Source organism: Apodemus sylvaticus, chromosome 1, assembly GCF_947179515.1.
Source record: "Apodemus sylvaticus chromosome 1, mApoSyl1.1, whole genome shotgun sequence".
In the NCBI taxonomy this organism is placed as follows: Eukaryota; Metazoa; Chordata; class Mammalia; order Rodentia; family Muridae; genus Apodemus; species Apodemus sylvaticus.
The window spans coordinates 21,053,631-21,125,369 of record NC_067472.1 but is presented as its reverse complement, the minus strand read 5'-3'; the positions used below and the strand labels follow the sequence as shown (position 1 = coordinate 21,125,369).

Below are 71,739 nucleotides of genomic sequence, written 5' to 3'. Positions count from 1 at the left end.
CAGGTGGGTAGAGAGCAGAAGTAGAGGATGTTTACCATCGAAGCCTTCCTGGAGGAGCTACAGTCTAGGATGACCGGGAAGAAGTCAGTGCAGCATTCTTTTATTTAACAACTACTTACCAAGTTTCCATTCTCTCCAACATTGCTGGCACAAATTGATTGAGTCCTTACATTGAAGAGAGGAGCCAGTATTTGGGATGATCTATTGCTTCTGTAGAACCTCAGATGTCCCACCTTTGAATCTCTCTCTGTTAGTGTAGGTCTTGGATCTCTAATGTGACTTCCATTTTCTAAATACCCTTGGATTTAACCTACTGACCCCATGGGCCAATTTGAGTGGCTGTTTATTGCCACTGGCTGCCTGGGAGCCAGGCCTATGGCACTCAGGTCCTTGTGGGCTCCAGTTCCTGTGAGACACCCTATCTAGGACGAGATTCAGTGCTTTCTAGTACTTCACACACTTCCCAGAGCCAAGAGCTCATTCCAGTCAGGCCTCCTGAGGACCTAGTGGGTTCCAAATGCGCAGAACGTTTACACAGCCGATAACGACAGAAGAGAGTCCTGCTTGGAATGGCTGCTCCAACATATTAAGACTTTTAAGTAGGTTATAGAATAGTATGTATGAAGTTGTCATATTTAAATTTTTTATGCATGTATGTAAGGGGGAGTATGTGCACATGAACACACGTGCCTGCAGAAGACAGAAGTGTTGGGGCCCCTGGAACTGGAGTTACAGGTTGTGGGTCACTTATGTGCTAGGGATCAAACCCAAGGAGCAGGATGTGTGCTTCTCTAACCTCTGAGCATCTCTTTGTTCCTCCCTTATTTATTTTTTTTTTTTTTTTGGTTTGTTTTTCAAGACATGGTTTCTCTGTGTAGCCCTGGCTGTCCTGGAACTTACTCTGTAGACCAGGCTGGCCTCGAACTCAGAAATCCGCCTGCCTCTCTGCCTCCCAAGTGCTGGGATTAACCGCATGTGCCACCACTGCCCAGCCCCTCCTTTATTTCTTAAAAACAATTATGTGTAGAGGCAAATTTGACAGATATAATTTAATGGAGATTATTCAATTTTTTTCTTTTTGCTTATCAGTAGTTTCTACATTCTTTTCATAATAATATCTTGCTAGTATATTTAAGGAAAAATAAGCTTAGTGCCAAAAAATATGGTAAGACTGAAACATCACCCTATATTTTGTTTTATAAATGTAAAATAGTGGTAAATTAATGACATAGCACTCTTGTGATTTGATCTCCTAGAGAGCGTATAAAATTGTATCATTTGCTAATTCTGTCACTGACGCCCAGAGTGGTTTAGAAACAGAAGCCAATGGTTGATTACAAAACAGAAAGTCCTCACTTCTTGCACATGATGGCTGCCTGGGGCTTCTCGGTCTTAGCACCAAACCTTGGCATTTACCAGTCTCTGTGGGTGTGAAGCCCCGGCCTGGCTTTCAGAGGCTTAGACCAGAATTGCCGCAGAAGCATCAGGACAATAGAATGTGATGTCGTGGGCATCGCAGAGGGAAGTGAGGCCAGATTGAAATGCATTCTTGCATCATTGATTTTCTCTGCTGATTGAACCCTGTTTATCTCATTTGCCAGATCAGCCTCAGAGAGCATGAACTATTTGTGCCTCATTAGTTTCCAATAGATTGATTTTTGCTAGGATTGCAAATTGACCATCTTGAATTGCAGCCCTTCCTCCCCTCCCCCCGTGGCGCACAGACCCATGGACCCACAGCATCCCAGGCAGTCATTACCATGGAGAGCCCAGAGAGCTGTTTGAGACCACAGTACAAAGCACTGCCCGCCCCTCCTGGAAACAAGGAAGGATAAAATATGGACTTAAACCAAACTAGTGTCATCTCTTCTCTGTCCTCTTTCCCTCTCTTAAAATCTCCTACTATCTCTCTTCTTTCTTCTCTGAATATATAATACTTACAGTATAATGATTTTACATTATAATAAGAACAGAGGGGCCAGGAAGATGGCTAAGTTAGGAAAAACTCCTGCCACACAAGCTTGAGTACCTGGGTTTGGATTCCCAGACCCATGCATGGACATACATGCCTGTATGCCCTTTAATCCCAGGGTTGAGGGAGGGGACAGAGACAGGTGGGTCCCTGAAACTGGGTGAGCATTAGGTTCAGCAAAAGACCCTTTCTCAGATAAAGGTGGAGATCAATCTAGGAAAGACACTTGGTCTCAACTTCAGGCACACACACACACACACACACACACATACACACATACACATACACACACATACACACACACTGGTCTCGACTTCAGGCACACACATACACACACATACACACACACTGGTCTCGACTTCAGGCACACACATACACACACATACACACACACTCATACACACGCACGCAAGCACAGATGCACACATGCACACATGTGCACACACATGTGCACACACATACACACAATACATACACAACTTTTTAAAACTATATAAATGCGAAGAGAAAAAAATAAAGGAAGCCAACTGTATATAGTGGGGCTTCAAATGCTGGAAATGCGGGTGGTATTCATTTTACCTTTAAACTTTTCTACATTTTCAAAATAATGTAAAATGTTTAGTGACATGTTTTTCCTCAAACCTATAAAAATAAAAATTGGTAGAGCAACAAAATGTTATGTGTGAATGAAACGAGAGAAACCCGTTCATCTCATGCCACAGGGAGTCTAGCCTCTGCCAGTTAAAACAACAGAAAACGCAAGCTAGTCCTAGTGAAAAGAAGGAAATGTGTGTAATTAGTAATTAAAATGTTGAGGACAAGTCTGGCTTGGGCAAAATTTAGTCCAAGGACACCAGAGTTGTCATCAGATTTCTTTTCTCACCTCTGCTTTTCCTGAGTGTTGGCTACAATCTCTCCTACTGCAGACCAGATCACCCTTTCCCGCCTAATTAGCAACCTGGTGATTCTGGACTCACACCCTTCCAAAGCTCAGAACCCAGGTGAAACTCCCGATAGCTCCAGTAGGACAAACCCCTTAGAAGATTGTGGTTAAACTGGTCAGGGTCATGAACCACAATAACTCATCCCTGAAACAGTATGACAAGGGATTGGCTAGCCTGTGTCACATGCCATGGGGACGCACAGAAGGATTGAGGTGAAGCAGATGGAGCATATGATATACTTAGTTAATCCAAGCATAGAAAAGAAAGAGAAAGCCCATGGGGTAAACAGCGGGGTCCCTGCATCAGAGTATAACTGATTATCCTGCAATGCCACAAGCAATACATTCTCCATCAGGCCAAGATGATCTGAGGAAACTTGATATGAGAGAGTATGGGGAGATGCGATGGCAAGATGGTGATGGGTGGAGAACGGAAGGTCTGTCGAGACTGGGCGGGGCTGGACATAGCTATGGAGATGGTCAAGAGCAGGATGTGTAGAACTAAACAAGGGGTGAGAATAGCAGCACGTTTGCCACATGCCTGTCACCCTACCATTGCGGTGGCTGAGGCAGGGAGACTGCTGTGAATCAGAGGCAGTTATGATACATAGGAAGACCCTGTCAAGGGGCAGGGTCTTGTGGGGGTGGGGGGATGAGATCGAACAAATAAAAAAGAGGTTTTAGGAGTGTGAGTTAAGTCAGAGATGTAGTCAGGGTAGAGTATGGTGACCTTGAAAGCTGGGCTTTCAGTTAATGAAGAACAGCATTTAACCAGGGCTTGGTGTGACAGAGGTGGCACATGGGCAACCTGTCTGGTGGCAGCAACAGCAGGAACTAGTTAGTGCCAAGAGAGTGGAGAGACAGAGCACCCAGTTGCAGAGTGACTGCAATAGCCCAGGTGTGAAGCAATCAGGGCTGAAACCAGGGAGGTGGCCGGGGAAAGGGGATCAAGAAGCATTTCATGCATCAGGTAATTCACTCTGCAAAAAATAGTTGTTCAGTTGTTCATCTCTGAGAACCAGGAACTGTGTGCGATACTGGAAAGTGTGATATGGGAGAAAGCCTTGCCTTCTTCTGAGATTCAAGGGGTTGGGTAGAAAGCAGGTTACCCCTAGATAATCAGGATCATGACCTTTGCCACTGAGAGAAATAGGAAGTCTGAGTTTAGGCATCTGAGAATGTATAGTATGACTTCAGTTTGATATTAGATCTGAGCAGACGGGGGGAAAACTAGCCAGAGACCAGAAAGGAAAAAATTATATGGGACCTGAGTTGGAGAGGTGGAAGGTAGCCATACGGGTGCCTCTGTGAGGAGAGGCTTCAGAGCCACTGTGATGTGAGACTGTCTATGCCAGCCTGCTGGAGAAAATGGAGATAGTTTGCTTGCCTGTTCAGCCTCAGTTGCAAACATGTCTGTCCAACCCTGTGCCTCTGTCCTGGGATTCCTAACACTAGAGCCCTATCAGCAGCGCACAGGCTGAGCTGCTCTTTGGGAAGCTGATTGAAATCTCTGATGCAACTCCCATTCCACCTCTGGCTTGAAGAGAGTTGTTCTCTCCTCTCTGCTAGGAGAGGGTGTACCACAGCCAGATGGTAAACTGCGGACAGAAATAAACCCTGTTCACGTGTAGCAAGAATATTTATAACCCATCCCATAATATCACAGCAGGCATAATTATACCCAATCCTGTTGTGGGGAATCAGACATCAAAAACTACCCCAGTGTGCTGTGAAGACTAAAGGAATGTAGCTACTGGGACAGGGGCCAATCAGGGGCTCCTGCAAGATGACTAGCCAGCTAGAGGGTGGGACCACTCGGAGGTCACCTTAAAGGGAGCTGCCAGTGGAGGCCAGACAGGACATGATCTTTCAGAAACTCAGACTCTTGTTTCAATAGTACTGTTTCTCTTTAATCACATTTTTAAAAAGATTCATTTATTTATTTTATGTGAAGAGGGCATTGGATCCCATTATAGATGGTTGTAAGGCACCATGTGGTTGCTGGGAATTGAACTCAGGATATCTGGAAGAGCAGCCAGTGCTCTTAACCCCTGAACCATCTCTCCAGCTCCCTTTAATCACATTTTTAAACATTATAAAATTGATGCTTACTCACTTAACGGGATTAGAAAACATAGAAGATACCCCACAATCCCACAATATAAGCCAACATTAACATTTCCACATATTGTTACACTATGTGTTTTAATAGCATCTTAAAACCTCCATTCATGCTACTACAATGAAGGCTACACAGCAGTAAAGATAAATAAGGAAGAGATTCGTATATAACAAATAACTGTTAAGCTTACTTTTTTAAAAGATTATTTATTTATTTATTTATTTATTTATTTATTTATTTATTTATATGAGTGCACTGTAGCTGTTTGGATGGTTGTGAGCCATCATGTGGTTGCTGGGAATTGAATTCAGGACCTCTGCTCGCCCTGCTCAGCCCCACTTGCTCCTGCCCAAAGATTTATTTATATGGAAGGACACTGTAGCTGTCTTCAGACACACCGGAAGAGGGCGTCAGATCTCATTACGGATGGTTGTGAGACACCATGTGGTTGCTAGGAATTGAACTTAGGACCTCTGGAAGAGCAGTCAGTGCTCTTAACCACTGAGCCATCTCTCCAGCCCAGACTTGCTTTTAAAAAGTAATTTGCAGAGACAGATATTTTAATATCATTTTAGGGAAGGGATCTAAAGCAATAATAGATGCAAAATGGCTAGAAATTTAACAAAAAAGAATTTCCCTGGAAAAAGAAGAAAGAGGGTGGATTTTCTATTTTTTTTTTAAATAACCTAAAATAGGGATGCATTCCTATAATCCCAGCATCTGGGAATCTGAGATAGGAGGACTGCAGGACCTGAGATAGGAGGACTCTCTCCATCTGCAGCCCTGCCAAGCTGTGGTCTGTCTCCCCACTCTGAAGTTCTCCCCTTTCCAGAATGCCACACAGTTGGACTCTTGCAGGGAACTTTTCTGATATGCTTGTAAATGAAGTTTTCTTTTTCCACTTTCGAGAATCTGACACGTGCATGTGTATGCATGTGGTCATGTTTGCATGTGTGTAGGCACATGTGGAGAGTGCACATGCACATGTGTGCATGTATCTGGAAGCCCAAGATGGTGTCAAGAAACATTCTCAAACATGCTCTCACTTCACCCACTAAGGTGGGATCTCTCAGTCAAACCCAGAGTTCACCCATGTGGCTTGTCACCCTGCTCAGCTTGGTTTAGAAACTGCCTTGTCTTTGCCTTCCCAGGCTGGAGTTGGAAGTAAACAGCCACACCATCCTCTATTTAGATTATAGGGATCCAAATTCCAGTCTTCACACCTGCAAGGCAAGAGCTTTAAGCACCAAGCTGTCTCCCCAGCACCCTGAATAATGTTTTAAATACCAAGCAACATATTTTATTCATGGGAAAACCAAAATATTACAGGACTTTAAAGAGGACCAAGAACCCAGAGCAGCAAGAACCTGGGGCAGTTTCTAAGAGATGCTTAGAATCTGGTCAAGTATGAATAAATATGAATTCCCAACACACAAGCAAAAATGGCAATAACAAAAATCAGTCAGGAAAATGCAGAAAGACTTTATAAACACTGAGCTGGGGACTGGAGAGATGGCTCAGCGATTAAGAGCACTGACTGCTCTTCTGAAGGTCCTGAGTTCAAATCCCAGCAACCACATGGTGGCTCACAACCCTATGTAATGAGATCTGATACCCTCTGTCTTCAGTACACTGAAGACAGCTACAGTGTACTTACATATAATAAATAAATAAATCTTAAAAAAAATAAACAACAAAAACCCTGAGCTGTAGTTGAGATCTTAAATGTCTCCTGAAGGACCACCATGTGCTAAGGACTTGGGTTGATTGATGGAAGGGAGGTAATAGAATCTTTCCTAAGCGGGGCCTAGTGGAAGGAAATTAGGTCCTGGAAGGTGTGCCCTCCAGAGGAATTATGGGCCCCAAGTCCTGTTCTATCTGCTCCCTGACTCATGGTGTGACTGGTTTTGCTGCACAGTGTACTTTACCATAATACAATGCTTATGACATACACAGAGTTCACTCTCCAAAACTGTGGTCTTAAATAAATCTTTCCTTTCACAAAGTAATCCTCTCTGATATTTGGTTGGACTGATGGAGATCTGACTGACATGCCCTGTACAAAGTTCCTAATTTCATAAATATGTTTGTTACATGCTACTGGTGAATATTCATGATACTCTCTGACCCTGACCCGAAGGAAAAATACATCACATTTAAAAGATAAGATTTAGGCTAAGGATCTAGATAAATGGACATCTATTGGTCTGCATTTGGGATCAATTTTCACTCTTTGGTCATTCAGAAGTATGCCACAGTAAACTTTCTGTGAAATGTTCTTTTTCAGGCCTTTGTTTTTTCTTCTGCTATGTATGTACTTTAGTAGAGATGTTAGATCACACAGCAACTCTGTTTGGTTATCTGAAGAACTTTAGACTATGATCCAAAGTGTTTATAATATTTTGCGTTTTTACTTTCGTTATATGAAGGGTCCAATTCTCTACATCATTACAAATCATCACCTGGCCTTTGTTGTTGTTGTTGTTATAAACAGGTGTGAGGTGTAAATTCATTGCAGTTTTGTTTTCTATTCCCCCAGATAATTAGGGCCGTTGAGCAAATTTTTGGCTACCTGCATATCTTCTTTGATACAGATTACAACATGAATGAACCTTTGCCCAGAGTTCAAAGGAATCATTCACGAAGGTCCACATAATATATTACTCTATTCATAAAAACTGGACCAAACAGAGAAGTCTACAGCAACATTTAGGAGACTGGCAGTTGTCTAGAGCTGAGTGGGAGAGGTGGGCTGAAAGGAGATAGATGAGGTAAGGGATCTTGGGTGATGAAAAGGTTGCAGTTAATATCTGAGATTCCAGCATCTCAAAGCTCCCATTGTCTCCCAGTCAACCAGACCCCCATAGCCAGGCTCTGAGGACTTTACCTGGTGGGACAATCATGCCTTCTTTCTGAGAGTAGTCTCCTCTTAAGTCTTTTACCAAAATCTCAACAAGAAGAGCTTGGCATGGTACAGACAATGGGCTTTCTCACAGCGAGATCTGTGAGGAATGATGGTAGGCTAATAAATTACTTTCAAATAAAAAACATAAAGTCAATTATAATAAAAGCAACAGCCGGAACTCATTATGTTGAGGTAATCACTATCATTAAAACAATTAAAAATTTCCCCCTGAAAGAGCTCCTTTTTGTTTTGTTTTTGTTTTTCTAGACAGGGTTTCTCTGTATAGCCCTGGCTGTCTTGGAACTCACTCTGTAGATCAGGCTGGCCTCGAACTCAAAAATCAGCCTGCTTCTGCTTCCCAAGTGCTGGGATTAAAGGCAGGTACCACCACTGCCTGGCTAATACTATGATCTCTTTACTCCCATTTTACAACATAGTATAAAAATCCATGAGATTTCAGATTGTTGTTGTTATTGATGGTGGGGTGTGTGCGTGGGATGCACACATGTGTGCAGGTGCACATGCATGCAGAGGACAGAGGAGGATGTCAAATGTCTTTATCACTCTCCTTTTGTTGTTTTTGTTATTTTTGTTTATTTGTCTTCAGAAACAGGGTCTTTCACTGAACAAGGCATGCAACTGAACAGCCAGGTGCAGCTTTTGGTGAATGCTGGGTATTTGACCTCAGATCCTCCTCTTGCACATACAGCAAGTGCTCTTAACCATTTGAGCCAATTCCCCTAACCCCCTTGTTTGTTTCAGTATCTGTAAGAATGTCTTGTGGTTTATAACAACACATTTAATTGCCTATAATAACAATATATTTAATGGTTTATAATAATGAATTGGTGATTGAATCAATATTTTACTGCAAAACAAGAATTCTTTCTGGCTTTGAGTCTTCTCTTAAACTAGAAAAGGCCTTCGAAGTCTCCAGGCAACAAGGAACACAAGGCTATCCAGAATACACTTCTAATCTGATCACCTAGACAACACGGCTGGCCTTCCTTCGACGTCTCCTGCAGCCAAGGCCAAGGTCTATCACTTCTCATCTCACCGACAAACACAGAGTCTAGCACCCAGCAGGCAGTTGAACATGGGTTGAGTAGATCTGACATGCTCCCAAAAAATTATTTTGGGCTGTCTCTAAAGAAATTCTTGAACTAGTATAGTCCTCTCAAGGAACAAGAGAGAGAATGCCAGTGTGGGTAAGACCCTCAAGCATCTGCTTAAAAAGCCAGAATGTGGCTTTAATTGCAGAATTAAATGTTAAGAGTGGTGTAGAGACAGGAGGATCTCTGGTACTTGCTCACCAGCCACCCGTGAGCTCCAGGTTCAGGGAGAGATCTTGTTTTAAAAAAATAAATAAGGTAGAGATAGAGAAAGACACGTGACCTTGATCTCTGGCCTCCACAAGTATGTTGGCACAGGTATACATGAGCCACCTCATTCACACACACACACACACAAACGAAATAAGGAAAAAGAAATTCTGTAGGGAGGGGCCCTCGGTGCAGAGCAGAGCCAAAGGGTGCAAAAGAGAGGTGGGATGGCTGTTTTAAATACTCTTCCTGTTATTGTGACAAAATTCTCTGACAAAAGCAATTTAAGGAAGAGATTTATTTTGGCTCATGGTCTGAGGGCATGGAAGTCCTAGAAGCAGGAGCATGAGACAGCTGGCCACATTGTATCAGTTCGAAAACAACTAATGATAAATGCTGAGGCTTGCCTAGTGCACCCACCCTCACTACTACTGCTCCAGCCACTACCTCTCTGTTTCAGATGGAGTCTCACTATGTAGTCTTGGCTAGCCAGAAACTCATTTATGTAGACCAGGCTGGCCTCAAACTCATAGGCATCTGCCTCCTAAATTCTGGTATTAAAGGCTTGCACCATGCCACTTGACTTTCTCTCTCTCTCTCTCTCTCTCTCTCTCTCTCTCTCTCTCTCTTTCTCTCTCTCTCTCTCTCTCATATAAAAATTTAAACTATATTTATTATATTTATGTGTATAACCATATGGTGTGTGTGAATACAGCAGGCAAGTGCCACAGTATCAGAGGAAAGGAAAGAATATTCTCCATTGACCATGGGTTCCGAGAATCAAACTCAGGCTATCAGACTTGTACAGAGATTACTTTTACCTGCTGAGCTGTCTCAGTCTTTCTCCTTATGGTGATAACACCTGTCAACATCACACTCAATGTCATCTCATTGGGAAATAGATTGTTTAGATCAGGTTGGCCTATGGGTGTGCCCGGCACATTACCTTGACTGCATTAATTAAGTGCAGAGACCCACCCACCATGGGTGGCACCATTCCCTAGACAGGAGATCTTGACCTGTGTAGGAGTGAAGAAAGAAAGCTGAACACATATGCACACATCTATTCCTTTTATTTCAGGGTGTGGAGGTAAGGTGACCAGTTCTCGAAAGCTCCAGCCACTGCAACCTTCCAGGTTTGTAATCGAGAATTGTGAGCAAAAATAAACTCCTTTTTAAATGGTTTTTGTCAGAATTTTTTTTTAGCACACCAACAGGAAAGGAAACTCCTTTTAATCCAGTCTAGTACCATATGAAAGGATAGAAAATAATACAGCCTAACTCTAATGACCCCAAGAAGTCAGAAGTTTAAAATGCTATCTCGCTTTGTTAGAAACTAGGTAAAAAGGTCACATTCCAGAGCCCGCCCTTTGTTTAGACCTAGCCGAAAGGTCATAAATAGGTGATCCTGGCCCCATAGGGTAGCTGGAAATGGGCTAAGCTTATCTTCTGTAAACTTACGCCATTACCCCTAAGCAGGAGTTCACGCAGCTGTAGACATTATAGGAAACTAATTGGTCCACTGAGCGCAGGCTCCGATAATTTAAACAGATTGGCCTAAAAACTATGGAGTGGTACAAATCAATTGGCTCACATTTCGCGGGCTCTCCATGCTAAGAAATGATTGGCTCCCATTTCGCGGGCTCTGTCATAAACTTATAAAAGCTGTCGCGATTGGCTCACATTTCACGGGCTCTCCATGCTAAGAAATGATTGCTTTGTGATTTTAGGGCTTTGTCGTAAACTTATAAAAGCTGTCACAATTCAGCATTCGTGGTCCACAGTCCTCTAGCCCTGCGCGGTGTACAGCTGTGGAACCCAGAATTCTGGAATAAAGACATCCTCATGTTATTGCATCGAGACCGTTTCTCTAGAGTGATTTGGGTGTTGCCTTCCAGGGCGTGGGGTGCTGGCCCCTCGGTTTTTGGGGGTCTTACAATAGCACAAGGAATAGTGCCACCCACTTTTAGGAACTGTCTTCTCATCTTAACTAGTAAAATCAAGGTAATCCTTCCCAGCCAAGTTCAGAGGCTGGTCTCCTCAGTGATTCTGGATCCTAACAGGCTGACCATCAATCTTAACCACCGTAGGTGGAGCCCGAGGGAAGTGGGTGTGTCTCTGGGAGCTGCTGGAGAGTGGGGAATTGAGAAGCTGGCACTTTACTGCCTTAAGGCTCCACAGACTAGATTGCAGGAAAAGCTCAGTATTCCTGAGAGTACATCCCCCACCCCCACCCCAGTGAGTTTAATCATACCATACATTGAAGACTTGGGATCTGGCTTGGGACTTTCAAACTCAAATTCCACCTTTGGGAGGAATGGCTAAGCCATAATGGTTTAAACTCCAAGAGGGAAAGACCAGGGCATCACCTCAAAGAGGCGATGAGACGCTTAAGTAAGATTATATTGCAAAGTTCTAAGCAAAGCACTTGCTACTCAGTGACTACGCAGTAACTGTTACCAATAATTATTAATTAAAAAAAATACAACATTTTTCAGACTCAAGATAACCGGCCACCTAAGGCATAAGCTGGACAAGTCGGGGAAAGTCAGCATAATTCTTACACAAGTGCGGTTTTACCTAGAGGCTCTGTTCATTTCATAATGCTTGACATGACCTGGATTCAAAAGGGTGGAGAGCTGTAGGAACAGGAAACAGAAACAGCCCATTAGATAATTTGAAATGCATTTGGGCAGCTTCAGTGAGTTTTGCAGCTATCTGCCAATCTAGATGTGTGCTCTCTGTGTCTGAGTTTCTTTTCCTGTATAACCACTGCCAGCTCCTGTCTTTTGCTCAGAGGCTGACTCTGGATTTGCGGATGGATCTTCAAATCCTCTCTCCTAATATCTCTAAACAACATCACCAAATCTAGGAAATACCTTGGATCTCTTCCTTTCATTGCCATCCCAGCCAACTTTGTTCATTCTATCTTCAAAACAGACCTTAAGGCCTGGAGAGGTGACTCAACAGTTAAGAACATGTGGTGCTCTTACAGTGGACCTCCGTTCAGTTCCCAGCAACCATGTGGTGGTTCACAACCATTCATAACTTCAGTTCTAGAAGATCTAACACCTTCTGACCTAGATAAGTACAGGGTACCCATGTGTGTTTATACACACACGAAGGGAAAACATTCATACGCATAAAATAAAATAAATCTGAAAATATTTAAATAACAATGAGTTTAGGTCCCTTATTCTGCTCTCACCATTGACATCTTCCCAAAGAAAGTCTCCGTCATCCTTCATGAGTGCATTTTATAAATGCAAATCAGGCCATGGCCCTCTCGCTGGCAAGGTCTAAATATCAAGATGCAGACTGTGTCACAAGGACTCATGAGCCAATGTTTTACCGGGAAAGTATCTCAGGAGATAGACGTGAGAGTCAGGAGGAGGCAGCAAGAGGGAAGGAGGGAGGCCTGGAAGCTCACTTTCCCAGCATAGACCTAGCCTGGGCCAAAGTCCTCTGGGAAGTTGGAAGTTATAAAATATCTCTAGACCCTCAATTTTTTCTCAAAAAAACAAGGGTGGGCCTCCATGTTCTCATTGAAGTAACAAAGTCCTGGGCTACAGAGGCTTTGGAGGGGGGAACTTTCCATTGCTAACAAGCAGATAGCTCAGTGACTCAGGTCGTAGGTGCTAAGAACTACAAACACACAGAAGCCAGGGACAGATGGACCAGAAATGCAAAAGAAATCCAGAAGAACCTCGGCAGAACATTCTAGACTTTTTACCTGTGTCTTACCTCAGGCCTTGTTCATCTTCTTGATGTTATATATTCTGGCTTATAAGCAAGTAATGCAATAATTTGTTGTCTGTCCCCTATCCCCTCAACACACACACACACACACACACACACACACACACAGTGAAATTATATGTTTGCCCTTATTACTTTTTGGACTACAGTCTCTAGAACAGGTATGGTACATTGCGGATGTTCCACATTAAGACTGGTCAGTGGTCCTCAACCTTCCTGATGCTTCAACCCTTTAATACAGTTCCTCATGTTGTAGTGACCCCAACCATAAAATTATTTCCTTTGCTACTTCATAACTGTAACTTTACTACTGTTATGAATTGTAATGTAAATATTTTTGGAGATATAGGTTTGCCAAAGGGGTCGTGTCTCACAGGTTGAGGACCACTGTCATAAAGTTAATGATGGAATATTGACCATACACCTTCAGTGATGGAGAGCTTCTGCAGCATCGGGCCACTACCCCACTCTACCCCATTTCTGGAAAGTCTCAAGACTGAACTCTAATCCACATCTCCCTCACTAGCACCCCAACTGGTCTCCCTGAAAAGTCTCATGCACTGATTGCTTCTCTCTCACGTTCCCGGTTTCCCACCTTTCTCTGGTAGAAGCTAATCTACCCTTCTTCCCCAAAGCTTTCTCATTTGACTCAGGTTTTAGCCTCACTGGCATCTAAAAGCCGACTAGGCTGACAAGATTCTTTTTACTGACCCACATAGCACTCCACCCTGAATCTGTTCAGTCTTGGAAGGTAATCTAGGGGAGAATCAGAGAAGCTTCTGGAAGAGCGATTGAAGATTAGCAGCCAGAGCTCCGGAGTCAGCACACCCAGGTTTAAATTCTAACCCTGCTCCTTCCTCACTGACGGACTGATTTGGGGGAGAAATGATTATTTCTTCAAACTTCCATTTCTCTCTTGGTGCTGAGAAAAGCTGCACTTCTGAGTCAGTAAGGTTAGATTGAGACAATCGATGTAAACCCCGTAGCAGACTGTCTGATATATTTCTAAGCACCAGTGCTTCCCTGAACTTCCCAGTCAATCCCTTCCCTTAATCCAGTTTCCGCTCGAACCTTCACATTCCTTCCGGCCTTGATAACAAGGCTCCCTGGTGACATCCTGGCTGTTGCGAATTCCCATTTTCTCCCCCTCTTACTGCATGCGGTCACTTGCCCTTTCTCATTCATTCCTCTTTTTGCATGATGTGCCTTGATTAATGTTTTGCCTATTTTTTTTTTTTTTTTATTTAATGAATACACTGCTGTTGCATTCAGACACACCAGAAGAGGGCCTCAGATCCCATTACAGATAGTTGTGAGCCACCATGTGGTTGCTGGGAGCTAAACTCAGGACCTCTGGAAAAGTAGTCCATGCTCTTCTTAAGTGCTGAGCCATCTCTCTCTCCAGCCCTTGCCCATCTTTCTTTAAAGCACGGAAATTTTATTTGAATCAGTAAGATGTCGTTGCTGGTGTTGTTGTCATCCATTATGCTTCCTACCTTGGCTCCAGATAGCTAAAAGGAAATGATCAAAATGGAAGCAGTGAGGTCAGTAGGAGCTGCCCCTTTCCACATAGGCTATGACCATTCTGCACCTACTCTTTGCCTACGTCTTTAGTAGGTCCGTAGGAAGTGGACCATCGGCTTTAAGGCAAAGAAGCGTTAGGAGACATGGACTCCTCCACGCCCTCTGTGCAGGTTCTCTTCCCTCGAATTATTAGATCCCTGATCCAAAAGGAGCTATTTGTCATGTTCCTCTTTGGGACAAAATTCCTCTGATAGTTTACCATTACCTGTGGCTCCCTCCACTGCACCTTCAACTAGGTTTTTCACTAAACAGTCTTTATTGAACTGGAGAGAGATCTCTTCTATATACCTTTTTGTTGTTGTTGTTGTTGTTGTTGTTGTTGTTGTTATGATGATACCTAGTTGGGTTTATTAACTTTGAGTTTCTAGACAGGGTTGGAGCACTGAAGATGAGAAGTCAAAGGACCTTCCCAGCAGGCTGCCCGGGAAGTGTCAGAAGGAAGGACTGAGGCCAGGCAGCCAGGCTGGGGTGAAGAAGCATCCTGTCCTGAGATACTGTCATGATACACATAAACCCTCACACTTAGTTCTTAACTAGAGACATTGCAGTGTGGCTCTAGTGGACCCCTGGGTATAATAACAACAAAGCCAAGCTCTAGATCTTGTAATTTACAGAAGCAACCCTGGGTTTTTAAGAAGCGTTTTGACTAAAGCTGAAATAGCTAAAACTCCATCTACCTTTCACATGGAAGCCTTTTTTGTTTGTTTGTTTGTTTGTTTGTTTGTTTGTTTGTTTTTTTGAGAGACAGACTGGTGTTCTCTGTCCATTCTAAGCAGCTCTGTGAAAGCCAGATCTCGTCCTTGCTGTAAGCAAAGCAGAACATTTTTTTCCTCCCTGAAGAAAATCCATGAAGAAAACCAAATCATTCCCAACAGAGACAAGACCTGCTTACAGAACCATTTAAAGGGGCTTTTTAGAGTCCCACCCTGGACTGGAGAGATGGATCAGCAGATGCTCTTGCAGAGGACACCTGTTTGAGTCCCAGCACCCACATGGTGGCTCACAACCATCTGTAACTCCAGTGCCAGAAGAGTCAAATTTCTCTCCTGACTTTTATGAGCAACAGGCACATTTATGGTAAACATGCTTGCATGTAGGCAAAACATTCATATGTATTAAATAAAACAAATACATCTGAAGATTAGTAAAGTAAAAATGAAGTAAAGATTTTAGTTTTTCATGTGGGAACCGTGGCATCTGAGGTGGGCTTGTTTGATCCATATCGACAGTTTGTCAGGAGGCTGGGAGGAGCTAGGGCACGCTTCTACTATCCTGACAGGAAGGACTGTTGAAAGAAGATGCTGCTGGTAAAACATTGATAAGGAAGCACATCACACTGGAAGGGCTCCAGCCAAACTGATAAGATTCCAAAGTAAGCACTAAACACACACACACACACACACACACACACACACACACACACACAGTCAATTCCCAACAAACCAGCCTGTGCCGAATCAAGGCTGATGAAAGGAAGGAGCCTCCTAATGGCAAAGTTCCGGTATCCCTTGGCTTTTGCTACTATAGCAAACATCCCAGTAAACTTAGACATAAAGGTCATTTCAGTTCAGCTTGGGATGTTTCAGTCCTGGCTGTGCAGGAAGATTCTTGCAAGCCTCCGGTAAGAGGGAAGCACATCACAGAACAGTCCAAATGGCAAAAAAAACCAGTCATCTCACAGTGGAAAGGAAAAGAGGAAAGGGAAGACATGCGGACTCTACACACATACATACACACACACACATGATATTTCATTAGGCCTCTCCTCTGAAAGTTTTCCCAGCATACAGACATGGGCTTTTAGGAGAACTCCAGACTCCCCTCTACTAATTGCCATCACCTCATTTTATGCTTGCTCTTGTTTTGTAGTGACTACCATCAACAGATAACTGGTCAACCTACCCCATGTAGCAAGAGATGACAGTGCATGTCTTCCTCAATCATACTCTTAGCTGAAGAGAAGAAAATACAGGTTCTGCAACCTGTATTTTAGAGGAAATTTAGAGTCTCCAGCAATGTGTTAGACAGCTGTGGAACCGTCTCAGAGGTGGCAAGTAAACAAAATCTACAAGAAAAAGTGGAAGGAGCTGCCATAGCTCAACTTTAAAAAGAGAAGGTGACAGTCTATTACAGTGGCTGTTTGCTGCACAGAAAACAAGATTGTCCACACTTCCCAAATCTCTGTGCTTAACCAATGGTGCTCTAGTGGAAAGGCAATGAACCTGGCCTCAGGAGAGTGAGGCTCTACATTCACCACCGCTAGTGCATGACCTTGGCAATCTTCTTTTATAGGTCTCGGGTTCCACGTCTGTAACATTTCATCATTGGGCCATTTGGGGAACTCCATATCAAGGCTTCTTTTAAGGGTCCATAAAAGAAAAAATGTCTGCAAGAATCATACTTTTATGTTTACTATTGTTGTTTTATGCACATGAGTGTTTTGCTTGTGTCTTAGAGCATGAACAGGCACCATGAACAAGGCAACTCTTACAAGGACAACATTCAATTGGGACTGGCTTACAGGTTCAGAGGTTCAGCCCGTTATCATCAAGGTGGGAGCAAGGCAGCATCTAGGCAGGCTTGGTGCAGGCAGGGCTGAGAGTTCTACATCTTCATGTGAAGGCTGCTAGTGGAAGACTGGCTTCCAGGCAGCTAGGATGAGAGTCTTAAAGCCCACACCCACAGTGACATACCTACTCCAACAAGGCCACACCTACTCCAATAAGGCCACACCTCCAAATAGTGCCACACTCTGGGGCAAACATATTCAAACTGTGACAGCTTACATGCCTGATTGTGAGCCACATGTATGCCTGGGGCCCACGGTGGCCAAAGGAGGGTATCAAGTCCCTTGGAAACTGAATTACAGATGATTATGAGCCACCATTTAGGTGCTGGGAATCAAACCTGGGTCCTCTGGAAGAGCAGCCAGTATTCTTAACTGCTAAGTCATCTCTCCAGTCCCTAAGATAGAATACTTTTAAATCAGCACAAATCAAACACACAGACCTGGTGATCCATAAGGTATGGGATGCAAGAGGTAAAAAACTAGTGAAACAAATTCAATGGAAGAGTGGAGAGACAAGGTGTGCACACCTTTAATACCAACACTCAGAAGGATAAGGTGAGAGGCTTTCAAGTTCAAGGCCAGCCTAGATTCCATAATCACATAGTAAGACCCTGTCACAGAGATTCTGTTTTCTTAGTTAGGGAGCAGACTGGAATCATTCTAGAAATGGTACGCTATTGTGGTTCCTTCATCATATCCAACTCTTTGATTCCCAGCATGTGCCTCCTTAGTACATAGGGTAAATGATGTCCCTGTTGGGTTCCAAACACACAGATGTAGAAAGAACATACAATGGGTTTTGATGTACCCATTACCCAGCCTGAAGAATCTTTCCAAATGACCACCCTACCTTTTCTGTGTTCCCACTAACTGACCCTAAACCTCCCTACAAATTATTTTGAGGCGAGTTCCAGGATTCCTATAATTTCACCTGCAGCTATTTCAGTGTGACCTGGTTTTATCACTGTTGCTTGGTTGTTTTTTAACACAGGGTTTTGTTATTTAGTTCAAGGTGTCTTGAGCTCAAAATCCTATTGCCTCAAGCTCAAGAATCCAGGATTATAAGTATGTGCTACTATGTCCAGCTTCAGAGCATCATATTAAAGGATAAATTACTTTGTAAATAGTGTAAAACCACCCAATATCATTATCACATCTAAAAATCTACTATGCACACTTAAATATAACTCAAATTTTCCTGATTTGCCATAAAATGGTTTTTTAAAAATAATTTGCTAAAATTAAGATCTAAGTTTCACCACTCTGTAATATGAATACGATGCCATTAATCTAGATCCTTTCTCTAAACTGATTAATCTAGAGCTCTATTCTACCCTTGTCTACTTTTTAACTTACATACTGAAGAGATGGGGTCACTTGTATTCTCTACAAATTGGTAGTGAGGTCAAAAGTTAGATGAGGTCTAGGTTCATAAGCAAGAATGACACATAGATAGATTTCTGTTTTTCTATAAAGATGTTGGAAAATAATGATATTGTTGTCTGGATGCGTTATTGCATCAAGAGCGGCAAATGATGATACGATAACTTCATTTCTTACTTTTGTTTTCTCATTTCTTTTTTTTTTTTTTGGACTTATTTATTTACCTATTTTTTATTTATATGAGTACACCATTGCTCTCTTCAGGGCATCAGATCCTGTTACAGTCGGTTGTGAGCCACCATGTGGTTGCTGGAAATTGAACTCAGGACCTCTGGAAGAGCAGTCAGTGCTCTTAACTGTTGAGCCACCTCGCCAGCCCTCCTCGTCATTTCTTAGCTGGGACATAGCTATAAGAAAAAGCAAACCCTCATTTGCTCCCTGCTTATCTTCTGCACAGCCAGGAATGGAAGGGCAGAATGACAGCTGCTCCTTCTCCTGGATTTACCTGTTCAAATGAATGGATTGAGAGATGGCTGGGGATGGAGCTCATTTGGTAGAGTTTTGTCTGGATTTGAGCTCCAGTGACACATAACCCACAAGTGGAGGCAAGAGGAGAGGATCAGAGACTCAAAGTCATCTTTGGCTTCATAGCCAGTTCAGGGGCATCCTGGCTATATGAGACCCTTTAAAAAATTAGTAGATTGATTCTTCACCATCTTTCAAAGCATGACAGATGAGATGAGAGAGTCCTCTCTTGAGGTTTTGCCTTTGAGGAACTTTTGAGGAACTCATGTCTTCAACGATGTCACGAGTTTCATGGGAATAATTATCATAGGGACAACCACTCAATCAGACTCAGGGGACTAAACAACTTAGAAATTGTCTCAGCAGCAGGGCGGTGGTAGTGCACGCCTGTAATCCCAGCAGTCTGGGAGGCAGAAGCAGATGGATTTCTGAGTTTGAGGCCAGCCTGGTCTACAGAGTGAGTTCCAGGACAGCCAGAGCTATACAGAGAAACCCTGTCTCGAAAAAGACAAATCCAAAAAACCAAAAAAAAAAAAAAAAAAAAGAAAAAAAAGAAAAAAAAAGAAAGAAAGAAAGAAAGAAAGAAAAAGAAGAAAGAAAGAAAGAAAGAAAGAAAGAAAGAAAGAAAGAAAGAAAGAAAGAAAGAAAGAAAGAAAGAAAGAAAGAAAGAAATTATCTCAGCATCCAACATCCTGCTTCATCTCTCTCCATGGTGCACCCGTAGTTGTGAAAACAGAGAAATCATGACTCAGCAAACAGTATGCTGCAGTCCCAGGTTTCTAGTTTCTGTGTAAGAATCATCAATGAGCAAATATCCCTTTCTATATCCAAACAGTTCTCCTCCTTGCCTGAGACTCAGTCCTTTAGGAAATTCCTCTATGAAGCCTCAATTATTTGAATCTAATGAGGGACTTCCAAAACGTGACATCAAAATTTAATAACTGGAAAAGTGTGGCTATAGACCAATCAGAAGAGAGACATGCTGTAGTGAGAGTATGGGGTTCCTGAGACCCTGGCTGTTGTCTTTTTAGTTGTTTGTCATGGAGAAGTCCTGCGTGTTCCAGTGTGGGCCAGAACATGGGTAAGGACCTCAGGAGGCTTGGATGAGCAGATACACTGCTATGAAAAGATTTCATTTAATGAATTTTAAATTTCAGATATTACATTTTTCAGTTTGTGACACTTCTCTGATTCTATTGTTATAGATTCCAGTCGCCTGTTGAAATGCATTTGTCACCTAATGTGTTTCCTTTATTTTCTTTATTATGTTACATAATCTTTGTCTGCTAACTCAAATACTTTTGTTTCCATGTTTGCTTTCTTTCTTGGTTATTAGGTAGTTTTCCTGATCTTTGCCCAACCAGAGACATCAGGTACTGACTAATGGCTCCTTTTGTCTGCCAGCAGATAAAGTGAGGGGATGGTCATTACACAGTCAATTTCCAATTCACTTGATCCCGGTTTGTCTCTGGGTCCTTCCAATGGTTGACAAAACCCACTTGAGCTCCGGACTGACAGCCTGGCAAGACTCTTGTCTTCTCACTCCTGAAAGCCTGTGGAAGATTTGGCTTTGGTCTTACAAGCTTGAGCTAAACAAGCTGTTGGGTGGCTTACCCCAGAGTTTGGCAAACATCTTGAGAGGCACATCTGCCTTCTGTTTGATGCAGGCCTTCTCCCACCATTAGGATTCTGTTTCTTGTACACCATAAGCCCACAGGAAATGTACCCTGCTATTAGAGTCCGACCTCTGCTTCTCCATCAGACTTCCTAGTACATGCTCCATGGGGCAAATTGTCCATGTGCTCAGAGCTCCTGGGAGTCTACTGTTCGGCTGGTCAAGTGAAGAAATAAACTCAACTATGTTCTCTTTGTCCCAGTAACGACCTCACGCTGAGAACATTCTATAGCCTTGACTGGCACCTAGATTTGGAGGAAGAAACAAAAGAAAACAAAAGGGGGGGGGATAAAATTGTCAGATGTGATGAGTTTGTTCAGAAAGGGTTCATTTCTCAGAATTTTATTTTTTATTTATTTATTTTTTCGAGACAGGGTTTCTCTGTGTAGTTCTGGCTGTCCTAGAACTCACTCTGTAGACCAGTCTGGTCTCGAACTCAGAAATCCGCCTGTCTCTGCCTCCCAAGTGCTGGGATTACAGGCGTGCACCACCACCGCCCAGCTCTCAGAATTTTAATTCACTAACCCTCATCTCTGAGCTCTATGTGTCCTTAAAAATTATGATTTTATTTTTATACCATACCTAGATTTTATTAGACATTTTAGTACACACAGAAGAGGAGATTTCGTGCAGCTATTTTTAATATTTAAGTACAGTAAGGTCATACATATATGGCTAAGTCAGCCTAGATCATGGATCCAACTAGACAAGTGAACTTCTTTTAAAACTGAAATGGCAGGACAAGGGAAGGAAGGACACTCTTTATTTTTGCAGTGGGTAGGAAGGGTGACAAAGCTGTGAGAAAAATCTGAAAGAAATTAACTAAGGACTAGAGAAACAAAGCCCTCACTCTGGAGAGGAGTGCAGTTATATCCAGGGGCTGGGGATGGATTCGGAACCCCTGATTCTTGTCCACTTGCTTTTCCTGTTGTTTGATGACTTGAGCTACACAGTTCCCTTTTACACCTAAGCTGACTTTATGCCTTTGTGTGGCTGGGTCATCTGCAATCCATGTCTGCCCTTGGGCTCAGAGGACACTCCGGTGTCCATAGCCTTTTCTCCTTAAGCTATGTGGGGCTGGTTTATGTTACCTGTAACTCAGAGTCTTAACTAAGACTGCTGCTTTAGTGACAGACAGGTCTAGCGGGGCCTGCAGAAAGGTATCTCCCTCAGCACAGAGGAAGAGAGAGCATGGATGGAGACGCACCGCGTCCTCAGCTTTATTAGATAATGAGTCCTCGCAGAAGGAGAAATTGGAGCTACTGGATTTGGGCCACACAACCCCAAGTGGGAGGAGCTTCAGATGTGTCTAAGATATTATCTGAATGTTGGCGAAAGCCAAGCTGTTTCTGACTTTAACCAAGGCAGAAAAGTGAGTTTCCCAAACGGCATCCAAAGATGTGAGGGAAAATGGGAGATTCCTGTGTTTGCACATTTTACCTACACTTGGGTCTCCTGGCTTGTAGATGAGCCTTGAGTTTACACCAGAGAGTAAACAAGAGAGCTATTTGGACATCACACACCACTTTGCCAGTTTCCGTTTCTCTTCAATTATTTACCGTCTAATTGTCTACAGTGAAACAGAATCTGCAAACAGAATCCAAGATGTGGCCTCCTGAGTGAGCCGAGCGGGAAAGCAAGCTGGGGCTGAGTGAGGCAGTTTGAGCTGGCTGCTTGACCAGCTGTGTCAACTTGACCCCAGCTAGAGCCATCAGAAAGGAGGAAACCTCATTGAGAAAATGCCTCCGTGAAATCCGGCTGAGGGCAAGCCTATAGGCCATTTTCTTACTAAGTGATTAAAGTGGGAGGGCCAAGACCCTTGTGGGTGGGGCCAGCGCTGGGCTGCGGATCCTGGGTTCTATCAGAGAGCAGGCTGAGTAAGTCATGAGGAGCAAGCCAATGAGCAGCATCCCTCCATACCCTCCCCATCAGCTCCTGCCTCCAGGTTCCTTCCTTGTTCCCGACTTTCCTCAGTGATGACTGTGATGTGGAAGTGTAAACCAAAGAAACTTTTCCTCCCCAGTTGCTTTTGATCATGGTGTTTAATCACAGCAATAGAAACCCTAAGATATAGTTGGAGTTCCCAGGTGAAGCTGGCACAGTGCAGAGACAGTCTGGCCTAGAATGAACCTCACAACTCTGGTCTAATCTCCTCTGAGGTCCAGTGCTTCTGTAGGGCTGCTTTGGGCCACAATCAAGACTTTTCCCTCACCTGGCTATGTCTCTAACTGCCCCCAAGTTTTGGTTTCTTCTCTTTAAAAGACAATACAAAAAGGCTGGGAGGGAAAGTAAGTCTCATTAGAGTGAAAAAAAAAAAAGAGCCCATGCTATGATTAATTTTATGTTCATTCATGCCAATCACAGGAAAAATATTAGTAGCCATGAAAACAAGAAAAATGTCCTAAAGTAGAAAACTTAGAAAAATAATGATACAAATATAATCCGCTGTAGTCTCGCTGCTTTTATTAGTCACTGTCCTCATTGCTGTGACATAGAACAGACAAAGCAACTTAGGGAAGGAGGAGGCCAAAGCCCACAGTTTGCCAGTGCAGTCCATCACAGTGGGGAAGCAGAGGTGGCAGGAGCCTGAGGCCGCTGCTCTCTCCATGACAGTCAGGGAGCAGAGAGGAGCCAGTACCAACCAATCCCTGGTTTCCTCTTACTCAGTTCACAACACTAATCCAAGGATGGCTCCATCTACAGGTAGGATGGGTCTCTCTACTCCAGGTAGCCGAATCCAGGAAGCCTCTCTCACATGTAGCTAGAGGTTTGTCTTCTAGATGAGTCTACTTCCTGTCAACAATCAATATTATCCAGCATGTAGATGTTGCTCAATAGGATTTTCTCAGGAACATTTTGATTTATTTTTTTAGTTTACACACACACACACACATCCATTGAGAATACTATAAATTTTAAAAGCTTTCATTTGTATGGGGGGAGGGACTCATGCTACATCAAGAATGAAGGAGTCAGAGATATCCTGTGGGAATCGGTTCTCTCTTTCTATCACCTGGATTCTAGGGATCAAACTCAGATTGTCGGTCTTGCTTGGCTGGCAAGCTCCTTTACCTGTTGAGCCACCTTGCTGGCCCGGCAAGCATTGTATTATTTATAGCCTAGTTTTCTTATTGACATTTTATAATAAGCTGCTTCTCGGTGTCAATAAATACTTACTCCAGTTTGCTTTCTGTTGTTGTGATAAAACACCATGGCCAAAGCCAAGTTGGACAAGGAAAGGATTTATTTCATCTTAAGACTCCCTGATCACAATCCATCACTGAGGGAAGTCAGGGCAAGAACTGAGCCAGCAACCATGGAGGACGGCTGCTTACTGGCGACCATGGAGGACCGCTGCTTACTGGCGACTGTGGAGGACGGCTGCTTACTGGCGACTGTGGAGGACGGCTGCTTACTGGCGACCATGGAGGACCGCTGCTTACTGGCTTGCTCAGCTTCCTCAATGGACTGGCCCCTCCCACATCAACCTGCAAGTCTGATAGAGGCAATTCCTCAGTTGGGGCTCTCTTTTCCTAAGTGACTCTAGTTTGTGTCAAGTGGACAAAAACTAACTAACCATCACGATAAAAACAAAACTTTTTTTTTTTTCGAGACAGGTTAAAGGCATGCGTCACCACTGCCCAGCTCAAAACAAGACTTTTAATGACGAATTATTTCATTATAAGGAGTTACATGATTAGAACTCAGTGGCTTGGCACATGTCTTTAATCCCAGCACTTGGGAGGCAGAGGCAGGCAGATTTCTGAGTTCGAGGCCAGCCTGGTCTACAGAGTGAGTTCCAGGACAGCCAGGGCAATACAGAGAAAACTCTGTCTAAAACAAACAAACAAACAAACAAACAAACAGCTCAATGGATTCCTTTGGTTTCACTTTAAAGTGCGGTTTGGTAGCTAGGAAAGATGGTGATAACAATTCAGTCACAGGCTGATGGTGTGAATGAAGAATAAACCTGAAAACAGCTCTTCCCTGCTGCAACAACAACCCATCCCCCACCCCACCAGGCAATAATAGCTCCTGAAAAGAGAGTGAGGAAAGGGGAGTTGAGCACCTAGTGTCTATGTGCATGTGAGTGCCTAGGCGAAGGCCACACACACACACACACACACAGCCTTAGTCCGAGCATCTAATGCGTCACGCATATAGGCCTAAGAACTATGGGCCACTTGCCACTTTCCTATTCATATTTCCTCCCAATTCTTTTTCTAGGCATAGGACACCTCCTCCCACCACCTCTGTCCACATATAAAAATACATTGAATTCCACAGTACAAAAGTCTAGCTTTTTTTTTTCATTCATGTAGACTCAATCAGGGTTGACATGTGTAAGCTTAGGGTGGAGGAAAGGAAACGTGTGTGAGGAGAAAAAGATGACTTATCCATTTGCTACTTCAGGGTCCTATCTACACCAGTAGGTGCAACTTGAAGTTTGTGAGGAAATTGGTCCATTGTCTTCCAAAATGGAATGTGGGGTAGAAAATGGAGAAGGAGGCAGACTCACCTCCAGAATGGAGAATGTCACCTGTTCCCCCCCCCCCAGGCACCTGGGGGAGGGGACAGGGGTAAGTAAAGGCATGCTGCAGAAAGTCAATGAAGTATCCACACCTGCTCATTATATCGAGTGTCTAGAGACTCCCTAAATAATTAAGATGCAGTTGGCTCCCTCCCAGAGCAGGTGTGGAAGAGTTTCGAGCCCAGCAGCTCCTCTTGCAAACCCGGAGCAGAAATGAGGATCTGATTACTGAAAGGGGGTTCCAGTTGGTAGCTGTGCCGACCTCCTTCAGCCTAGAAAAAGAATTGGGAGGAAATATGAATAGGAAAGTGCCAAGTGGCCCATAGTTCTTAGGCCTATATGCATGACACATTAGATGCACGGACTAGGGCCATGTGTGGCCTTCTCCTAGGCACTTACATGCACCCCAGACCCGAGGACTTGCCTTGAAGCTAAGGCACAAGAAACTTCAGGGGAAAGTCTTCAGCCAGAGTCCAAGGAAGCCCATAGTTCCTTGTTTAAATCTAGATTCCACAACCAGTTGCCACGTGACCTTGAAATGCCTGCTCAACCTTTCCAACTCTCGGTTTCTATATCTATGAAACAAAAAATAGTGATTTTTCTCAGTGTCCTACTATGCAGATCTGATATATAGTAGTTATGTCCAAAGATGGCACTACCTCATTTCCTAGGAAGGGATGCTTAAACATTAAGAGCAATGTTCAAGGCTAAGGAAAATCTATTCCTTAGAAGTATACATTGTAACATTAAATCAGTGTACCCTGTGCTGGACATGATGATGAGTGCTTCACATAGGATCTCAAAAAACTCACTTATGGATGAATATTATAGAAGTTTAGAAATGTTACATAGTTTCCAGCTGGGCGTGGTGGCACACACACGCCTGTAATCCCAGCACTTGGGAGGCAGAGGCAGGTGGATTTCTGAGTTCCAGGCCAGCCTGGTCTACAGAGTGAGTTCCAGGACAGCCAGGACTACACAGAGAAACCCTATCTTGAAAAAAACAAAAAAACAACAAAAAAAGAAATGTTACATAGTTTCCATAGGTTAAGTAGCCAGTTTAAAAATAAATAAATAAATAAATAAATAAATAAATAAATAAATAAGCCCACAAAGCCTCTAGATGCAATTTAGTTAAGTCCTAGCTGAGCAGAATGAGACCTGCAAGAAGTGATGGGTAGGCTGAGGAAAAGCAGACTTGCTCAGGTCCATGGGGCTAGACTGCCCTCTAGTGTCAGAGAGGTCAGGTGGCTCAGGGAAAGTAGGCCTGGCAGGCTCATCCCCACAGCAAGCCGGGTGAGTCTCCTCACTCTGCTTCCTCTGTATGGCTGGGGAGTCTGGCATCTGTAGCCACATCTCAGCTTTAAAGGTGATTCTGGTGCAAACTCAAGTCTTCTTGCTTGCACAGCAAACATTCTTACCACTGACCCCACTGGAGTCCTTTTTAAAACCCAAGGCCTCTAAGACAATCACCCTTCCCCCAACAAAATAAGTGGCTGGCAATTTATTTCTAAATAGTCTGCAGTTTGGGAATTCCAACATCCATGATTTAGTTCCATGATTGGTGAGGGCTTACTTTCTGCCTCACAGAAGACAGGTATCACTCCTCTCACTTTCTCTCAGATTCAAACTGAGATCTCTGTTGCTTCATGGCCTTCTCAGTGACAGCTCCCCACACTGCCCAGGGGCTTACATGACTAGTCCGACTCTGCGCTCCTCAGTGTTGACAGAAAGGACCAGTCTGGTCTTCTGTGGAGCAGGCAGGATGGGAAAATCTGGCTCCTCGTTAGTAACAAGAAACTTCTGGAATTTGTGAATAGCATCAAACTCACCAGGAATCACAGCACAGCATGTGGTCATCTCTCCCTCACAGTGCGGTGCCTCTACCTTACCACCTGTGTAGCAGGCACAGCAACAGTCCCAAGAACGAACAAGCTAAACAACTTGTTTAGGCCATGCAGGACATGAGACTTGAACCCAGGCATAGCATCCAGTCTTGCAATACGGAAAAATAAAAAGCCAGCTCAAATTAGTTTACACAAACAACCGAATTGCTGAGTTGAGTCTAGGAGTGTATTTCAGGCACAGTTGGAAGGAGCTGGGCTCACTTCACAGCCTCTGGCTGCATGACTTACACAAACTCTCACTAGGCAGACTGGACACAATCAGCTTTAATCTCCTTGAAATAGACTTTATGGCCCCAGGGGACTAGAGCTTACTTTTCCTAATAACTGCATAAAACCTCTACCAACATGTTATTTGGTCAGATTTAAACCACACACCCAGCAGAGTGTGTGGATTAATGAGGCCTGAGTCACGTGAGCATTGATTGTGGAATAATAGGGAAGCAGTGTCCCGCTCTGAACCACACCTACTGACAGGCTCGTGACAAGACCAGGGAGAGACAGATTCATAAAATAAGAGAAGGGGAGCCAAACCGCTTCCATGCTGTCCTGATCGTCTACTTAATAAGCCATCTCCTAATGGCTGTATGTCCCATAGTGTCGCCTTAGGCTGTAATCACAGCAAATCTACAATCAAGTAGAACTGTCATTTGAATGAGAACATGAGCTCATGTATGCCAGGGACTCTTTTCTTTTGCTCCCTTGTGGGAACTGGGAGGCCCTGGCTTGGTTGGTTCTGTAGCATGGATGGTCTAGGAGCTGGTGGCGGGAGGCAGGACAGCAGGAGTAGCTTCCAAGAAAGATGTCCCTTCCCACAGGACAGCCCAGTAAACACTGAGCCACCCAAGTAGGGCCACTTTCGAGACCTTGACTGCCTTCTAGTCCCCTCTAGGTGTTTCTTCACTTTGAATGGAGAAGGCAGGGTGCTGGTGGCCTCATCTCTGTGGAAGTTGACAGGGCTACAGTTTCTGAATAGAGAAAATAGCCCTGCTGGCTGTACTACCCGCCCTTTCCAGGACATATCCCGTCGCTGTCCCATGCTGTAAGAACAAGGCTCCAGGAGACACCAACGCCACTGTTAGGACATACTTTCTTGAAACCGATAGCCTTCTGCCCTAAGTCAGCAGTCACTGCTCTCCAGACTCGCTGGTTTCGTCCTTGCCCTGCCCCTTGGTTGCACCACCCTGCAGCCTGTAAGCCACAGCACTATTCAATCCCATCATCCCCAGAGCCCGCATGGTAGCCTGTGTTCACAGTGAGCTCCCAAAGGGCCCAGCTCTCCCGTCTGCTGTTTCAGACTCCTGGGGTATCTGTTGTCTGGCGGGAGCTGTTTGCAGAAGCTGTGTTGTCTTTTCAGCTGGATCTCGCTTATTGCCTTTTCAGGCAAGCTATGTCAGAACTCCCCCTGTGAGGGCCAAGGCAGGCTGGGTGCCTTGCCAGACCATGTAAGGGTCTGGATGAGAGGTAGAGCCAGAGCCAGCCTGGGAACTCGATCCACACGACACCGTAATTCTTAGGCCTATAAAACCACTCTGAGGATCAGAAGCAGCGCGTCAGCGGACACTCGCTTCTTTTGGAGGCCTCCAAGAAATAAAAAAAAAAGTCTTTGAAACGCAGACTGCGGGGTTCTGAAGAAGACTCTAAGAGCAGGGGTGAAAGGGCAGGGATTGAGGAGATTAGAAGTGTTTAGAGACACTTGACAGGTCGGGAGAGTGAACTTAGTCATAGCCACGGTCAACCAAAGACGTGGGCTGGTGACATGGTGGAGCAGACGCTGGGGAGGACGTGACAGAAACAGACATGTTCATGTCATGTGCAGCTCCAGATCGTCATGTAACCAGCCTCCAAACTCTTGGTGCGCACTGGCCTGTTTTCTTTTCCTCTCAAGGTCGGAGCCCCTCCCTGGAAGGTTCCCCCGTGACCCCCGCTCACACACCAGGCCGACTTCCAGGAACAGCATGCTGAGAGCAGGGCAGGGAGGGTCACCAGGGGGGGAGAAGACAGCAGGGACAAATAAGGGAGAAAACGAACCCTGCACGTGGGCTTTTGTAAGAACTTTATTTCTCAAAAAAGGGGAAAGAATCTAAAGTATTAAAATAATCTCTAGTCTTTGTCCTGGAGGTCAAGAATAGGATGTCAAAATAATTCATATAAAAAGGTCAAGCATAATTGTAGAGTTTCCTCCCACTCGTAGGAACATCCTGAAACCCATTCCTCCAGCGTGGTGCTCAGATTCCAACTACTTTGAAGGTACCGTGTGTCCCAGGGCCGGGGACAGACTGCAGATGTCTGGGACGTGCACCCATAACTTCACAGACATACAGGTCATCTCCCCAGTGGATATAGTCAGTCTGTTTTAGTCACCTTTTTCAATGGAAAATGTTAAAGGTTTTAAGGAGTTACCCCTCCTTAAGAATTCCTAGTCTCTCCTTCTGAAGACGAGTGTGCATAAAAGAAATGAAATTACATGTCGTCACGAGGCTGAGGGTGGCAAGGCTGGTCTCCGTCAAACGCCAAGAGACTTTGCCTCTCTGAGCCAGAACTTTCCATAGTCTCTGAGGGTAGGTGCGTCCCTTAGTTTCTACCTCTGATGTGAACAGACTGAGAAAAGTCAAGCCTCCACCTCCAACAGTGATTCTCTTCCTAAGACTGAACCGCAGGGCTAAGGACACAGCCTAGCAGTAAAGTATTTGTCTACCATGGGCAAGCCCTAGATTCAACCCCAGTAACAGAGACAGACACACCCAAGAAGGCTGAAATGGAGTGTGAATATTAGCTAAGGTTGGAAATGCTGAGTAGAGCCAGAAGCACAGATGATGAACGGTCCAGAAGGCAGACCCTTCCACGACGTGAGGGACAAGATCAGGTTCTCTCTGGAAATCCTTGAGTAGCCTCAGTGTGCCAGACTGCACACAACAGTCCCGACTCTCTGGTTCCTCTCAGCTGAAATGTCTCTGGGGAACAGGGAGGTTCTCGTGAAGATACTTTAGGGTTCCGTGCTCTGAGAAGTCTGAGACCACGTGGTCTTGTCCCCGAAGCAACCACTTAGTAGTTAGCAATCCCTCGAGTCCTACTGGTCCCCGGGCATGGATTCGTGATGTGCTGATTCCTACTTCAGCTCCTATCAAACAAGGACAAAAAAAAATCATGGAGAAAGCTGTGGCTTTTCCCACCCGCTGCTCCCAGTTTACCCACGAGCCTGCAATGCGTGTCTTCTCTGCTAACGTCTGACCCATCTTCCCTGGGCTGGCTAATGTTCCTCATCCATGTGGGTGAATTCTTAGTCACTATAGATCATAACGCTCCTTTCCAAACTGCAAGGCACCGCAGTATGTCACCTCTCCTCCTGTTCTTCATCCACGTGTATTCTGACAGTTTCAGAAGATTCATCTCCATTAGTTTTTTTATACCCCATTTTAACATCTGGGCATGTCTTGAAGCTTATAACAATGTCTAGTATAAAGTTCGACTCCCTAGACCTCCCTACCCCCTTTTCAATGTCAGAGGACCTGGGTTTGACCCCTCGCACCGAAGAAAAAAGCCCAACACCAAAGACAAATGCTTCAAGGGATTAAAATTCTCAAATGTTGTCTGGGCATGGTGGTACAAGCTTTCAGTCCCCATGCTTGGGAGGCAGAGGTATGCAGAACTGAGTTGAGGCCAGCCTGGTCTATATAACAAGTTCTGGGATAGCCAGTGCTACATAGGAAGACCCTATCTCAAAGCAATACAAAACAAAACAAAACGCAAAACAATAACACATACACACGTCCTTCAATCATTCACAAACTGTGCCACAACGTCTTATTGGATGTAGGGGTAATGGTCCTCTGGAAAGGCAGACTGTTCAAACAACACTGTGGAGAGCTGGCGGTTTTGTAAGACCAGGTGTCTATTGCTAATAATCACATTTGTCTGTGCTTGTGCCAGCGGAGAACCCAGAGCCTGTGCGTTCTCAGCACATGCTCCAGAATGACACACAGAATGACAGAATGACACAGCCTTTCTGGTTCCTGATGTTGCTGCTTAGGCTCTGTGTAGGCACCAATGTCAACACCTTCCGTCCTATATTCCGGTTCCTATCTCTGAGGCAACCTGGCTGTGTCACTCGAAAACAGTTAAGTCTGCAATGGCCTGCTCTCTGGGAACCAGGGCAGTTTGTGAACCCAAAGAAGCTGTGCTGGCCTGCATTGTAATGGAGACGCCCAGGCTTGTGCGAGTTAGATGTGACATTGGCTGTGTGACTCTGGGCAAGGGACTTGCCTCTTGGTTTCCCCATCTATGGAAAAGGGATTAGGAATGGCTACCATGTTCCCAGGTGGGAGGTCTACTGACACATGTGGTGCACGGGACTGTTGTGTATCTAGGTTACACGCGTGACTGGAAGGAATTGTCTTTACTTCACCACAGTCCTTAGAGCCATCAGAGTGGGAGAGCCACAAGGGACTCCTTTTCCTTGTTTTTCTTACCCAGTCCAAAGCGGTAGCCATCAGAGAATCGAGTACTGGCGTTCCAGAACACACAGGCGCTGTCCACGTGCTGGAGGAAGAACTCTGCTGTTTTCTCTACAGGGGAAAAGAGAAACCAACTGAGGATACCACATGGAGAACACACCCACTTTTGATCACTCCCTGGTGACAGATCTGGCTGCACATATTTTCCTCACATGTTAAACATGCAGGCTTAGGAGAGCTCTGAAGGGGAAGATGGCAAACCGGATCCCACAGTCGGGCTGGCAAGAGACAGTCAGTTGGAATCAGTTATGCCTCCATGCTGGGACAGCCTGTCTAAGTCTGACCTCCATGTCCACACCCATTAGTTCTGTGGCCTTGAGCTCTGTGTGTGGTGGTCAGGGGGAAGGGAAGGACATCACCTGGTTCTCAGGGTGTGGAGAAGGCCAGTTGGCCCCTGGGAATCCTCCCCCCAATGCCTCATGCTAAGTGGTCAGTTACTGATTGCTGCTGCCTGGTGCTGTGGTCATAGCTTCAGTTAAATTGGCTGTGAATTCCTCAGGGGCCATATGGCTTCCCTCAGCAGCAGGTCTCAGCGCCAGCCGCCCTGGCATGTATGCTATTTGGGTGTTAAATGAAGCAGTCTACAGAGTCTGTCCTGCTCTTAACCTCCGGGGCTGGTTTACTTCAGCTGTAAATGGTTTTTGTTTTTGTTCTTTTGTTTTTTTGTTTTCAGACCCAGGGTCTTGCTATGTAGTCCAGGCAGGCTTTCAACTTGGGGCAATCCTCCTGCCTTAACTTCCCGAGTTCTGAGATTACAGATGCTTAGCCACATCGTCTGGCTCTGAACGACATGGCGGGGCAGTTGCACAGGAAAAGACAACACTTCTGAAGCAGGGGAAACCTTAGAGTGGTGCCAGTCATCCCTGCCCTGCTGATGGGGGCCACTGGGATGGACCCATAGATAGATCAGAGTGCACTCAGCAAACCCCCAGCTGTCTCCAGTGCCAGGACTGCCACTGGTCAGTCTGGAGTGTGCAGGACCAGAGCGGCTGTGAGCAGCAGCACCAGCTGCAGGTCAGGGCAAAGAAACTGAGCATCACACGCCCTGAGGCACTGCAAACTGACCGTTCTCGGTGACGATGACGTCTGTGTGAGAGCTGCCGTACTTATGGATGTGATCAATGGCTTCCTGGACGCTGTCCACCACTTCGATGCACACTTCCAGGTCCCCGTACTCTGTCCGGAGGGACTTCACTTCTGAGGGGCTGAAGGTGAGGTAGGAGGCGAACTTGGGGCCTGCGTGAATTTTTACCTGTCGGAGAGGGAATGCAATGCAAAAGCCACAGGGATGAGACGGCAGCGGGAACCAGCAACTGGGAACCAGCCTGAATGACCAGTCTGTGTGAAGAGGAGTTTGGCTTATGCAGCAAGGTCCTGGCGAGCGTCAGCCAGGCTCCTTGTGGGCCTGAAGGGTGGCTTAGCCCTCCTCACACCAGGATGCTCTGTTCCATGCTAGGCCAGACTTGCTGGCTACTTTTCCAGCAACTGGCCCTTGAGCAAGCTGGGGCAGGACTGAAAGGAAATGCCTTTGAATGCTGAATGTCTGAGGCACACCAGGCCCTGGCTTCTGGCTTTTTACTAAAGGGGCATTGTTTTTTAACAAAGAATTATTTATTTTATGTATGTGAGTACACTGTAGCTGTCTTTGGACACACCAGTAGTGGGCAACAGATCCCATTACAGATGATTGTGAGCCACCATGTGGGTGCTGGGAATTGAACTCAGGACCTCTGGAAGAGCAGTGGGTGCTCTTAATCGCTGAGCCATCTCTCCAGCACCCCTAAAGGAACTTTTAACCATAAACTCTCATTCTCTATAAAGTGGAACCTGTGCTGGTTTCACGAGAAGGTACATAGATGTATCTTTGCTTCCTACACCCCAAGGAAGCCCTGGTTTGGTGCTCAGGGCTAAGCACTTCCAACTAGTTACCTGTGTGGTTTTGGCCTGCCGAACTGGCTCTGCCCTCAAACGGACCCTGTTCCCGGTTAGAACAATGTGAAGGCCCTGGGCTGGCCCCTGAAGGACTTAATCAGTCCAATTCCACACAGACCTTGTTCTCTGAGACTGCACAGGGTCATGCCTTGATCCCTTCAGGTCTTGGCTCCAGCTATGACAAGCTCTGTCTTGCCTGGTGGCTTGAGGGCCTGGTGTGACTTTGTTGGGCACGCCACATTCTCTAGGACTGGGGAACCCACTTTGTGATCAGACCATCCTGAGGGGACTTAGTTTCTACCCACGAAGGTACTTCCTGCAGGATGCACGTTGTGTCATCTTGCTTTGAGGCCTCTCAAGGCAATCTTCATTCTGACATTAGGGATGCCAAGGGTTTGCCCTCCTTAGGGTGAGGGGGACTCAGTTCTAGCCAAGGACACCTTTCCTCCTGTGCAGTCAGCTGACCATGATTTTTGGCATCTACAGGTAGCCAATAGTCAAACAGTCTACTAGTTTACCCACCTGATCATGGACAGTTGTTTCTTATGACTCCCTTTTATTCTGTAGGGTGCACTTTCACTTTCAAAACAATGACTTCCCGTGCTGGGTAGTTCTGTTAACCTGACTGGGGATTAGTGAAGCACGCCTCTGCATGTTATTAATGACCAGGTCAAATAAGGGTTGTCTGTTTCCAAAGAGACACTTAGGACTTAAGGGCTCTGGTTTAACGAATGGACCAATCCCTTGGCGGCTCTGTGGTAGGACGGCTTATTGGGAGGGGGTAAAAGATAGAAGATGAGCCTTCTTGAGGAAGAAGACCACTGGAGAGATGTCCTGGAAGACTAGTTTTCCCCTCACTCTGCTTTCCGGCTACCATGGGGTGAGCTGCTCCCCGCCATGAGGGAACGAACCCTCTGAAACGGCAAACCAAGTTAAGGAGTTAGGGATGGACCGGGTGACAGGAAACTAAAGGGAACAGCTGCTTTGCTGGTTCTCAGGGTCCCGAGCTGTAGCCTTGAGGAGATGCTGGGCTCCACTAGGGAGTCACATTTCCACTGGCAGCCTCTACTCTGCATTTCAGACTGGATAGATACATAGTTCTGTGCTTGCATACAGAGATTCTAGGGATTTTCTGTTCTTCTGAGGATTTGTATGGTCCTCCCTGCAGTCATGTTTCTTTTAAGTACAGTCTTTTAAGTTGCTTTCCTTGGGCGTTTTGTTTGGCTGTACTGCCACAGAAACCTAACACAGCTGTTCACTGGGCCCTACTGTATTGATAAGCATCTTTCTCTTCTGGCAAAAAGATGTCACATCAGGGTCACAGCAAACAGGCAGGCAGGCTCACACCTGCTATCAAGGCTGGAAATGCAGCCATGCAGAACCTTTAATTGATTGTCCATTTGGCCATGACACCTTCTAGTAATTTGCAACTGTGAATGTAGCACAGCATGAACCTGTTTGTACCTCAAACTTACTGATTATGTTTGCATACAACTTTGACAGCAGGTTATGAACAAACCCAAAAGAAAGCTATTCAAACTTCTCATCCTGAATGCCACCCCATAAGTGCGTTTATATTGGCAACTGAAGACATTTTGGAGGAAAGGTGAGTGGATGCATATAAATTTTATTCTTGAAAAGACTTCTGAGGCTAGAGGAATGGCTCGACTGTTATGAGCTCTGGCTGCTCTTCCAGAGGACCCTGGTTCAATTCCCAGCACCCACATGGCAGCTCACAACTGTCTATAACTCCAGTTCCAGAGGATCTGATGCCCTCTTCTGGCCTTTTGGGGCACATGTGGTCTACAGACATTCATGTATAACACTCTCATACATAAAACACAATTGTAAAAACACTGTGCCCCACTTCCCCACAAAACTCCTCAGAACAGAAACTAAAGCACTCTGTGCAATTTTTTTTAAAAGTTACATAAAAGGGAATGCCTAGTTGGAAATATAACTTTTTTATCCAAATAAGACACTACTGTGAAGATTCCATTCTGTATGGGGCTATGTGGTCTGCTACCTCTGAACCCTTGCAGCGGAGGAATAAATATGCTGTGCCGTGTAATACATGCAGCCAGGGGCATCTGTGTGTCAGTTCCATCCACCACCACTACCACCACCACCACCCCCGACTGCAGAGGGCTGGGGTTTTCGCCTCTGCACTCAGCACAGTTCCGTGTGCACAGTGCAAGTGTAACGGACTGTTCCCTTCCGGGTCGAGCTTTGCCGCAGATCTACCATACCTGTTCCACTCTGAGCATGTCAATGATCTGGTCAAACAAGGGTGTTCTCAGCAGGTCTCGGTGGATGAGTAAGGTCTCCAGGGCGTTACAGGCAGCTGGGTATTCACATTTAGAGTCTCTGACTGAAGGGAAGAAGGACAAAGAGTGAGTCCTGTCTGTGTACATGATCCACAGGCGTAGGGGGTTCACCAAGAGCCCCCACCCCTCCCCTCACCCCCCCACCTCCCCACCCCCCGGGAGCCCCGGTCATCTCACCGAGTCGGGTGACCTTGTCCACACTGGCTTCAGAATCCACGTACATGTGGCAGATCCCTTCGCTGTGACCCATCACTGGGATCCCCTTGGCAGCTTTCTGGATATCCCTGACCAGCTGGGAGGAGCCTCGAGGAATGATCAGATCTATTATCTTGTCAAGGCGGCAGAGATCCTCAACTTCTTCTCTGGTATTTACCTGAAGAGGGAGAGAATCAAGAGCAAACTGCTGAGACAGGACTGTAGGCCTCGCTTGGCGCCGCGATCTGCACTTCAGATGGCGACATGGCCAGTCCCTGGAGAGAGGACTCAGTCACAGAAGGGAGGGCAGTGGGACAGCTAACAACACAGGGCAGAGAGCCTTCTTAAATGTTCAGGAGGTGCTGAGTGCAGTGGGTGGATGACAGGCAGGCACAGATGATGCCATGCTAAGGGATCACTAAAAGAAGTGGCCGCTGGGAGGGGGGGCATGATGAGCCTTGTCAGGAGGGGTCCCATTTCCCCAAGAGACCAATCACAAGTGCCTGTGTTGGGTCACAGAGATAGCAGGTATTTTCTTGTCTCTTCTGGATTTGCCAGTATCTTCCAACTAGTCATGGTACAGAAGCAACATAAATGTCCATGTACCAGAACGTGCATGGCTGCTTTATCTCATGAAGCCAATACCCAGGAGCAGCCCAAATACCCAGCCACAAAGAACAGATGAGCAGCAGCGTGTGGCTGTAAGTGAAGTACTACTCGGTTATGAAAAAGGAGAAAGAACTTCGGGATGCAAAGGCACAGACAAACAGCACCAAGACAAAAATAAGCTAAAGTCACAGAATGGGAAAGTGTATTCTGGATGTCTCCGGATGACTCTACCTACTAAAGTTCAGGAACAGACAAAAGTAACTGAATGTGGTGTAAGTCAAAGAGGGTGGGAGGGGCAGAAAAGGCCCCGCGGCATGCTGGGAACGCGTGGTTAGTGGCTATGCAAATCCACACAGGCGTAGTTACAGAGCTGTCTGCCTGCATTCTGCATGTATCACTGTAAGTATAGTATACACTGCCATGGAGGGAGGGGGGAGGGAGGGAGGGACAGAGGGAAGGATGGAGAGGAGGAGGGGGAGGAGGGAGGGGATCCATCCAGGCAGGCTGTGCTAGAGCTGGGCTGAATTCCTAAGGCTGGGATCCTCCCACCAGATTCTCCCTGAGCAAGTAAGAAGTCAGCTCCTCCCAACAGGAAGAAGGGAATCCTGAGATGTTGGAGGGAGGGGCCTTCCATAGGAAAAAGAAAGCTCTAGAAATTGGCTTAAATCAGATCCAAACCCTACCACAGACTGGTGAGTTTGTGTATCCCAGAGTTTGCTGTTACCCAGTCCAGAGCAAGGACTTAAGAAGGAACAGCATTTCCTCACAGGGTTAGACTGAGAATTAACTGAGGCACTGGAAGCTCCTCACGTGACTTGCTCACACAGAAGCTCCCCTGGTGGCTCAGGCCGGGTCAGTGACCACAGGAACAGGGGCAGCAGCAGGCTCTCACTCTCCCATGCCACGTGAGGGAGGGCTGATGACAAACTTTCTTAAAGTGACTTATATCAAATCCAAACTCTACCAAATTCTTTACCCCTGAGTCAGATTACCCTGCATAACTTCACCAATGGGAGGAACCCAGCCCTACAGTGGGTCCCCCACTCCTATAACCTAATGAATGAGGGTCTAGGGGCCAGTAAGATGGCTCAGCAGGCTTGCTACACAAGCTTGAAGACCTGAGTTCTATTCCCAGAACCCATGTAAAGGTAGAAGGGGAGAGGTGACGAGGTGACTCTACAAAGTTGTTCTCTGATCTAAACATATGCATGCACACACACGCCCCCCAACACACACCATGGTACACTAGTAATAAAGAAAATTAAGTTTTAAAAAAGAATGGAGATCTAATTGGTACTGAATGACCCAGCAGTACCAGGATACATCTGTATCCTGCTGGCAGAAGCTCTCCCAAGCCAGTGAAAACCTGCCTGGCTCTGCAGAACGGCCCGGGGTTCACAGCACTTGCTGCCTCTCTAATCAAGCTCGCCTGTAGAAGCATTTTGGCTTCACACAACCGAATATTGGCTGCACATTTCCATAGACCTCACCTGACCCCACCCGGGTGGGACCAGGCCCGTTCCCAGCCACCTACCAGCTGTATGGCCTCTTTGACTCCATGGATGGAGAGGGCCTCCTGCGTCAGGAGGTGAAGAATGCGGTTGCTGTGTGCGGCCTCCTTCCCGCCTTTGAGCAACAGGCCGTTGCCAGTTGCAATGGCCAAGGCCGCCACCTGCAGAGCAAAGGGAAGACAAGACAATGTTGGAGTGACAATGATGTCTGCGTCGCTGTGTTTCCATCTCACCTTCAGCACCCAAGTCAAGGAAAAACTCACTTTATCCCACGTTACACTGAAGCCCAGTAAGGGTGGCGACTCTCCGGGTCGCACAGCTTACCAATGCAGGGCTGGCAGACACTCCGAGACGCTTGACTCTGGGGAACTATACTACGTGGTTTCCACAGAAGCAGCCGCAATGCAGGCTAAATTCATGGTCAGAGTCACACGTGGTCCCCTCCCCACGACAGCCACAGTGGGGGACAGGATGCTTAAGACCTCTATAGTAAACCTGCTTGATCCACCGACGGGGGGCGGGGCACGGGGGACGCACAGGGGTAACCTATGGCTGACCTGGAGTTGACCCGGGGGCTCTACACGCCTGATCCTGAGAATCTGGAAACGCAAGCTCGTTCCAGCCCTGGATGGTGACAGCAGCCCCACTGAGGCAGTACACACTTCTCAGGGCAGGGGGAAGATGAGCTATCCCGCTGAAGCAGTCAGCAGAGGCTCAGTCATCCTAAACCAGAAGTCTGACTTTCTGAACACTTTCCAGTTAAATGAAAATCACCCCAGTAGTTGGGAAAAGCTACGCCTGGCCACTCTAACCTCCAGATTCGGGATTCTTAATGCTTTCTATTGGCTTGAGTCGCTCTTGAGCCCCTTACGGTGGTAATGCAAACTTTCTCTAGCTAGATGCAGACACTTCATGGTCCACACACAATTTTTACAGTTTCTGTGTAGTCATGGGGGTGGGGAGGCAGCTACACTTCAGGTGAGAAGCCTCAGCCACAGGGAAAACCTATTCCTTGTGAGGAATCGGGTGGCTAGGACATTTCATGAACACAGCCGCACAGAATCAGGACCCGTTTCTGTCAGCACCAATGAATTTTGCAGTCTATCACCGGGCTCTTCTACAAGGCCGGCTTGTGGCCAGAGCGGTAGTGAGCCTGGGCTGGGGACAGGCAGCCATGGGAAGGGAGTCCTGTGAGGACGTAGCTGTGGGAAGTGCGGTCAGGGAGAGTCTGCCACAGGGCTCTGCAGGCTTCACAGTCCACCGTGCCTTTCACACAGAGGGGCTAGCTTCCCATTGTAAAAGAGAATTTCCCTTTGCAACCTCAGAGCCAGTAAAATAAAGAGTTGACCTTATCCCACTCACGGCTTAGTGGGAGATGATTGCTTTCTCAGAGAGTTTAGTGCAGATGCGAGGCCAGCCCTCTAAGGTCGGTCACTTCATGTTTCTCAGTGTGGCGGCTTTGACATGTACTGGCCACATTCCTTAAAGAGGGCTGCGTTCTACCCGCCGTTAACTACACGGAGCGCTTTTTCTACGTGATGCTCCTACAGGAATTATTCTGTGGCGCTGATAATGGAGTCCTTTTGTATGGGTAGACAGGTGTTGTTAGGTGAACGACTGCAGCAGCCCGGCAGGGACATGCCAATCTCAGAACAAAGAGCCCAGTGAGCCAGGAGAGCCCGGAGTATCTTCTCTCCCTCCCTGCAGGCGGGTGATCTGGGTGTGACAGGGAATATTAACTTTATGACGCTAGGTTGCTTCTCTGCTCTGGGATGGCTGGAAGGGTGAAATGTAAAACCGGCAACACCATGGAAATGTGTTTGGGTTGAAGAAACACATTTTCTCTCTCTCTTACATATGCACATGCTCACATACATACATACATACATACATACATACACATACATACATAAATACATACATAATGCTTCCTCACACCCATTCCCAGGTGGGGCCATGGTCTCACATACCTGGGGTAGACAGTCAGGGCGAGACTCAAAGATCACCAGTAAAACACCTATTGGGACAGTCACTTGTTCTAACTCCAGGTTTTTGGCAATCCGAGTCCGGCGCAGGACGCGGCCTACGCTCTCCTGAGAGGAGGCGGCAATCTGTCGCAGCCCGATGGCCAGGCTGTTCAGTTTAGACGTGGAGAGGCTAAGGCGCTTCAGCAGGGGGCCTGCGAGTCTTCCTAGAACGGCAGTTGGACATGATAAAGCGGCCGGTGTGGGCAGGCTTTGGCCACCAACTTTACTGTAGTAGGGGTAGACACACTGTCAGTAGAACTGACAGTCTCGGGGATACTGTGCTGTGCAGGTTTACCTAGTTCTTCCTCGGGGTGGGCAGTGGGCAGAGACTGCTTGACAACAACGGTATCTCATGTCCGCTAATTATCAACTTTCAACACGTGACATTTCAAAAACATTTCAAAACAGGGAGGCCCGGGAGCCTATCTAACAATTTAAACAAGAGGCTGTGATGTAGTTGTTACACATAATCTATCACAGGTACTAAGCCAGGCTATGTGGGATATGGCGTGTAAAAACAAATGCTGTCGGAGAAATATCAAGTCTATGTATCAAACATAGCTGAGGCATGTGTGCACCTAACGGTATCAAGAACAATGGCAATTTGTCTTCTTTTCTGTTGTTGTTGCTATTATTATTATTATTATTACTACTGTTGTTGTTGTTGTTGACAGGGCCTCATTATGTGGCCACCACAACCAGATACCCCACTGTCTTAAGCTGGCAAAGCAGAGGATGACGAGAAAGGAGGTGCCTGGGTCTCCCCGGCTGTAACTGGTCATCTGTGATAAGACTTTAGCCGTATCACCGGCTCTTCCACGAGTGCCACACAGATCTTTCCGGACAGCGCTTGGTGCCAGCCATAAAGACAGCACACTGGTTTAATGGCGAGAGTGTCTCGTCTTTCACCACAGGCAGCACGAGCCACTTCTGTGACTCTTTCATATGAACCCTGGGTCCACCGTTGGCCACATGACTTTGGGTGTGTGACGGCTTTGCTGAGAGAGACTAATAAACAACAGCCACCTTGGATACGTTAGGTTGTGCGGTTTAAAAGGGGTCCTGCTGGGACAGCCCTCAGCATGGTGCCCGCTAACACGAAGGTCTCAGACCGGAATTAGCTAAGCATCTCCAACAGAGAAGTTCTCAGTTTCCTTTTCTAGTTCTAAAATTGGCACAGTGGCCAGAGCTCACATGCCCCTAGAGAACAAGAAAAGCTCCTTGGAGGGTTGGGTTAAAATTACTGGAAATGGAGCAAAAATAAGTACCACGAATAGTTAGAAAAAAAACCCACTGGTAACACTAGCCACCAACCCCTGATAAAAATTATGCATGAGCTGGGCGGTGGTGGCGCACGTCTGTAATCCCAGCACTCTGGGAGGCAGAGGCAGGTGGATTTCTGAGTTCGAGGCCAGCCTGGTCTACAGAGTAAGCTCCAGGACAGCCAGGGCTACACAGAGAAACCCTGTCTCGAAAAACCAAATCCCCCCCCCCAAAAAAAAACAAACAAAAAATTATGCATAATAAACACCTTTGATCCCAGCACACAGAGGCAGGGGCAGAGGGGCAGAGGGGCAGAGGGGCAGAGGGGCAGGGGTAGAGGCAGAGGCAGAGGCAGAGGCAGAGGCAGGCAAATCTCTGATTTGGGAACTAGCCTGGTGTACAGAACGAGTTCCAGGACAGCCAGGGCTACACAAAGAAACCCTGGCTTGGAAATGTAAAATAAATAGATAGATAGATAGATAGATAGATAGATAGATAGATAGATAGAGAGATAGAGAGATAGAGAGATAGATAGGAGGAGGAGGAAGAGGAAGAAGACACAAGGATGAATCCTTACCCTCTGCCTCCTCCAAATCTTTTTTGTTGGCTAACAGGATCTCTTCCCGCTGGTCTGTCAGCAGGTCCGCCAGATGATTGATAATTTCAGCTCTCTGCAAGAAAAGCAAACCATTAAAACATCAGGTGTGTACACACGCTTCTTCCTCTACCCTCAGAGTGGCTTCCTCTACCCTAGACTTGTCCCTGGAGCCGGAGCTGTCACAGGCACATTCCTGGCGCTGTCACCTCCTTACACGTCTCCAACCTGCCCTCTTCTTTTCCTTCCTTTACACTGATTATGGTCACGAGGAACCCATGGCTCAGCACTGAGGAGATGATGAATTATGTAATTTGACCATGAGATAAACTGGCATGTATAATTTGGAATGACACACATAACTTTACAGATTTTGTATCAATAGTTTTTATTTATTTTCCAAGTATTTCCTTCCTTTTTTTTTTTTGAGACCAGGCCAGCCTTGAACTCACAGACATCCACCTGCCTCTGCCTCTGCCTCCCGAGGGCTGGGGTGCGCAGCATCCCCGGTGAGTTTTAACAACTGGCTTCTCTTTAAAATTCTTCTGAGGTTTATATTTTATGTGTGAGGGTTCTGCCTGCCCATGTGTCTGTATAACACACACACACACACACATACACAGTGTCTGTGGAGGCCAGAAAAGTAGGGCACTAGATCACCGTGGAACTGGAGTTACAGGTAACAATAAGCTACTATATATGTGGTTGCTGGGAGTCTAACTCAGGTCCTCTGGAAGAGCAATGGTGCTCTTAACTGCTGAGCCATCTCTCAAGCCCTTTGGCTTTTCCTTGTGGCCAATTATTTGATGAAATCAGTTAAAGGGAGGACATCCCAGTTTCCAGTCCTGTATACCCAAGGGGACTGACCCTCTGCCGTCTGTCTGGGAAATGTGGCAGTGGGTGTGATGTCGCCGAGGTCACGTAGAGTGGTCTGAGAGGAGCCAGACCCCTCCTTGGCTTTAGCTTTTCTCACTTGCAGCCATTCTTGTCTCCCTTCTCAGACTGACATGCTCCACAGAAGAAACCTGTCACCTCCAGCCGGAGCCGCACACCCTCAGGGGGCCAGCCAGGCTTCCCCGCCCCCACCCTCTCCAGCTTTATCAAGCTGTTCACTATGGACTGAGGGGACAAAGCACAGAGCGGGCTCTGAAGCTTCCCTTTGTCAGATGTTGGAGTCGATTCGCCGGGCAGGAACAGGTAACTTTCTTGTGTGTATATGGGTCAGATCAGCATCTTCCCTAATCTTGTCTTTGATCAAAACATAGTGAAAGACTGTCTTCAGACAAAGGGGAGCACACAATTAACTCAGATAATTCCACTAACAGCAGAAATAAATGGGGTGAACTGGGCAGTGGTGGCGCACCCTTTAATTTCAGCACTTGGGAGGCAGAGGCAGGCGGATTTTTGAGTTCAAGGCCAGCCTGGTCTACAGAGTTCCAGGACAGCCTGAGCTACCCAGCAGACTGGACTGTTACACCAAAACATACAGCATGCTTTGCTCTGAAAAACCCAGCAAGCTGTCAGTGGCTGTCCTCACCTGTTCAGGCTCTAAGGTGGCCAGCGTTCTCCCTCCGGATCGAGCCATCTCCCCCTGCTGCTCCACTGTGGGACCTGCAAGAGCCGTGCAAGCATCAGGCCGGGCTCCCACCTTCCCAGCACACGCTTCCCCAAGGCAGAAGGAACATGGGTTTCCTGGTATGCTTGGTTCACCCACAGAGACCACCAAAGCCAACAGAATGACAACAACCCCTTTCCTAACCAGTAATAACTTAAACCACAAACAAACAAATGCACGCCAGAGGAACTGGGGGATAAACACAGCGGCCTCTTACGTCGGACATAGACAAGGTTGTCTGGGCCTTCCAGAGTTCAATTTCATTTTGGCAAGCATATGTCTCATGGGTTTGCATTTGTGCAGATAACAGGGCACATCTTTGTGTGCACTTCAGAGCTCACACTGGACTTATGCACCTCTCTGCGTAGCTAGTACTCACTAGCCCTTAGCATCCAGTGCAGGCATAAAAGAACTAAATAGTCAGGGTAAAAATCCAGTTCTGGAAAGAGTCTTTACAATGCCAGAATTCATGACGTGGCCGCGTTGATGTCATAACCCGGATTTACAAGGTGAGGGCTCAGGCTTCAGTCCCATCAGGGCTGGGATGCTGCTGGCTATTACCCACAGGCCCTGGACTTGAGGGAAACTACCACTCACCAGCAGGCTTTACTTCTGAAAAGAAGGTGCCAACTTTCTTTCCCTCCACGATGTCTGTGATGACATGCCCAGACACCTTTGGGTGGGTTCCGTTGGCAATGACGACGGAAGTACCGCCTTGCAAAGCCCAGAGGGCGGCTTTTACCTGTCGGGTCAGAAGCAGGATGAGATTCACACCTAGAAACATGCATTCTCAACTCGCACTATGACATAAGATGCACGCTAAATAAACAGAGGACCGTGTTTAAAGCTCAGGATCTGGGAAACCATTGCAGCCCACTATCGCTTTCCAGCCTTAGTATGTACTGCCTGAAGGGGACCAACAAGTCCTGCTCTCTCTGAGACCCTCGAGGGCCGGACTCAGAATGTGCACGCTTTGATTTGTTATGCCTGAGCATTTTGATTTGTCATGCCTGAACAGCTACAACTGAAGAGCTAGAGGAGTGACCAGGACAGGGTTATCTGTTCTTCTTTTCTACCATTGCTAACCTGACGTTCTTCTGCTTAAGTTTATACAGCCTCTGAGAACATATAATGCGGGGGTGGAGGGGGGTTGAAAAGCTTCCAGAAACAAACATGTGAGTTGATAACAGAAGATTTATTAAGCGTGACCATCACACAGGCCCTGCCCTCCTCTATGGTTACAACATGGTGACAGTTACTTTTCATTGTCTACTTGACTGGATTTGTATTCATCATGGAAACACACTTCCAGAAAGCCTTAACTGGAGAAGGAGAAGCCTACACGTGAGCTGGGGTTGCAGACTAAGTAAGGAGGAGACATCGAGCCGGGCACAGCTCATCTTTATTTCCTGACTGGGATGAGTTGCCATGACAGAGGCTGCCCTGACTTCCCTGCCTCGAAGGGCTGAGCTCTCACACTGTGAGTCGGGACTGTGTTCTCAAACCGTGAGCCACTGTAGCTTTAATCAGCCACTCTGTCATAGCAACGAAATACGAGGGACACATGCACAAAACAAAAATAGAATACATCTAAATACACAATTAAATATAGGTATACAACAGCCATAAAACATATTTAGATATGTGCATATTTAAATGTATGTGTGTGGTATCTACACCACAAGTTCCCAAAGTTAACAATAAAAAATGATAAAAAAAAAAAATACCATTTGGGTTTGATGACGGAACAGCTTGGTGTCACCTTACCTTGGCTTCCATGCCCCCTAGGCCCACTCTAGACTTGGTTCCAAAGGTCACAGACTGCTGATCTCCCGGATAGAATATATCAATGAGCTTTGCATCATCTGAGCCTGGGGGGCTGTCAAAGAGGCCTACAAAGTGAATGGGAGTCAGTAACACTGCACTGACCCACACGGGCCTCCCCAGGCACTTTATACTATACAAACAGACAAATAAACAAACAATCAGAAAACCACCAAACAAAAAAAAAAGGGATACGGGATCAGTGGAGCTGGCCCATGCCAAGTCATAGCACTAGCACCGTCTGTGCTTATTTATTTATTTATTTATTTATTCATTTATTTATTTTTGTTTTTTTTTTTTTTTTTGATTTTTGTTTTTTTCGAGACAGGGTTTCTCTGGGTAGCCCTGGCTGTCCTGGAACTCACTCTGTAGACCATGCTGGCCTCGAACTCAGAAATCCGCCTGCCTCTGCCTCCCAGAGTGCTGGGATTACAGGTGTGCGCCACCACTGCCTGGCTGTCTGTGCTCTTTTAACCGGCCTTAAACAAGTATCTCCCAGCACCGAGCAAGGTCACATCCTTGGCACAGTGCCTACGGCGCTAGGAAGAGTCCTTCCCTCCCAGCTTATCAAGCTGCAGCTCAACAACTTAACCAAAAGAGAGACGGGTGCAGAAGTGGTACGGTGAGCATACACCATGTGGGCAGGCTGGGAGCGAAGCGGGTACTCATTAACTCTCGCCGACCCTGTGCAATCAAGTAGGCTGAGACCCGGTTGATGAGCGAGTGTCTTGGAGGTTGGGCAGAGTCAGCAGGAAAGCTATGACTGTCCGCATTCAGGCTGGCTGAATCTCCAGGAAACACACAGCCTGTGCAACTGAGCAGGGTAACACCATGATGAGGTGAGATGTTATATGTATACAACATGAGGTGTCAAAAAAGTCCTCAGTTTCACTTTGAAAGGTTAGAGACGTTGGAAGGGGAAAGGTGAAGGGGAGAAGGGTCTGAGAAAATGGTGTCAAATCAAGACCAAGGGGAGACACACATTAAGGAGATGCGGCCCATGGATGAGAACTGGCTACAGGACATTTCCAGTGGTAATGCTGTTTTGTTTTATGTGTTTATATATACATGAGTGTATAGATATAATATACATGTGTGCCTGTGCATTAAAGGCAGAGGACAACTTCAAGGTGTCGTCTCAGTTACCATCCACCTTTATTTACTTTTTAAAGACAGAGTCCCACTGGCCTGGAAATACCGAGCGAGCTAGGCTGGTTAGCACCAAGCTCTGTTCATACCCCCTCAGCTCACAGACTACACGCTTACACCACTAGGCTTCTCTTCCTATTTGTACTGTTTGTTCTGTGGGTCAAACTCTGATCTTCATACTTGCAAAGCAATTGCTTTGCCCACCGAGCTACCTCCCCCGCCATTTTGGTGTTTAAATCCCTGCTTTTCCCACCTCATTCCAGATTTTTAGGACAATCCTGTTCCGTGTCGAACCTCTCTGGGGACTGAGGGAATCAGTGTGTGATGCTAACGTATGAGCGGCAGTAAGTGCCCAACCTGCAAGGCTCAGCCGGTGCCCCACAGCTCCAGGATTCCAGACTGGGCTCCTCCCAGAAGGTAGCAGGCATGGGGTGAACTAAGGGGCTGTTCAGTTTCAGGTGACCGTGTGGGAAAGGCTGTCCCACGAGGAGATATTTTCCGGCACTCAGCACTCTGCAATTCTGTCTATTCCTTTTCTCAGTCTTCCAACCCCACCATCGGGATCTTCAACATATGATACTGTTCTAAGATTTAACACTTGATGGCTAAGGCAGAAGGCGAGTATCACTTAGCCTGGGTTCGAACGCCAGGACTCACGTGGTAGAATGGCGATCCTTTCTCACGGGCTGTCCCCCTGAACTTAGCACCTGCCCTGCCCCCACGTAAACAAATGTAACAAGGTTTTTAAAGGACATGAATAAAAACTTCTCATTGAGACCGTCACAACGCTGGTGAACGTCAGGTATCATCAGGGTCAGACAAATTAGAACCCTCATATGCTGTGGGTGGTAATACCAAATAGCACAGTGGCCATAGGGAAACACGGAGGTTTTCAATACCAGGTTACCACATGGTAACCTCCTTTTCTCCTCCCCACTCTTCCTCACTTCTCTCTCTCTCTCTCTCTCTCTCTCTCTCTCTCTCTCTCTCTCTCTCTCTCTAAAAATGTATTGTTATATGTAAGTACACTGTAGCTGTCAGATCTCATTATGGATGGTTGTGAGCCACCATGTGGTTTCTGGGATTTGAACTCAGAACCTTTGAAGAGCAGTGTGTGCTCTTAACCGCTGAGCCATCTCTCCAGCCCCTCACTCCTCTCTCTTAACTGTAGGGCTGGGGGTTGGTTCTTGCTAGGTAAACATTCTCTCATGAAGCTCAACAATCCCATTCTTAGGTGGAAACAGATAAAACAAAAACAACCAACCAAACAACAACAACAACAAAAAAAATCTGACTCATACGAAAGTAGGCTCCCAGCAGCATTATTATAAATAGCACAGATGCCCACCAACTGATGACTGAATAAATAAAATGTGGTAGGTCCAGCGTGGAGTACTATTTGGCAATAAAAAGAAACAGAGCACCGGTGTATACTCTAATGTAGATGAAGCCTGAAGCCATTATACTAAGTGAAGGAGGCCAGTTACAGAGGACCACAGAATCTGTGCTTCTCTTCATATAAAATCTCTAATAAGAAAACCCACAGAGACAGAAAGTAGACTGGAGGTTGTGTATGGCTGGGGATTTGGATGCAATCGGGGAGTGGCTACTCTCTGAGTATGAAGGCATGAGGTTTCTTGTCACGAGGACTATAACTTACAATTGTTTATGGAGATGGTTGTACAAGTGTATGAATACTCCAGAGATCACTGAATTGAAAATTTTAAGTAGGTAAATTATGTGTGTGAGAATATTTCCTTGAAGCTGTTTAAAAAACAAAGTGTGAGGGTGGGGCTGGGGCTGGGCGGGGAGGGGTAAGAAACAAAAAATAAAACCCCACAAAAGTACCTAAAACCATCATGTGTGCATTCTAACTGCATTTTCCAGAAATGCCCACCCGAGTCACAGAAACTCTTCGGCTAGTGTGGCTCAGGAACTGTCCTCAGGGGAAACCGATCAGAAGAAACCCTGCGTGCTCACGCCTGTGAACAAAAGGAAAAGGCCTTGCGGGCGTACCTTCCACGTCGGAGAGGACAATCAAGAGGTCGGTTTTCATCTCCACGGCCAGACGGGCAGCCAGGCTGTCGTTATCCTTAACACTAATCACCTACAACGCAGGCAGGGTAGTGAGTGAGTTAGCTTCAGGGTCCCAGAAGCACCCAGCTCTGGCAGGCAAAAACCAATGACACAGAGCATGCGTGAGCGCTCGGGCCCCGCCCCCTGCACAACGCCAAGGCTTCCTTTCGGACAGGCACGCAGAGCTCTAAGCCATGCATGCGCACAGCATCATCTAAGCCACAGGGGCGGGCGCGCCTCACCCACTGAACATCAAAACTCCCTCGTCCCAGAGGTGCCTCCTCAGCCGAGGCTCTGGGTTGCCGCGTCTCTCGGTTTCTCCTCTTGCTCATGCCAAACATCCAGTGTTAGTACATGCAGCGCAGCAGCACGTGGTGGTTAGTGTCTCCAGCATGCTCAACTCTTAGGAATACTTTACCCACATTTACCCCCTGGAGATCACTGTTGGGCTCAGCCGGGGGGACGACGGCATCGTTCGTGTTGACGATGGGGACGATGTTCATCCGAAGCAGCTCGTGTAGGGTGCCGTTGAGATTTCTGCGCTTCTGTTCGTCGTGGAAATCCAGGTTGGTCACTAAAATCTAGAGAGATTAAATAGAAGATGCAGCCGGGGAGGAAACGATGAACGCCCTAGGAATGGCACGAACAGACGCTGAGCGCTGGCGAGCCAAGCTTCGAACTTCTAGAATAAAGCGCACCTTTGCATACAGGTCCAGTTCCTTGTTTTATTTCCTTTTTTAACCCTGGGGTCTGGCATATATATCTGGCCAGGTATGTTCCCAAGGAACTATAATTCTAACATAGCCAATTGTTGGAGAGATCCTTGACGGAATTAAACTTGTCTGGAAGATTTATTTAACGATGCTAAGATATCATCTGTAGATGAAACTGGGAAAGTGATGCATCTACTTTAAAAGGGACATTAGGGGGAATCTGTGAATTGCCGGTACTTTTTTTTGTTTTGTTTGTTTTTTTGGTTCTTTCTTTTTCTTTTTTCTTTTTTTGGTTTTTTCGAGACAGGGTTTCTCTGTGTAGCCCTGGCTGTCCTGGAACTCACTCTGTAGACCAGGCTGGCCTCGAACTCAGAAATCTGCCTGCCTCTGCCTCCCAGAGTGCTGGGATTACAGGCGTACGCCACCACCGCCCAGCTACGAAAATGTTTTCTTGCAATTCCTGATGTAGGGGAAGGTGCTTAAACAGGCAACAGTGGAGGCGGCACCAGCGTCAGGCTAGGAGTCCTGAGAGCTCTGTGTGGTGCCTTCGGCAGATGCTTCGTTGGTTATGAAATGGAGGTAATGAAGGCAGAGTGGGAGAGCGAGTGAGGGAAGGAATCCCTCCCTCAGCCTGTTTAGCTGAGTCCTTTTGAAACAGGACTTCCCTTCCCCCTTCTCCCCCACCCAGCTACAGGAACGGAGAGTGACCACGTGTGATGGAGTGTGGCGCATGCTTGTGAGGAACCGTGAATCCTCTCTAGAAAGCTTTAGTCCTGCAGACATTAGGTGAGGTCAAAGCTGAATCCATGTCTGGCACACCTGTGCCAGGCTGCAGATAGAAGCACGAGGGGGAGGGGAGGGGTGAGCAGGAGGTCTAAAGGTCCAGGGAACACCTGCCACACACAAGGGCTGCTGTGGCTCTGGCTGGGAAGGTAAGGACTGGGGGCCCCCCACCCCCCCTGCCCGGCTGGAGGGGAAGCTGATGCAGGAGCAAAGGTGACTGGCTGAGACGACAAATCGGACTCCTTTCTGTGGAGGAAACATAAGCTGCCGCGCTTGGGCAAGCCTTTACCCTGGGGCCCACACGGTGAGGTCTCAGACTCACTGATAAGTGTCTCCTACACAGGATTCCTGGAGAAAATGAGGAGCCACGGGAGAGGGAGCAAAGAGCACACGTGATAAGGCCTGTGCGGGAGAGGGGCCAGAGTGGAAGAGGCCGGGGAGAGGAGCTTCTCGGGAACAGGATGGGCAGAGCTTTTACCTCGGTACCAATGCAAACAGTGTCAGGGACTTCTAATGGAACTGCCACTACCAACAAAGCAAAATGGAACATATCCAAAAGCACCAACACTGAGAAAAATAAAGAAGACAGGACAAAAGTGCAGTGCCTTGGCTGCAGTGTCCTCACCTGGCTCCTGGCACCGAACAGCTAACACTGTTGATGCACTGCAGGGAAGGGAGAGTGACTGGTACCCGTGATGACTACGACATGTCTGCTATATTCACACTAACTCAGTGGGTCTCAGGCTTTGAAGCTGCGGCCCTTTCATACAGCTCCTCATGCCGTGGTGACCCCCAACCACAAAGTTACTTCATTGCTACAGCATATCTGTAATTCTGTTACTATCAGATATGCAGAATATCTGATAAATGACTCCTGGGGGGTCTTGACCCACAGGTTGAGAACCGCTGCTCTGGACTGCTATTGGTGCAAATGCTGAACAAGTTAGACATTGGTTTTGCTGCTTTGTTTGACTTCCGGTAGCTCGCCTCTGACTGCATGCTGACACTGGCCGCCAAGTCTTGTTTGTAGGCTTCTTACTCCATGAGAACCACCCTCACTGGTTCCACATCCCCAGGAAGGCCCAGTCTCTCACCTGGGCGGCACAGATGCTGTACTGTGTAAACATGGCCTCATACAAGGCCATCAGCCCACTCTGTCCAGCAGCTGCACAGGCTCGGGCCTCAAGGACTGGAATTGCCTGCAACACACCAATTGGACACCGTGTGGTTGGGAAGGAGGGAAGGAAGACCTGAGGACTCCGTGACAGGGCTGTGGAAGCAGTACCCACCATCTCCTTCAGATGGTTCTGTCCTGAGTGCAGGGCTTGCCGCACGCTCTGAGACAGAAGGATCTCGTGGCGCAGGCGCTGTTTGCCAAAGGCGACGGCTCCACTGGTCACCAGCATCATCTCTCGGCCCTGATTCTGCAGCACCGAGACCTAGCGTGGAAAAGGGGAAATGTGTAAGTCTTGGTACCACTCTCTCGCTCTCTTCACAGGAGACCTAAGTAGGGCCGACATGAGTGGATTCACACACTTCTATAGAGAACAGTACTCAGCTGGATCTGGAAGAACTGCTTGGATTGTTTTGCAGAAACAGTTTTTACACGGCCTCAAATGCCTGTTTAACAGGTGACAGGCAGAAATGAGATATTTTAGAAGGTGATTCTAGCATGCAGCCAGCTTTGGAGTCATAGGACTTGATATCCTCCATCTATAAGGCAGATGGCAGCCTGGGGTGAACTAATCTAACACAGTCAATTCTGTAGACCAGGCCAGTCTCTAACATGGAGATCCACCAGGTTCTGCCTCCCTAATGCTGGGATTAAAGGCATGCACCCCACCACACAATTCAAAACAATCAATCCTTATCTTAGAAAATACAGTATTGGGCTGGACAGACTGCTCGGTGGTTAAAGGTACACACTGCTCTTGCAGAGGACCTGAGTTCAGTTCCCAGCACCCTTGATGGGTCTTTCACAACCACCTGCAACTCTGGTGGTTGCAGAGTCATCCAATGTCCCTGGCCTCCACAGGCACCTGCACACATGTGGGCATACCCACTTGCAGACATACACAGAGAATTACATAAAACAAATCCCTTTTTAAAAGATGTATTGGACATTCGATACTTTTAAAAAAAGTGATGCCTCTTCAACTCCACCATGGTTTAACATCAATCCCAGACCACGTACACTATGGAGTTACTGCAGCAGCAATCAGTAAAAGCCAGGGAATATGCATGTCTGCATTTGCAAAATCATTATCACCCAAAACATTTGAATGGCATCCTTTGTATCAAATAGCCAGCGCTCACCTTTATATCCAGTTGGTTTTTTGGCTTGCTCAGACTGCAATGCAAGTTAAGCCCGTATATCACAAGCAGTTAAAATATCTTCAGAGTCTTTTAATCCATACTTTCCCCTTTGTTTTGTATTTTTTTCTGCCCAACTGAGCTCCTCTCCTTTCCTGGTTTCCCAGGCCCCATTTTTCTGACTGTGTCCACATAAGGTCTGGAGTCTTTTGTCGGGGTGTGTGTGTCAAGGACTTTCTTCAGGTTGTGAGCATGATGCCTGTTTCTTTACCTGTCTATGAAGCTGGCAACAACTGATAGTTGTCACTGGGATTCAATATTCCATCAGGGTTTGCAATATGCTGATATTCTGACTCAGATCAAACCCTGGTGGTCAAACTCAGGGTCGGACAGCTATATCCCCAACCCCATCAATGGGTGTCTAAAAGTGTTATTATGGGCTGGAGAGATGGCTCAGTGGTTTAAGAGCACTGACTGCTTTTCCAGAGGTCCTGAGTTCAACTCCCTGCAACCACATGGAGGCTCACAACTGTCTTGTAATGGGATCTGATTCCGTCTTCTGGTGTGTCTGAAGGCATCGACAGTGTACTCATATAAAAAAAAAGTGAAACTATATACCATGCATTTAAAAATATTGTCCTTCCATTTTGGCATGGAGCAGATGCCTTACTCATATTCAAACTTTTCAATCTAGAGCCATCGGGCAACGCTTGATGCTACTTTCTGAATCAACCTAAAATGACTGGATGTCTCAGATGAGGCTGTGAATAAGGCCTAGACCTGATTGCTAGAGCCATTCTCTCAGGCCCACGACAGCAGAAGGCAAGCAGGGACCAGAGAAGGTCTCTCTCCAGGTTGTCCCAGCCACTGCATCAGGTTTGGAATCTTTCCTCTCCTTTGAGGTCGAAGCCCCGTTCTAGACTAAGGTCTGGAACCCCACCTGCTGGGATGGTCCACTTGGCTTCCCAGACTCCCCTGATGGTGCTATTACGGTCCCCAAACTTGCCTCTTCCTTGGCCTCCATCTGCTCTTACACACATGATTAACAAGTTTGGCATCAACTCGGAGACTGTTTTAGCTTAGCAGAACTTCCTGCCTTGGCAATTACCTGCTCAACAATGGATGCCAGGCGCCCCAGTGCCAGGCCGCACTCATCTCCTCTGGTCACCACCGCACTGCCGAGTTTCACTACAATTCTCTTGGCGTGCTTCAGCTCGCTTCGGTGGGCAAAGGGCTTGCCATGGGCACGACTGAGGGGTACCGTGATAAAGGGAATGTTGCTCCAAGATCGGACATGTCTAATAGCTGAAGACTGGACACGATCTGTATGACCCAAAAAACATGGCAAAAAAAAAAAATACAATACAATAAAAAACAAAACAAAACAAAACAAAACAAAAAAACCCGGACAGATACAGTCTAACTTTACAATGAAAAGATTCATACATGACAGTATACAACAGTAGCCAACTTGGCTACCCAAAATAGCTGAGCTATTATTACACTGTATCTCTAGCTCTTAAATATAACTCCTTTGTTGGTTTGATTTTGAGTCAGGGTCTCACTATGTGGCCAAGGCTAGACTCAAATTCACATTCCTCCTGCCTCAGTCCCCCAATGCTAGGATTGAAGGAATGTACCATCATGCCCAGCACATACAAATCTTAGAAAGACTGTCTTATACAATAAATAAATAGCTCTTTCCTTCTCTGTTATATAGCTACTCTTTCAAGTAACTATGTTTCAGGTTGTGGAATAGTCTAGTTTCTATACAATGGGCTTGCAGTATATTGCCTGGCACAGAGATGGTCGCTGAGGCACCATTCCGGGCAGGGGAGCTGTAGCATCCTTACTAGATCCACAGGTGTACTGTCTCTTCCTCCAGAGGACATCCGATGGATGTTGTCTTTTTCACTGGAGCTGCCTGCCTTCTCCAGGCTCATCAATATAGCTGCCCGACCTCAGTCATTAGGGTATTATTCTAAATAGCATTGAGTACCTATGTCTAATATGAAAGTTGGTGTACCTAGTGTTTCGCTCATGTGGCTTGTCCGAGAGAAGGATGGTGGAGGGACAGACTTACACCCTTGGGGGTCAGAACCCTGAGCCCCACCCAAGTATCACATGTCCCTTTGGCAGCTGTCAGGACCAGGCCCATTGGCTATCTGTCTCTCCTATTTATTGCAGGGCCTTTCTTGTCTCGGGAGGGGGGTATGGGTGTGACAGCCTGAAAGGATCCCTCGGGGGCACAGATAGAAATTAATATGTTGGTCCTCCATGTGGTGAAATGGCAGGAACCAATCAGAAGCCAGCAGCTGGGCTAGCATGAAGAAGGCATGTGACCCGCATTGTCTCTATCAGCAGAGGTGCATGGTCTGACTTAGAGCTAGCTAGTCAAGGGTCGGTCTGCTTGTAGGTAATTCAGTCACAGCAGATTAGGGCTGATAAGGTTCAAACAGAGCTCATAACTATTGGCGAGGTTTCAAGCAGATAAGAACTTCAGTGGGGCATTCAGGGTAAGTTTCAAGGGACTGAGGGTTTAGGAGTTTCCCGTAGAACCTAACTATTTTATCTTCCCCGCCCTGAATAATCCTACCATTCTTTTCTTTGAATTAGGGTCTCATGTAGCCTAAGCTAGCCTCAAATTTACCAAGTTGCTAGAGCTAGCCATGAATTTCTGATCTTCCTGCTTCTGCATTTCGAGTGCTGGGAATATAAGAGTGCACTACCATACCTGGCTTCTTAGGGTATTTTTTAAAACATATTTTATAGTTTATTTTATACTGTAAGGTTTACATTGGGTACTGTTATGACTGGACCTTAAATCCTGTCGATGGTCATATATGGTCCACACTTGGTCACCAGCATACAGAGCTATGGAAGGTGGGTGCAATCTTAGGAGTAGGGCCTAGTAGAAGGTAAGGTTACTGTTGGTGTGCCTTTGAAGGGCCTACTGTGACCCTTGCCCCTCTTCTGCTTTCTGGCTGCCACAAGGTAAGCGGTCTTTTCTGTCCTGCACCTCTGGGTGAGGTACTGCCTTACCATGGGCCAAAGGGAAACAAATCCTCACCTTGTCTACGTACTGCAGTGCCCTGCACCAAAGTGACCATGCACCAAAGCTTCTGAAACCCTGGCCTCATTTCAAGTTCATTTTCCTCAAGTTCTTTGTCACAGTGACAAAAAGGCACATCAGGACATGGACGGAAAAGCCTTGATTAATCAGGAAAACCCAAAGCTTCTGGGGGAATTCTCCTTCTAATAAATCCTTACCTTCAGGGCACCAAAGAAAACCTGTTTCTCCAGGGGAAGTTGGAAAGGCAGCGAGAAGTACGTAGGAACACTCGTGTGGTGAGGGTGTGTGTGAGGGGCCTGTCCATGTAGGAAGCAGGTAGGCACATGCCCGTGGTGAGGTGGGTGACAGGGCTGTCCAAATTCACAGTGTGCTGTGGATTCTACACCAAAGCAGCAAAGCCCTGCACAGCCTTTTCTCTGAGTTTGAGAAGCTTAGTGATCAACAAGACTTCCGCAGAGGCTGCAAGAAGGGACCTTCACATTGTGTCTCTCTCTCCCTGGCCTTTCACTGTTTTTCTCCGAATACCTTGTGAGGTGGTTTGAAAGGGAAAGCCCCCATAGGCTACCACCCTATTTGAACAGTTGGCCTCCAGAGGTTTGCGGGCAGGTCCTGGAACCTTTAGGAGGTGTGGCTCTGCTGGAGGAAGTATGTCACTGGAGGTGGACTCTGAAGGCTTAAGAGTCTCACCCTACATCCAGTCCACCCTCTCTGCTTCCTGTGCGTGGATACAATGAAATAAAGCCAGATTCCTGCTGTTACCAGCAAGCCATGCTTTCTGCATTATCGTGGACTGGAGACTTTGAGAAACATAAGGCAAAACAGACCCTGTTTTCCTAAAAGTTGCTCTGGTTCTGGTATCACAGCAGCAGCAAAGGCATGCCCGCCTCGCTGAGCCTTTCGAGTGTCTTGTCTGCTCTTTGGCTTTCCATGCCCAGTTAACTCTGGGACTCCAAAAGTGAGAAAAGTCACTAGTGTGTCTTTTTTATAAAAGCAGATAAATAATATCAACAATGAAAATACTGAATAACCAGGCCAGGTGATGCACATCAGCAACCTTAGTCTCTGGGTAACGGAAAGAGGATTGTGAGTTCAAGGCCAGCCTGGGCTACACAGCAAGTGTGAGACCAGCCTGGGCTACTCAGTGAGATCCCTCCTGTCAGTAAATATATCTATATCTATCTATATCTGTCTGTCTATCTGTCTATCTGCCTGTCTATCTATCTACAGTGGAACTTCTCATATTAGTTGCATGCACCAGGTGACTGCCCGGTATAGATTTCCTCAGGCATTTTGTCACAGCAACAAGAAATACACTGCCAATCATCATGATTTTACAGACTTCTTATGAGTTAAGACTGATGAATTATACTTTAGCTATTATCCCTGTCTGATACATAAGAAAACTTAGGCCAGGAAAGAACAGTAATTTACCAACATTACCAGATTGCAAAAGATGGCCACAGCACTTTGCGGCTTTTCCCATCAACAGGTGGATAGCCTGCTTGAGGGTGGAATCACCTGGAACCCAGATGAACTACCACCCCAGCAGGAAGCCCTGACCACAGCAATGCAAGTCAGCGTTCATGACAACGGACACATAACTGTGGCCCAAACGCCAACCCAAGAACAGCACCCGTGAAGGACAGTCATTTATCTTTACTAAGTTATGTTTGTGACCAACAGAACTAGTTTTCCAATTCACAGGGCTGGCTCCGGAGATCAAGTTTCCCATATGTATGTCCTTCTATAGACATGAAGGGGAACGGAGACTTTCTGACAATGATAAGATGATAAGATCTAGATTGGGTATAAAATGAGGAAATGGCCAGCTCAAGGTACTAGTCCTTAAATGATCCCAAAACACTTAGTATCACTGGGCAATGGTGGCACAGGCCTTTAATCCCAGCATTTAGGAGGCAGAAGCAGGAGTTGGGTTGAGGCCAGCCTGGTCTACAAAGAGAGCTCCAGGACAGTCAGGACTACACAGAGAAACTCTGTCATGAAAAACAAAGCAAACAAATAAACAAAAATCAATCAATGAAACATAAGAATGCCTTGTATTTATCCATATGTTAAAAAGAGGAATTCTGACCTAACTCTCCCATCTGTGCAAAAAAAAAAAAAAAAAAAAAAAAAAAAAAAAAAAAAAAAAGAACTAAAAAAGTCTTGGAAGTGCGCAATGCTGGGATTAAAAGCATTCACACACAACCTTGCCAGATTTTTGCATGGGCGCTGGGGACTTGAATTCAGATTCTTGGGTTTTCAGTCTAACTAAAAATCTAATGAGAGTTTTTGGTCTTGGCTCTCAAGTAAAACTCATAAAAAGAAAAGAAAACAGTAAGTTTGACCCCATCAGAATAAAAATCTTTCCTCTGTGAGAAACCCTGTTAAAAGAATAAAACAATACCTCAATAATCTGTGAGGGTAGGTTGGCAAACGATCTACTCACCAAGGATGAGTACCTAGAAGACACAAAGCATCCTCCAAGCTCACGACAGGAGAAAATAAAATGTTCCAATTAAAAATGAGAGGTTAGGAAGAGGGCTCAGTGAGTAAGAGCACTCACTGGTACTGAAAACCTGAGGATCTGAGTTCAAATCCCCAGCTCCCATGCTCAAATCTGGACAAGGCTGTGTGTGAATGCTTATAATCTCAGCATTGCACACTTCCAAGGCTTTGCCTGCTAGCTAGCCTGTCCTAAAGGGATAGAAGAGGACATTTGGTGTCTTCCCCTGTCATCTCTTTGCATTTGCATGCATGCATGTACACACACACACACACACACACACACACATGATACAGAGAAACATTTCACTAAAGAGTGTTCGGCTGGCAAACAAGCACACAAAAGCTGTTCAGCATCCGTAGTCATTGGTGGTAAGTGAGCCGAAGCTACCATGTGATATCAGTGCATCATACCACGTGTTGAAATGGTTAAAACAAAAGAGTCACCGGGCGGTGGTGGCGCACACCTGTAATCCCAGCACTCTGGGAGGCAGAGGCAGGCAGATTTCTGAGTTCGAGGCCAGCCTGGTCTACAGAGTGAGTTCCAGGACAGCCAGGGCTACACAGAGAAACCCTGTCTCGAAAAAACCAAATCCAAAACAAAAGGGCCATAGTATATGGTGGGGAAAATGCAGAGAAGTGGATGAATCGTGTCCTGCTGGGGGAGGGTACAATGCTTTTAACGAGTCTACGAAAACAACTGGGCAAGTCCTACTAAACTATCCAGGTAGGGCTGGAGAGATGGTTAAGAGCACTTACTGCTTTCTCAGTGGACCCAGATTCAATATCCATGTCAACATCTATATCAGTCAGCTCACAACTGCCTATACCTTCAGTTTCTTCATGCATATAGTTAATAACTCTTGCAGGCACACATACATACAGATAGGTAAAAATTAAAAAAAAATTTTTTTTATTGTTTTGAGGCAGGGTTTCTCTGTGTAGCCCTGGCTATCCTGAAACTCACTCTGTAGACCAGGCTGGCCTCGAACTCAGCAATCCACCTGCCTCTGCCTCCCAAGTGCTGGGATTAAAGGCGTGCGCCACCACTGCCCGGCTTTTAAACAAAAAGTCTTGAATAAAAATCCAAACCAAAACAAATAAACCCTAAACATGGTCCTGGTAAAACTATCATATGCTCTAACAAGTGCAAATCTGGCACTCTTGGGCATTTATCTCAGAAAAATGAGAACTAAGTTCATATAAAACTCCTGTGTATGAATGTTCTAAGTGGCTTCATTTATATCCTCTACACATGCTCTAGAGGCCAAAGCCCAGCTGTCGTTATTGAGACTGGTTATTCTGGCTGTGGTACATCTGTGCCACTTTACAATGCTTCACTCTCCCCATTAACTAGTACTCAGATGGGGGCGCTGGGGAATCATGCTGAATTAATGGAAGAAGGAATAAAAAGAAAGAAAGAAAGGAAGGAAGGAAGGAAGAAGGAAGGAAGGAAGGAAGGAAAAGAAAAGAACAAAGCAACTCAAAAATTCTGTCACACACCAGATGAGTACATTTACACAGCATTCTTCAAATGGAAAAAAACAATGAAACGTAGAGGAGATTAGAGGTGGCCAAGGGCTAGGGATGAGGGAGAGGACACAGTGATAACAAAGAAACAGACACAAAGGTCTGGGGTGTCTTTTCTGTATTACTGCTAGCACCCTGCTGGAAACATTGAAACTGGAGTAAAGGATATAAGGGATCTCTCAGTATTGTAAGTGTAACAACTCAAAATTAAATACTTAATTGCACAAAAAAAAAAAAAAGGGAAGGAAGTCAAACTAACTTGTACATATTTTGGGAGGAATGATTATAAAAAACCAATATTATTAGCAAAACCAAATATTGGCCGACCAGCAGGCAGCTTTCTATATACTTCTGCCAAAGTACATCTTTTTCCCCCTTTAAAACCTGGCCAGTAGCAGACTTTGACCACCACCACACTGACCACCACACTGACCACCACACTGACCACCACACTGACCACCACACTGACCACCACACTGACCACCACACTGACCACCACACTGACCACCACACTGACCACCACACTGACCACATATCCATCAGCAGTACATACGAGATCTGGGCACGGCTATGGACTGGACCCACGGCAGAAGACGCTGGCTGAAGGGCTGGATCCCAGAGCGGTGCATGTGTCTCAACATGTTGAGATGTGGTCAAAAATCCAAACACCTGTGGGAAGAATTTTATTAAACGAGAAATCATGAAAAAAAAACTAGTTAACTTACTATATGCCCCTCCACTTCTTCTCTTAGAGCAAAACTGTGACTCTCTTAGTTTAAGTTAGAATCTACTTCCTCAGTGTTACAGGAATAGAAAAGATAAACAAAGGCTTTTATTCTAAAGAACTCTTTATGTTTTAAGCCAAACAGTAATTAGATACAATGAATATTTTGAATGATAAAATATTTTTAAGATACAATGTAGCCGGGCAGTGGTGGCTCATGCATGCCTTTAATCCCAGCACTTGGGAGGCAGAGGCAGGTGGATTTTTCAGTTCAAGGCCAGCCTGGTCTACAAAGTGAGTTCCAGGTCAGCCAGGGCTGTACAGAAAAACCCGTCTTGATAAACCAATGTTTATGGGCTGGAGAGGTGGATCAGAGGTTAAGAGCACTGGCTGCTCTTCCAGAGGTCCTGAGTTCAAGTCCCAGCAAGCACATGATGGCTCACAACTATCTGTAATGGGATCCAATGCATTCTTCTGGCCTGCAGGTATACATGCATGCAGAAAAGTGTATACATACTAAATAAATCTAAAAAAAAATACAGTGTTTATATATTGGTATTAAATTTTTGTTATATTACCTGTTCTGTTAGGACTGGTGGATATTATCCAAATCCTTTATGTGTATGTGTTGGTCGTCAGGGTACCTGCAAATGTGGAGGTCAGAAGTCAGTTCAGGTGTCTTGTTCTATCTCTGTCTACTGTATTTTTGGGGATCAAGTCTCTCACTGAACCTGGAGTTTGCAGTTTCTGTTGCACTGGTTGGCCAGTAAGCTTGTACCTGCTGGCTCCCTTCCCCCACCTCTGGGGTTACAGAGGCAAACCACCACACCAGATTTTACGTGGGTGCTAGAGATCTGAACTGAGGCCTTCACACTTTCACAGTAAGTACCTTACCCACTGAACCATTCCCCAAGTCTCCTTTTCAGTGTCTCTCAAAAAAAGAAAAGCATTTAGCTCCATAGACATGAAAAAGCAAGGAATGGACTATAATACCATTCTGCAATTATTCTGCACAGAATCACAGAAATGGAGAGAGGAGGAATGGACAGGATGGCTCTGTGATAGAACATATGGAAGCAGGCAGATGAGTGAACCTGGTGAGTGCAGGCTTTGCTAGCTTCCCGTTCTGCATAACACTGAAGTATGTTGTGGCCTATGGTCTCCGCTCAACACTTACAGAAATCCCCTCAATAATGGTCACCAGACAATTATTTATGCCCATCCTACAAAATACCTATCCAGAGTCAATAGTGACGCAATTCCCGTTGTGCCCCCTCTGTACCATCTTCCCAGCAACTCTAGTCTTCAAGGTTGGACCTAATCCTCCAGTTGAGCTGGCTCGTGTGTGACTGCTGGCTGCTCTCCCCAGATGAGCTCTAAGCTCCCCTTTGGAGTACGGTACACAGGATGGGAACCCGCACAACTTTAGATTGGATAGATTTAGGTGTTGGCTCTGTCCAACCAAGGGGAACTCAATCTCCTCATCTGTAAATGAGGGATAATAACGGTTAATATGGCCCGAGATCCCCGTGGGAGTTACACAAGGCGATGCACGGAGAGCGCCTGGGTGCACAGATAAGGCTAATGTCGGCCTCCCTCCTCTGTCTTTTCGAAGGCACTGCCATGCCTTAACCTTTTCACTTATTTCCTTCACAGACACAAAAAGGTCAAAAGAGCCATTGAGGCACAGCTGTAATCCCAGCATGGGGGAGGCTAGAGGCATAAGGATCAGAAGTCCAAGGTCATTCTCAGCACACAGCCAGTTCTAGGCCAGCCTGAGCTACATAAGACCCTGTCTCAAACAAGATTCTGACCGGGTCACATGAATACTTCTACACTGTTTACCCCTCTCTTGTCTAAGTGCGGAAAGCTCTGAATGTTCCATATCCATTGAGGCACAAGGTCTTCCGTTGTGCCATTTGTCTCTGCCTTAGGGAGGCAAGATCTTATATTGCAAAGGACTGTTCAACCTGTCAGTTTCCTGGGACAGCAAAAGCCAGACATGTGATTCAAAAGCCCAAAGGGTATGTATGTGGAGACTCTGTGATCGAGAGAGAAGTTCTTATATTTTAACTCAGAACAGCTTTCAAGTAATTATACACATGTCCACCGAGAGCTCTTATCTCACTTAGAGAAGTGAACTTCAGTCTCAACAAACTACCCAGAAAAACACAAGCTGAGTTCATGGTTCACTGCTTAATAAAAAGACAAAAGCCCAAAGATAAATGTTGCTGCTTCGGAAGGTGGGGGAATAATGCTGGGGTAAAGAATCTGAGTGCCCCCTCTCTGTGCCAGGAGATAATTATCACACACGGGGCCTCCTCCTGGAGTTACCCTGGCTGCAGGGAGGATCACCTATGCCCAGGCTCCATATGTCAGATGGCAGGCCACAGAGAACTGCAGACTCAGGCCCTGGGGGTGCGCCCGCGGCTGGTTACACACCAGGTGTAGGACTACTCCCAGCACAGGAGCACTGGAAGTCAGCTGCAGACCTGGGTGAGAAGAGGCTGCAGGGTCCTCCAGCCGTCGCCTGGTCGCAGACCCAAAAGATGGCCAGAGATCCCAGGGCCTCCTATGCCCTGCACGGGGAGCTGTGCATGAGCATCTCAGAGCACCTGGGAGCCCCGTGTAGCCGCCTGCTCCCGTGTCCACGCCCCTCCGGACCCGCGGCTCCGTCCTGCATCTCCCCCCCCCCCACACACCACCCCACGTTCCGCGCGGGTACCCTTGCCCAGTTCTACCCTTCCACCTACCTGCTGGCCGCCGACCCCAGCCCTGTACCACTCTCCGTGGCGACCGCCCTCTCCTCCGCCTTTTCTTCCGTCTACGTCCTGGCTCTCCAGAGTTGCGTCAGCTGCGTTAGACTGAACCCCCGTAGCGCCGCTGACGTTGGGCGACGGGTCTAACCCGCGCTACGCCACGGCAACGGCGCAGGCGCTTCTGAGAATCGCGCCCACGCTCCACGTGGCGGGCCCCCTCCCATCCCCAGGCTCCCCGCCCGCAGAGCATAGGGGCGGGGCTCCGAGCACCCAGAAAGGAGCCGCCCCAGCCAGCTTCCCCGAAAGGTAAAGAGCACAGGCTTCCAGTTGCTGATAGATTTCATAAAGCGTGTATGACAGTTGATCATCTATATGTCAGACTCACCTTAGAAATAGACTGAATCAACTAAGACTGTCCCCCTCAAAACAAACAAAACCAAAAACTGACTATTGAAAAAAAATTGGCAGCATAATAAAACAAGTTGGCACCCAGTTATCTGAAAATAACGGCCCAAGTGTTTTCAGCAAAGGTGGTGGTAAGAATATTGCATTTTAAAACGGTGTGTCTAATCTCTGATTATTAGTAATCACTGATTGTTCCAAAGCTGAATGCATAACGAGCGCAGACCATCTCCTTCCGGGCTGGCAACGTTCTCCTCCCATAGCACCATTGCACGGAGGCCATTGTCTGGAGAAGGTCAGCCGTGGTTGGAAGTTGGTGCTTTTGTCCTGACAACGCTGCTGAGCCTATCCATTCATTTTCTCATTCACTAACGGGAGCTTGCCGCTACTTCTCAGTTCACGATGCAGGGGTATTGGGCGGCGGGGGGAGGAAGAGGCCTAAGGGAGGTTTCAGGTCAGGAGAGATCAGCGCTCTTGGATGGTGGGTTTGCAGAAGCGAAAATCTGGCTGAGAGCCCACCATGCAAAGGATGCTCCGTGCTATGCTAAAGATTTTGAATCTTATGGGCCACCAAGTCAGTAAATCCAAACGTTTAAAGCCCTGGAATGATATAATCAGGCTTTTGTGTCAGAAATCAGGACAGAGGTGTAGAAACTGTTAGCCTATGAAGCTCAATGTAAGAAATGATAAGTGGACAAAAGGCTCCAACAGGGGGCGTGGGAGCAAAAAGGAAGGGGCGCTCACCGCACTTTTTGCTAGGGTGAGTACCAGGAAGAGGAGGAGTGCTTTGGAGTGAGACGGCGCTTCAGTATGAGATCCAGGAAGAAGATGAGAGGACCTGTGCTTTCAGAAGGGTATTGGCGCCAGGACGAGTTAGATTTTGAGCACGTTGAGGGTGGGAGGCGGGGCATTAAAGAGAAACAAAACAGCTGGAGCGGATAAGAGCTGGACCTGGGCTTCTCAAAAAAAAAAAAAAAAAGAGGGGCGGGGCGTGGGTGTAACTAGACGAAGGGACTGGCGCTTAGTTCTTCAGTTCACCCACATATCACCTTATTGTAATTGCCTGTCTGCCTTCCCTCCTAGGAGAGCAGGAAAAAGTATCTCATTATGAGATACTTTGTATTTGAGGAGTGAATAAATATGATTTCTTTAGTTTTAAAAAATTTTAGATTTCTCACAAAGTGAATTGGAATTGATTATCGGTGCTGAAAAAAATAAATAAAAGAAATTGAGCTGTTAACATCCTTGTTCAGCTGGTCTTCCTTGAAGGGCATGCCTTCAACTCCAGTATTCTGCAGGCGGAGGTCAGAGGATTTAGCCAGCCTGGGCTTCATACACACTGAGTTCCATGTCAGCCTGGGTGCTACGACAACACACCATCTAACAGTGTCCCAAAGAATCGAGCACAAAAGTCCTTAACATTCTGCTGTTTTTATTTTCATTATTTTAATTATATTTACTTATTTGTCTTGCCATTAATATTCTACTTTGCCGGTAGAGAGAAAGGAGAGTTAGATGAGTGGGGTAAGGGAAAAATCCAGTTCTAGGCACATAGTCGGCTTGTCTTTCTATAAAAATCAAGGAAGTAACTTAGTCATAGCATCTCTCACACACACAACAAATGTTCTTTTTGTTGACTGGGGTGGTCAGGGCGGATTTTAACTTGTCCTAGCAAATGGGAGCAAGGCGAACGTGACCAGGAAGTCATTCAGGAAGTAGGACGTTTAGAATATGGTCTTTTACTCTCTAGCCTTTTACTCTGTAGCTCTGGCTTCCCTAGAGCCTACTGTTCTTGACTGGTTGGCTGAGTGGAGGGGCGGGGCATGCCATAGCACTGAATTTATGAAGCCTGAATTAATGGAAGTTAGTTCTTTGCCTCCACCATGTGGATTCTTGGAATTGAACTAGGGCCATCAGACATTTGTTGTGTGTGAGAGATTCTATGGCATCAAGTTGTGATGTACCCACGCAGCCATCCTGCTGGCCCTGGAATTTGCTGCATAGACCAGGATCGAAGCTGCTTCCAAAATGCTTTAATTACAGATATATGCCGCCACCACTGCTGTACAGAAATGTATTTTCAGGTGCCAGACTTAATTTGTCTTTTCTTTCGGGGGGGGGGGGGGGAGGGGGCGGGGCGGCGGGGTTAAGCGTGGGGCAAGGTCTGACTCAGAAGCTCATACTGGTCTTGAACTCAGGCTGGGATTGGGAGCATGGGCCACCACACCGACTGTAAAATAGCTTCAAGTTGTTAAATGTAATAAGCAGATACTTTTTACATTTACAAAGCAATTTACTGTTGCTGGAGAGATGGCTCAGTGGTTAAGAGCACTGACTGCTCTATCGAAGGTCCTGAGTTCAATTCCCAGCAATCACATGGTGGCTCACAACCATCCATAATGAGATCTGACGCCCTCTTCTGGAGTGTCTGAAGACAGCTACAGTGTACTTACTAACATAACAATAAATAAAATCTTTAAACAAAAAACAAAGCAATTTACTGGGGGAGGTGGGGAGGTGATTGAGTCTTCAAGGGCAACAGGGAAATTCCAATCTCCCGAGAGACAAAGAACAAGAAACGGGAAGATTCTATCCTCCACTCTCGAGTCTCTTCATCATTACACATCTCTCATCCTGCCCCCTCCCACTTTCTCGGGAAATAGTCTTCCAGTTAGTGCTGAAACAAAATGTGAGAGTTGTGAAGATTTTGGCAACTGTAAAGAGTGGAAGGTTGCTTATCACAATGATCGAACATTATTTTGAAATTGAACGACTGAGGTGCTTCTGGCGGCGCTTGCTGCATGTTGCGCGGTGAGTCCTCCTTAGTTCCGACATACATGTACACTGAACACCGTAAGGGGCATCATGTCCCACGGCACTGTGAGTGATGGCCCAACTCAGGTTCCAGACCACTGCATGGTATGAACTGCAGTGTTTTCACGGTACACACAAAGTTCTCTGCTCTTCTAGAAGGGTAGGGATTTAGTTGTGCACACTTAATTTTTCTGCCATTCTCAGATGTGAGTAGTGGATTAACAAATCTTTCAACTGTATGACATTAGGATTTTTGGTTTTAAATATGTGATGAGGGGCTGGAGAGATGGCTCAGTGGTTAAGAGCACTGACTGCTCTTTCAGAGGGCCTGAGTTCAATTCCCAGCAACCACATGGTGGCTCACAACCATCAGTAATGGAATCCGATGCCCTCTTCTGGTGTGTCTGAAGAAAGCAACAGTGTACTCACATACATAAAATTTAAAAAAAAAATTTTTTTTTTAAAGACGTGATGGAAAATGGCCTTCCCAGCTCTTCAGGAGTTTCGTCGTTAGTACCACTCCTCATGGACAGGCTTGAGCTCGCTTCCAAACTCCTGGGAAAGAAGAGTTTCTGGGACTCCTGTGTGATTCTAGGACTCTATGCTTGAACCAGTCAGCTGAGGTAGAGGCCTAAGTTACACACGAACAGAGGCTTTGCCCATACCTCAGCATAGTGAGCGACGGGGAGGCTCAGAGAACGGGTAAACATAGTCGGAGTCAGCAGTGACCAGTGAACACCACAGCCACACTGTGCACTTTATAGTTTCATAAACCAAGGAACATACTAGAAGCATCAGGAAAATGTAAGTGTAAAAGATGATGGTGACTGTGATAATAGGAGATCCTTCTGCCTCTCTGCTTCTTGGATTATAGGCACATATGACCACACCCATCTAAAACACAGGTTTTTCTTTTTCTAATTGAGGATTTATTATGAAAGAGTGTTAAAGTCCCTGCTTCCCAGCTTTTTTCCACAGGTGAACCAGAATCTTCAGATGCAGGGCTCCGTCAGTATTTTATCTTAAAAGAACTTCAGTATATCATAAAGAGACAGGTATGTGGGAATGATTCTAGACAGGTCTGTGATGTTGAACAAACAAACCCGTCATCAGGAAAGGGAGGTTACTCGCGGAGCACAATATTCCTGTGCAGGATAAACTGAAGCTCTCTTTAGATAGTAAATACCAAGTTTCTTCAAAATACGGTATTTTCTGATTACAAAACCAGATATCATTTTTTAAAACTATATTTGGACATGTAGTCTTTTAATGTTTGTTTTCCATTCATACATATATGAACATTTCTATTTTATAAAAACAGGAGCAGAGAGTATCTGTGATATTTTGTAGTTTGTTTTTATCATTTACAAATAGGTCCTGAGGGGGCTGGAGAGATGGCTCAGTGCATAAGAGCACTTGCTATTCTTCCAGAGAACCCAAGTCCAGTTCCCAACACCCATGTTAGAAGTTCACATCCACCCAGCTCCAGGGGATCAAACACCCTCTTCTGGCCTCTGCTGGTACCTGCACTCATGTATGCATACATGTATGGACACACACATACACACACACACACACATACACACACACACACGCTGAATTCTGGGAATCTAGGTACCTGTCTCTATATTTGAATGGCAAACACTTTACCAATAAAACCATTTCCTCAGTGCTAAATTGTGTGCACTTTAAAAAGCTGTCTTTTAGGGACTGGAGAGATAGCTCAGTGGTTAAGAGCACTTGTTCTTAGCTGAGCAGTGGTGGAACATGCCTTTAATCCCAGCACTTGGGAGGCAGAGGCAGGAGGGTTTCTGAGTTCGAGGCCAGCCTGGTCTACAGAGTGAGTTCTAGGACAGCTAGGGCTATACAGAGAAACCCTGTCTCAAAATAAAATAAAATAAAATAAAATAAAATAAAAGAAAAGAAAAGAAAAGAAAAGAAAAGAAAAGAAAAGAAAAGAAAAGAAAAGAAAAGAAAACAACAACAAAAGCACTTGTCTTATAGAGGGCCCAGGTTCAATCCCAGCTCCCAATAGTGGTTCACAACCATCACACAGAGATGTACGAGTAAGCAATAAACAACAACAAACCTCAGACACACAAACAAAATACTTCTAAAAGAAGATTTTAGAGGGCTGCATTTTAGACAGAAAATTTAAAGACAGAATAGTTTCATAGCCTCAGTGGGAGTAAGTGTCTGCACAAAGGAGAACAGAAGGAAAGCGACAGACTCTGGAAAGAGCTTGTAGAAAAGAGCTTGTAGTTGGCTCCAAGTGGACTGGGTGTCAGCTAGCCTGCAACTTAGGATATATTGTCTCACAGGGTTATTAGCCGCTAAGTCCAAACTTGAAGGCCCTATGTCTCCTGTCACCTAGTGGCCAGAGTGACTGGGACTGGGAGCCAAGGCTGCTTAGCTAGACAGCATCTGTGTGTGTAACAGACTCTGTTGAGGACTGTGCTGCCAGCTTCCTGTGATCCTGATGGCCCTGTGCAGGAGAGCTTCTGGCTTGGCAGGAACTGATGCAAGAACTTTGCCCTTTTCAGAGAAACTGGCTGCTTGCTAGGGACTCTGGAAAGGAACAAAAGGGCAAAGCTGCTGGAGACGGTATACATCCGCCAGCATTTCCTTCTGCTCCTGAGGCAGGATTGTGACTGTTTCATTAAAAGGCAGTTTGAGAGCTGGGTGGTGGTGGTACATGCTTTTAATCCCAATATTTGGGAGGTAGAGGCAAGCAGATCTCCATAAGTTCAAGGCCAGCCTGTTCTACAAATGAAGTTCCAGGACAGCCAGGGCTACACAGAGAAACTCTGTCTCAAAAAGCAAAACAAACAAACAATTTGGGTTTCAGAGCACTGATAACTTGCAACCCTCTCTGCCTGGCTTCCAAATTCCCACAAAGAGAACTCCCATCGCTGGAGAGATGGTTCAGTGGTTAAGAGCACTGACTGCTCTTCCGAAGGTCCTGAGTTCAAATCCCAGCAACCACATGGTGGCTCACAACCATCTGTAATGAGATCTGATGCCCTCTTCTGGTGTGTCTGAAGATAGATACAGTGTACTTACATATAATAAATAAATGAATACATCTTTAAAAAAAAAGTTAAAGAATGAGAACTCCCATCGCTCTTTAATCCATTTTTTCCTGTGGTCACTTTAATCCACAGAAATGCCTGGGCGTCCCCTCAGGTTGTCCCAGGTTCTCAGGTCCCTCCCCCTCCCATTCACTTTCCTGGGCCAGCGGATTTCTGATCTATGTGCCAACCTGATTATGAAGCTCACACAGCAAGAATGTAAGCCACATTGACTGTCTGGCTCCAGCGGCACACGTCGCCCAGAGGGGTGGTGCCTGAGAAGTGCACGTTTCACACGGCTTCACTGGAGCTATTCTTTTGCATCTTAACTCTTAATATTCATTGTCTCATTCCAAAGCTTGATGTTTAAAATAATTAGACTTAATGTCATTTCTTCCATCAAAACCTTGCCTTAATTAAAAGGACAGCATGAGTCTTTAAGTTTTAAGTTTTCTACTGTAATTCTCAACTATTCTGTTTCCATTCAAGAAGAACTTGGCTCAAGAAGTCTCTGTGTACTCCATTTCTGTGTGAGCTACCAAAGCCTTTTCCTTAAAGAAACAGACTTCAAACAGAAGTCACGGGCATAAAATTGGACTAAAGGAGAGTATTTCCCAAGAAAAGAAGCCAAGTCACCTGATTCAAATACTACTGTATAGTTTATGAGCCCCCCCCCCCACTACCCTTTAAACCTTATACCCGTAAAAATACTCGGGGTGTGTATCACGGGTGTCAACTTCTGCCTTGCTACTGGACTTAACACAAGAGAGGTCTCAGTCACTTCGAGTAGCCCACACCACAAAGTAGGGACAGAAAGGACTGGTGGGTCATTTGCTAATGAGAAAGGGAGATGGGACACCATTCACTTTAGAAAATGAGCAGAAAGAACTACTTTCCTGACTCAGGTCTGGGCAAAGGGTGTGGCTATACTCTGGCAAAAGAGCCAGACAAAATACAGAGCCAGCAGTTTCCGGGCTTGAGTTGTCAGCACTAATGCAGGGCCAGCCGCTCTGAGTTCACTCTGGGTGATGGCAGGAGCATGTGCCTGTGAGTGACAGATCCTGCAAACATTTATTAGAGAGGAAAAATGCAACGTGAAGAGATGGAGGCCCTTGGCCGGCATTAGAAGCAGAGAACCCAGTGTGTACCTGGAGGTCCGAGGAGCCCCAAGAGGAGAGCTATGATGATGGAATATTGCCATTGCTGTTCTAGAGTACTATCTTCAATTTATAAAGATTCCTGGCTGGGCGGGATGGCACTTGCCTTTAATCCTAGCACTTCGGAGGTAGGCAAGGGGAAATCTCCGCGTCTGAGGCCAGCCTGGTCTACATTTGGAGTTCTGGGCCATCCAAGGCTACATAATGAGAAAAAGGAAGGAAAAAAACATCCTTTTGTTAGGTTCTGTTTTCCTAAATTCCCTCCTGTCATCACGAGTAAGCGAGGACCTGTTTAGCCAAGATAAGTAGGCTGTCTTTAGTTTCCCATAGGGAAAAATGAAACCTGATTATTTTCTTTCTTCACTAGGCCTGTGAGTTGAGAAGTCCAAGTAGAAAGACACACAGGATGGGGACGGGAGAGGCTGAGTCTTTCTGAACACTGGCCCCACTGCTGAGTGCTGCTTTGAAGGGAAAGAAGAAATCAAATGGCAGTTTCCAGTCTGTTCTAGGTTGGTCCCTTGGGGGCTCTGGCTTCTGAGTAATGTCCACAAAGTTCACAAGAGTCGTCAAAGACACTTCTGCTCCTCTCTGGTGCTCCTACAGGAAGAGAGTCAGGGACAGGTGAGCTCTCGGTGCATTTCATGGAGTCTCCAGCTGCATTATTTTCTTTGGACTGAAAACACGTGACCCAAGCAAGGTACATCTTCTCAAATGGCTGCATATAGTATCTCATCGTGTGAGATACAAGCAAACAAATGTCCAGCAATAGCTGGTGCAACTTGTTGCATCTTAATCAATTTTTAAACCACCATGTTCTCTACCAAGTCTTTACAAATGAAACTGTTATTAAAAAGCTGGGATGCTTCCTCTGAGGTTTGTGTCTTTGCCGCTACACTCTCCACTATGAACTAGATCTTTGGTCGGAGTGTAACCCATGCCTGAGAGACATAAGTTCTTTATTCCACATGAAAGACACCATCAGGTACACATGTTGTGAGCATTTCCCTCTGCTCTGGCTTTTATTTATTTTTTCCTTAAATGCCTTTTTGTTGGGGTTTAATGCT

At 46.2% G+C, this 71,739-nt stretch overlaps 2 protein-coding genes across 3 annotated transcripts in view; both read right to left on the bottom strand.

The window, feature by feature from the left end:
• Positions 1-29,233: 29,233 nt before the first annotated feature.
• Positions 29,234-63,407, bottom strand: Aldh18a1 (aldehyde dehydrogenase 18 family member A1). Of its 2 annotated transcripts, none has more exons than XM_052186284.1 (19): positions 63,226-63,407; positions 61,051-61,116; positions 60,302-60,417; positions 53,749-53,963; positions 51,617-51,766; positions 51,422-51,526; positions 49,260-49,412; positions 48,772-48,862; positions 45,550-45,674; positions 44,380-44,524; positions 43,705-43,778; positions 42,150-42,243; positions 40,253-40,473; positions 38,306-38,443; positions 36,145-36,340; positions 35,890-36,011; positions 32,774-32,960; positions 31,664-31,759; positions 29,234-30,315 (listed from the first exon to the last, which is right to left on the bottom strand). In XM_052186284.1, the coding sequence occupies exons 3-19, from the start codon at positions 60,387-60,389 to the stop codon at positions 30,134-30,136; spliced, it is 2,382 nt and encodes a 793-aa protein (XP_052042244.1). In that variant the 5' UTR covers positions 60,390-60,417; positions 61,051-61,116; positions 63,226-63,407; the 3' UTR covers positions 29,234-30,133. The 2 variants fall into 2 exon arrangements, with proteins under 2 accessions (XP_052042244.1, XP_052042234.1); XM_052186274.1 differs by having other exon boundaries at positions 49,254-49,412; positions 63,226-63,406.
• A 4,380-nt stretch (positions 63,408-67,787) lies between these two features.
• The window catches only part of Tctn3 (tectonic family member 3), a 15,507-nt gene continuing 11,555 nt past the window's right edge, over positions 67,788-71,739 (bottom strand). The window contains exon 14 of the mRNA XM_052186260.1: positions 67,788-71,272. Coding sequence (XP_052042220.1) covers positions 71,039-71,272 — 234 coding nt within the window. The 3' untranslated portion in view covers positions 67,788-71,038. The remainder of the gene's footprint in view (positions 71,273-71,739) is intronic.

Coding starts and splice junctions, on each gene's coding strand:
- Aldh18a1 (XM_052186274.1), bottom strand. CDS start 60,389: ATGTTGAGACACATGCACCGCTCTGGGATCCAGCCCTTCAGCCAGCGT. Junction 51,527..51,616: donor AGAACCATCTGAAGGAGATG/GTGGGTACTGCT, acceptor GGTGTGTTGCAG/GCAATTCCAGTCCTTGAGGC. Junction 45,675..48,771: donor TGTCCTCTCCGACGTGGAAG/GTACGCCCGCAA, acceptor TTCACTTTGTAG/GCCTCTTTGACAGCCCCCCA.